This window comes from Schistocerca cancellata, chromosome 5 (assembly GCF_023864275.1).
Source record: "Schistocerca cancellata isolate TAMUIC-IGC-003103 chromosome 5, iqSchCanc2.1, whole genome shotgun sequence".
Taxonomy (NCBI): domain Eukaryota; kingdom Metazoa; phylum Arthropoda; class Insecta; order Orthoptera; family Acrididae; genus Schistocerca; species Schistocerca cancellata.
Genome location: NC_064630.1, coordinates 455,530,858 through 455,602,946, shown reverse-complemented (window position 1 = coordinate 455,602,946; position 72,089 = coordinate 455,530,858).

Sequence of the window (72,089 nt, the reverse complement as noted above, 5' to 3'; positions counted from 1 at the left end):
ACTATTACAGCGCCATCTATCACAAAGCTAAAAAAGTGGTCCAACTAAAACATTCATATTTCTTTACGTACTACACGAATATGTAATAAAAAATGGGGGTTCCTATTTTAAAAAAACGCAGTTGATACCCGTCTGACCAATGGCACTGCTATCTAGCGGGCCAACCACAGCACCATCTGGTTTCCCCACAGCGCCACAGCCCATTACACTCATTACTCGCGGCAGACTATCTTACCGAGTCCCGTAACAGTTCGGGCAATGCGTGTGCATCCGCACAGAAGAAGGTCAATGGACTGTTAGCCTTAAGTATAAGAATATGGTATATGTTCTTTCGGACATGATCGAAGGAACAGTTACCATCTTCACATATATTAAGTGGAGAAAGAAAACTGAGAATGTACGTTTGCGAGATATATAACGGCCATTGGCGAGAGAAATCTTATTTTGATACTGAGAATTATTTTTCATCGTACGATATAATGTTCGTGTGCAGTTCACTGAAAGAAGCGAGAGGTAATGCAGATAATGGTTGTAAAAACAAAATTATCTTATATCACTGGTTTACGTGACAGAAAAAATTTGTAAGCTTGATCCTTCGTGTAAATCATTTCAGGAAAACTATTCATCCGCTAAGACATAATCCAAATTTTTAATTCCTACTAAAGGAAAATGTTGCATGTTAAGGTCTGAACATAATATGTTCATGACTGACAACGGATAGTAGATGATGATGTGAATAAACAATCAGGGTTTATGTTGACATACAGTCGTTTACTCTCTTCATGCGGACAATAACTTCGTTGAAATGATATTAATATCTTAATAGAAAATTTCGGAAATTTTTGAGGGATGTTCTGCATTGACCTTTCCTTCTGTTAAATAACCTTGAAAACAATGAGAGAGACTGTAATCACTGAAACGCAAAACCCTCAGAAAAATAAAAATGTACCGTAATGTCGCAGAAACGGTTGCGGGAACATCTCACAAGGGAATCTCTGCGTCCCAACTGCTCAGACGTAGTCGTAAGATGTCTTCTGGGGATCAGGAACTGAACACAGATCAAGCATGAAAGTAGAAAGAAGATGTGCTCGAGCGAATCAGAGTAGTAACGGCGTTGTGATTATGTGGCCACGCTGCTGGACTGCGAATGGGGAGATCCGTGCTCAGGTCTCCCTTCTACTCTTTTTTTTTCACAAATTTATGAACTGTCCGTCCAGTCATTGATGTGTCTGTTCGCTGATATTTAAATCTGTCTCTGTCTCGTCGTGTAACCTCGGTTTGCAACAGCGATGTGTAAGGAAGGGACCTCCAGACGTACGTACCTCCCACTTGTTCTATACAAGTACCACATATGACTCTTGCATTCAATTTTGAAAGTTCTGACTGTGGAATTCCGTTGTTGTAACATAATTAATACCCGTTTATTTGTCGTTTTTATTTCCGTGAGAGGTCTATGCGGCATCTCGCGTGCTCTCACCATTCATCACACTTACTTGCGACTGTAATATATTCATACCACATGTCTCATATTCCATAATAAACTCTGTAACCACAAAACCCCGACACCGTGATTCTCGCAATTCGCTCGATGTTGCACAGCCTTCGAGCCCGGGTGATTCACTGATTCTGTTCTGTTTCTTGTTTCACAATTCAGTACACCTTTTTCCCGTTTTCAAGCTTGATTTGTGTTGAGTTTTTGACAGGCTATCCACTGGGTTATTTTACCACTAAATCTGAACGGGTTGTGATGGGGAGTTTCCATTGTCAGCATAGCGTTGTTGTGTTGCTCTTCCACTGTATTCAGTGACCCTGTACACGAGGTGCATATCGGCCAACTTTTCCTTAGTAAAGCTATTCATAGTGCTGTGAATAACTCATGACATTCAACCAACACTGTCGGAAAAATAAACCTGACACAAAAGTGATAATTACCAGAAACAGTCTCGACAATGAAGAAGAGGAATGTGGGTACTACTGTTGTCAGCAAGTACCATGAGTGACTGTAACATGTTTGTTTTCAAACAAGACATACAAAGCATACCGCGAAGTTTGCTGTTGTACATATATTTTAAGTGAGATAAAGGTTCAAAGATAAACGAATTGCAGTTACTCTGAATGAGCCACTGAAGACCACTGTTCCCTACACTAAAGTATAAAATTTCTTGAACATCCTCAGAAATTTTTGACATTAATGTAGAATCACATCGATCGTACTTACTATTTTAATAAAAGCGTTCCAAATCGCAATAAATTATTTATTTTTAATTATGGTAAACGGTTTTGGTTTATAACACCACCTAATGACACACGGCCCTAAAATACACACATCACAAAAAGTTTTGCATCACCCCGGTTCCCAGAATTCTTGAAGATAGACGTTGATATTGTATCACAGACACAGTCCCTTTGACTGTTCATAGATGTCACTAAACCCGCCCAAAGATGTAAACAACCATCAATGAGCAGCGAATATTAGACGGAGGGGGTCCGACAGTCGATCACTTCCAGTCATTCCACCAGGAAGGAGGTACACGGTTCGTGTTGTCTGTAGTTCATTGATGCCTAGACGATCGCGTTCGCATTGTTACTTTGGGCCAGGAAGGGCTCTCAACAAGGGAAGTGTCCAGGCGTCTCGGAGTGAAACAGAGCGATGTTGTTGGGACATGGAGGAGATACAGAGAGACAGGAACTGTCAATGAAATGCCTCGCTCAGGCCGCCCAAGGGCTACTACTGTAGTGGATGACCATTACCTACGGATTATGGCTCGGAGGAAGCCTGTCAGCAACGCCGCCATGTTGAATAATGGTTTTCATGCAGCCACAGGACGTCGTGCTACGACCCATACTGTGCGCAATAGGCTCCATGATGCGCAACTTCACTCCCGACGTCCATGGCGAGGTCAATATTTGCAACCACGATACCATGCAGCGCGGTACAGATGGGACCAACAACATTCCGAATGGACCGCCAAGGATTAACGCCACGTTCTCTTCACCGATGAGTGTCGCATATGCCTTCAACCAGACAATAGTCGGAGACGTGTTTGGAGGCAACCCGGTCAGGCCGAACGCCTTAGATACACTGTCCACGAGTGCAGTAACGTGGAGGTTCCCTGCTGTTTTGCGGTGGCATTATATGGGGCCGACGTACGCCGCTGGTGGTCATGGAAGGCGCTGAACGGCTGTACGGTGCTTGAATGCCATCCTCCGACCGAGAGTGCAACCATATGGGCTGCATGTTGATGAGGCATTCGTCTTTATGGACGACAAATCGCGCCCCCATCGTGCACATATTGTGAATGACTTTCTTCAGGATAACAACATCGCTCGATTTGAGTTGCCACCATGTTCTCCAGACATGAACCCTTTCGCACATGCCTGTGATGCATTGAAAAGGACTGATTGTGGGCGACGTGACCCACCAACCACTCGGAGCGATCTATGCCGAATAGCCGTTGAGGAGTGGGACAATCTGGAACAACAGTGCCTTGATGAACTTGTGGATAGTATGCCACGAAGAATACAGGCACGCATCAGTGAAAGAGGATGTGCTGCTGGGTATCAGAGGTACCTGTGTGTACAGCAATCTGGATCACCACCTCTGAAGGTCTCGTTGTATGGTGGTACAACATGCAATGTGAGGTGTTCGTGAGCAATAAAAAGGGTTTAAATGATGTTTATATGTTGATCTCTATTCTAACTTTCTATACAGGTTCCGGAACTCTCGGAATCAAGTTGACGCTAAACTGTTTTTGATGTGTGCGTATATACACTCCTGGAAATGGAAAAAAGAACACATTGACACCGGTGTGTCAGACCCACCATACTTGCTCCGGACACTGCGAGAGGGCTGTACAAGCAATGATCACACGCACGGCACAGCGGACACACCAGGAACCGCGGTGTTGGCCGTCAAATGGCGCTAGCTGCGCAGCGTGCACCGCCGCCGTCAGTGTCAGCCAGTTTGCCGTGGCATACGGAGCTCCATCGCAGTCTTTAACACTGGTAGCATGCCGCGACAGCGTGGACGTGAACCGTATGTGCAGTTGACGGAGCTCATCCCCGTTGTTACACAAAACTGGTCGGAAAACTGTTCCAGAATCAACGAAAAGACCATGCTAGATTTAAACGAACGGAAAATCTCCAAGATTGGCGATCTTTTACAGAAGCTCGAAATTTAGCGCTGGCTTCAATGCGACATGCCTATAATAGCTTTGTCTCGAAACATGGAAGAAATTCCAAAGAGCTTCCGGTCGTATGCAAAATATGTTAGTGACAAGACACAATCGATGCCTTCTCTGCGCAATAGCAATGGAAATAGAATCGATGACTGCGCTGCTAAAGCAGATTTACTAAACACACCTTCCGAAATTCCTTCGCCTGAAAAGACGAAGTAAATATTCCAGAATTCGAATCAAGAACGGCTGTCACCATGAGTAACTTAAAAACAGATATTCTCAGAGTAGTGAAGCAACTTAAATCACTTAATAAAAGCATGTCTTCCCGTCCTGACTGTATACCAATTAGGTTCCTTTCTAAGTACGGTGATGCAGTAGTCCATGCTTCTTTCTAAGTATAGTGATGAAGTAGTCTGTACTTAACAATCACATACAACCGCTCTCTAGACGAAAGATTCGTACACAAAGACTGCGTATTTCCACAGGTCACAACAATGTTCAAGAAAGGTGGTAGGAGTATTGCGCTAAGTTACAGGTTCTTCTCATTAACATCAGTATGCAGCAGGATTTTGGTTTGTAAATTGTGTTCCAACATTATGAATTACCTCTAAGAGAACGATCTATGGACATACAGTCAATAGGGATTTAGAAAACATCGTTCTTGTGAAACACAACTAGCTCTTTCCACACGCGAAGTGTTGTGTGCTACTAATAAGGGATTTCAGATTGATTTCATATTTCTAGAATTCCAGATGGCTTTTGATGCCTTACCACACGAGCAGCTTGTAGTGAAACTGCGAGCTTACAGAATATCGTCTCAGTTACGTGACTACGTGATTTCCTGTCAGAGAGGTCACAGTTCGCAGTAAGTGACGGGAAGACATTGCAAAACTATTTAGAAAAGATATCTATACGGCGCAAAAATTAGAAAATGAACCTAAATAATGAAAAGTACAAGATCATCCATATGAATGCTAAAGAGACTCCGTTAAACCTCCGTTACACGATAAATCAGTCAAACATGAAGGCCGTAAATTCAACTAAATACCAAGCAATTACACTTACGAACAACTTGAATTGGAACGAACACAGAGAAAATGTTGTGAGGAAGGCAAACTAAAGACTGCATTCTACTGGCAGAACACTTAGAAAGCGTAACAGGCATGTAACTGCCTACACTAAGCCTGTCCGTCCTCTTTTGGAGTACTGCTGCGCGGTCTGGGGTGCTTATCAGATAGGTTTACAGGAGTATATAGAGGAAGTTGAAGGAAGAGCAGTACGTTTTGTACTATCCCGGAAGAGAGGAGAGCGCGTCACTTTATTATACAAGATTTGAGGTGGACATAGGAAAAACAGAAGCATTTTTTTGTTGCGGCGGAATCTTCTCACGGTATTTCAATCACCAATTCTCTACTCCGAATGCGAAAATATTTCGTTGTCACCTACCTACACAGGGACAAACGATCGTCGTCATAAAATATGGGAAATAAGAGCTCGCACGGAAAGGTATACGTGTTCGTTCTTTCGTTAGATGAAACCTCTGCCATGCTCTTAAGTGTGATTTGCAGAGCATCCATGCAGATTTACATGTAAAGACTTACCAATCCGTTCTAACAGATTTCGACTACGTTGACATTACGAACATTACCTTAAATTACGGCGGTCGAGAATTGACTAATGGTTCAAATGGCTCTGAGCACTATGGGACTCAACATCTTAGGTCATAAGTCCCCTAGAACTTAGAACTACTTAAACCTAACTAACCTAAGGACATCACACACACCCATACCCGAGGCAGGATTCGAACCTGCGACCGTAGCAGTCCCGCGGTTCCGGACTGCAGCGCCAGAATTGACTAATACCATATGTTTTATTGCTGACAAAAATAAACTAACACATATCTTTAAAGAACATTAGTATGAGGGCTGTCATAGATCGACGCAGGAAATGAACTGCTTGTTCCCTGCGTATGTGTGTTGAAAGACGAGCTCAGAAAGTGTTCACCATTCATCTGACATTCACCAAGTTCAACGAAGTATGTCTCGAACTGAAACAACAAAGGGAGAAGCAGGGCTGATGTCCACTACATAGCCTCAGGATGATAAGCGAAGGCAGAGTTTCGGAGCCAGAGAACGTAGCGTCGTCGGGACATGCAGAGCGCGTTTGTCACGGGCGGCCGCGATACGGCTGGCCGGATCCCGCAAGGAAGCAAACTTGGCCGGAGGGAGGGAGTGGCAAGGCGGTGCAGACCGCCGCCATCTCTTATCGATGTTGGCAGCGCCTCTGCTGGGCCCGACGTGCTTAACAAGATTCGTGACCGCCGAGCGCCGTCCGTCGACGGTTTTGGGAGGTCATGGATCCAGTATAATGTTCTCGCTAGAACTACATCGCTCCCCATGTTGACGATCTGCAACGTTGGTGCTAAAACTCCTGCAGTGCGACAAAGTAAACTGGAATAATTTGGGTGAAAACAAGTTGCGAAAATTTTTCAACTGACAGTGATTGGTCTCTGGCTTTTTATGAAATTGCACTTTATAGACTAAGTAGAGAGGATATAAAATGTAGATTGGCAATAGCAAGGAAAGCGTTTCTGAAGAAGAAAAATTTGTTAACATCGAGTATAGATTTAAATGTCAGGAAGTCGTTTCTGAAAGTATTTGTATGGAGTGTAGCCATGTATGGAAATGAAACGTGGACAATAAACAGTTTAGACAAGAAGAGGATAGAAGCTTTCGAAACGTGGTGCTATAGAAGAATGCTGAAGATTAGATGGGTAGATCACATAACTAATGTGCAGGTATTGAATAGAATTGGGGAGAAGAGGAGCTTGAGGCACAACTTGACTAGAAGAAGGGACCGGTTGATAGGACATGTTCTGAGACATCGAGGGATCGCCAATTTAGTATTGGAGGGCAGCGTGGAGGGTAAAAATCGTAGAGGGAGACCAAAAGATGAATACACTAAGCAGATTTAGAAGGATGTAGGCTGCAGTAGGTACTGGGAGATGAAGAAACTTGCACAGGATAGAATAGCATGGAGACCTGGATCAAACCAGTCTCAGGATTGAAGACCACAACAACAACAACAACAACAACAGAGTAAGAGTGACTTTCCAGGCATAGCACAAACACTTTATACGGCTACCCGATAGAGAGACATGGTGCATTATCGTTTAGACACGTCATGGTTAAACACAGTATTCAGTTCTCTTGATATTCTTGGTTACCGCGGTAGCGTTCTCGCTTCCCACGCCCGGGTTCCCGGGTTCGATTCCCGGCGGGGTAGGGACTTTCTCTGCCTCGTGATGACTGGGTGTTGTGTGATGTCCTTAGGTTAGTTAGGTTTAAGTAGTTCTAAGTTCTAGGGGACTAATGACCATAGATGTTAAGTCCCATAGTGCTCAGAGCCATTTTTTTTTTCTTGGTTACCTGCCTGCTCTGCAGCACAGTTATCGAGTTTTGACCTAAATTTGACATAAATGTTTATCTAAAATTTTACTTCGTTATTCAGTATTATATTGTAGAAAATATTAACGCTAGAACACTAAAGGAGGTACATGTTACATTGTTACTACTCCATGCTTTATTTAAAGGATTTCATAATTTATTGTTTAGCACTAGTTAATTACGATTTTAGGATCTCAGTCTCCAATGGTTTGTCACATAGAAAGCAAGTACGAAATGTTCTCCTTTACACCCTGTACTGTCAATACAAGACTGGCGCGAACCGTAATTTGATATCAACTTCAATTATAAAGTTTTCGAGGCTTTAGTAACCTAGGGTTAAGCATGTGGAGATTCCTGTTTCAGGTTCGCCCTCAGAATGAGAACTAAATAATAGCACGTGGTTCTCCTTTATTGTCCATTCGATTTTTAAGTGAAATTGTAGGAGTAAAAAAAAGGCTCTGTGCACTATGGGACTTAACTTCTAAGGTCATCAGTCCCCTAGAACTTAGAACTACTTAAACCTAACTAACCTAAGGACATCACACACATCAATGACCGAGGCAGGATTCGAACCTGCGACCGGAGCGGTCGCGCGGTTCCAGACTGTAGTGCCTAGAACCGCTCGGTCACACCGGCCGGCTATAGGAACAAGAATAGACATATAAGTCAATAGTGACCGAACTGAATTAAAATAGGATCAATACTGACCTATAATCTTCCACGACAGCACCCAACTATTGGAGATGAAGAAATTATGTAAACGCAGCAGAATGAACGCAATGTCACATGCGACTCGAGGCATACACTTCTTTAAATGACGTATTCTGTATTTCCTGCTTGTCTTATAATCCCAGTGAGTAGCTTGTGCCGATGGTGAGCGTCTCGATAGCGGTACACGCTGAGCTATTTTAATCGATAAAAAAGATGAGAAGTTTTGCGAGTCGATTGAGAAAGAACTGCTGCCAAAATGTATGTCTACACAGAATGAAAACCATCGGAGGATGAGTAAGTTATACTAGAACATGGTCGTTTTTATCACACATGTGGCTAGGTGTTATGATTAGCATGAATTTATTTGATAATTAATTTGCTCAAAACTACTTAGATTGTAAGCGCTCTGCAAGCGTTATCGATGGTGGAGAAGAAGAGCATCTTCGCTAGTGAAGTTAAAGGAACACTAGAAGATTGGAAGAAACAAAGCAATAAAGGAGAGAGAGAGAGAGAGAGAGAGAGAGAGAGAGAGAGAGAGAGAGAGAGAGAGAGAGAAAGAGAGCTGTAGTAGAATATGAAGAAAAAATGTAAACTTGGAAGAACTGCAGAAGACATACATTTGGTGTACTTCCCAGCCACTATCGTCGGTTACTTATGAGAATCGTGCAAAACATTTTAAGAGCTGTGATATGGAGTTAACAAATTGTGTGAATGGTCAGAAACTATTAGTGTATGTGTGTGTTTGCGTGTGTGTGTATGTATGTGCGTGAGTGCGCGTGTGCGTCTGTCGACTCACGCTCGCTGTATGTCAAACACGCCTGGTATTCCTAGAGCCGCAGTCTGATTTACGACACTGACTCGATAGTATCGACTGTTCTAATCAAAGCTTCATATTTCGGGACGCTGGCGACTATCTGATGCAAGTCCCAAGACAATGATGCTGTGACAACATAAGCACAAGAGTAATTTTTCGGAGGGAGGGGGAGCAGTCTTTCGATGCTAGTCTCGTGAGTATGTTTTCGCTGACGAAAATAAGTCTGCAAAGGGAGTTCTTGAGGGAGGGATACTACTAACAAGCTGATGTGGGGAACTGGTCTGAGAGAAAAATAACTGTATACCAGCGACAAGCCATTTTTAGATATCAAAACCCGTAGCGGTCTTCGTGATTATTACTGCCGTAGTTTATTATGAACAACTCTAACTGTTAATACGGAACGATATCATTTGAATTGACAATAACCAGCATATTAGTAAATGAGCGTACGTAACCTGCACTATAGTATTCTTCATATTTTGGACCCACTTTCCGATAATCTTCCTTAGCCCGTTATGGCCGGCCTCGACCAGCATTCCGAAAATACCCCATGGTCGTATATCAATCACAATATTGTAGGATATTGGGATTTCCTCCACCCCCTCCCCTCTCCCCTATCCCCTATCCCCCGGAATCACGAAATCTACTGTTCATCATCATCAGGTAAAAGAAAATTCCACGTGTGGCGGACGTGGCTACTTGACTGCTAAACGTGTTGAGGGCATCAGAAAGCAAAAGAAATTTACATGTGCCGAAAATGTGCAGATACCAGGAAGAATTTACTGCATATACAATAGCGAGGATAATCTAATTTCTCTGGAAAGTGAACTAATACTTACAGAATTCTGAAAATTTTTGTGTTGTGGCCGGATAAAATAAATTTTTGTGGTTATTATGAAACGGCTGCAAACAAAAAAAAACTTTGTGTGAACCGTTTGTCGACAACAATGAGAAAGGAATGAATGCGTAAGAAAAATATTTGTTAATATAAGTATTAAATGGATGGGACATTGTCCAACTTATGGCTAAACACGAGAAAGGCGAAACTAACGCAGATCAGTCGAAATTAGTGCGTGACTGTAATATTTATTTCAATCCTGTCTATCTAACATTTGTGTTATTTCCATAGCCTATTGTCTACAATGCTCTTATGTGCAAGCAGTGTGTTATCAAATTTCTGCGGGAACTTCTGATGTTCTGCTTCCGACTAAGGGATGGCATACCAGACTGGCAGTTGCCCAGCGTGGGTAACCATCCAAATACTCACAATTAGGTCGGCACATCGAAATGGTGGTTTCTATTCGATCGTTTTTCAGGCATACATCAGGGACAACAATATTTCTCCTTCCTATGTTTCGGCTGATAAGCGTACAGCCATCTTCAAGATGAGTCGAATTAATGATGGAATACTCTATTCGCCGGGAAACCTTTAAGAAATATATAGTTGTTTCCGCTCTCTAGTCTCGTAAACTACTGCTGAACACGTTAGAAGGTTTCCGCGGGCACACGGAGAAACACAGAAAACATAAATGTTGAAGAGTTCTAAAACGTCCACCGCAAAAGTATTAAAAATTTATCGAGTTCATAAATTACGAGTTTATCATGTCAGAATAAGAGAGGAAACAAGAAGATACTTAATTTGGCAACAGAAAAGGGAAACTGAGCAGGAAAACCTAAGGACTAATATGTGATGTATACATTTTTTAGGACGTAGAACAGAGAATGTGGAAATACGTATACTGATCAATGTACGTGTAGCGATATAAACTTACAGCCAGCCAGTCGAATACCATTCGAACTAAAAATATACACGGTTGATAATAAGCACTGACAAATATCATTGTCTTCCATAAATATTTCCTACTTCAGAAGTGTATGTAGCATATTTGGAAAAGCTGTGAATTTTTACCTATTTATTTGATCATATGGTACTGAATATACAAGTTGGTATTTACTATTAGCGCAACCAAACGTGGCTATTAACATGCGTAAACGGCGTTGCTCAGTACGAAGATACTGTGATTAAATTTAGCTGTCGAGACGGATAGAGAGAGCAAAACGGACAACAGTTAGCTACAAGTCTGATAAAATCAATGTACAGAAGCGAAGTTTAATGTTGAAAATACGTAACTGTTGGTTACAATAAGATAAAATACACTACTACAGCTCTGTCTCAGTATTGCATCTGAATTCGAAACATTAGTATAACGCATTGACAAATAGGAAGTCCCAGGCTAATGTTATACACACATGGAGGAAACACTGTGCAGGATACTTCATTTACATCTGAAGTAGTGATTTCCATAACTTGCACCGAAGAAGCAGTAAAACTTAATACCTTATTATGGTTTTGTTAGAGCTTATTAGGTGCGAAGACGTCGTGTATACCAAAGCGTACTGGTTACAATTGCTTTTGCATGACATTTTTACCTTGAATTACGTTGTCCATGACGGTCGCTTGTACCCATTTGCAGCCGCTACAAAGAAATCCTTTCTAAAGCGCGTTACGTTTAACGACTGGACGAGATTTACGTTGGCACTTAAAAGGATACGTGAGTCTGATTTTATAACCCACAAATGATACTAGAATTTTACGATGGCCTATAAAACGGTATCGTAACAATTGCCCAGTATCGATCGCACTTCCCGGCAAAGTTCGAAGAACAAATTTGCTCCCCGTCTCTACTAGGTTGAGCAGCAAATTACACCACCCACTGCTGCTTATGACGCAGAATGTATTTATTTCGTTAAATACTGATTGTTGTCTGAACGAATAGTTAAAAGTTCAAAATAGAAACAGTTCTGTGTCTGATTCCTGATAACATGAAATATTTCTGCTTTTCTCTGCGATCAGTCCTGCTATGCATGGTGTTCACTAACCTTCAGTTTATTTGGTCGACCAGAAAGCAGTACTCGTTTTCATACTACAATAGAAATACCCCCCGCTTTACACATTTAATATATCCAAGCATCAAACCACAAACAAACTACAGAACAACTAGAAAATTCTAGCAAAAATTCTCAGTTAACAAAGTATCGGACACAATGCAGTAATTGCGTAAGTATCGTTACCAACGTTAATCCCTATCATTTTACGTGGTAAGAATGAATTGAGGCACTGAGAAAGGTAATACCCTAAAGCACATCATCGTCGATTGTGAGATTGTAGCATTTATTCATGCTTCTGACATGTTGATCTTATTGTGAACCCGGTTTATCTGTGTTGCAAGCCCACACTTTATACATGAGCTTCATGAAGAGCTGTCTCTGATGTTCACTTAAATGTGGACTCGAAGACGGTGTGCTATAAGCTCTTAAGGTTCTCAGTCCTCAATTCATTTCTTGTTTTTCGTTTGCATTCTCATGTTGCTCTCAATTCTAGGTTAATTCCTAGCCTCTGGTAACTACTCGAATAGTGATAAACATGCCGTACATCAACACTTCATATTTGCCAGAATTACGTGTCAGACTCATCTACAGGTTTTGTACTAGAGAAGGGTTACAACAAATAAAATCACATGTTTAATGGTCTTGCAGGTGACAGCGATCAAGGTGGTTCACATATGGGATATACAGAAATTAGTCTAAAATTCGCTAGGTACTGTACAGGCTTCACTAATATAAGAGTTGTGTTGTATATCACTAGGTACGGTAGTGCAAGTTCGAGAGATTGCATTGTGCAATTTAAATTAGGAATTTCCTGTGTGGAGCAAGTGTACAGACTGTAAACGCCAGTTGCTCGCGTGTCGGTTCTCTGATGCTGATACCACAGTTATTGAAGCAGGGCCAATTTGATTGCAACAGAGCTATTATCTAGAAATGGTCAACGTTTGATGTGACAAGCCCAGATGAGTTTCAGCATCGAGTATCTCCGGCGGCTGACAACAATATTCTGGCGCCAAATGTGGAGCATATATGCTAACTGGCGCGAGACTGACTGATGTGAGGTAGCGTTGAATGTAATGAACCGTATTTGGCGAGTGTTCCCGAATGGTCGGCTGTATTCTTGTAACCCGTCGCCAAATCAGACTAAGTGTTTCATCAAGAAAATCCTGCACGTTAAAGTGTTCATGGACAAAAATGTTTGATTTCCTTTTTTAAGTCGATCTTTTAGTAACATCTGCATTATCTTTCGCATATTATAATCCTTCTGTACCCTTACAATTTTCTCCTCTGCTAACTTTTCCTAAACATCAAGTTGCAACATTCCTGAAACTGTGAACTGTACGTTATTACTTTTAAAATACCTCCATAGTTTCAAATGGAGAGAGAGTGTTTCCCAAACAGTTAATTACTTCCAACTTTGTACACAGTCAATCGTGTGCAACTTTTTTTTTCGAAATATCACACTGCAATATATTTACAGAAAGAGCCCCACACGGATTGAATTTTAATGCACACAGATAAAGTTGTACATGTTACGTCGTGTTCTGTACGAAAACTAATTTACAATAATACAGCAGAACTTTTACATTCATTATGACTTTCGTGACTAAAACTAAGAACCGAAGAATCTAATCTTCTCTCTCTCTCTCTCTCTCTCTCTCTCTCTCTCTCTCTCTCCCCTCTTTTTTTCTCACTTACACACACACACACACACACACACACACACACACACGCACACAGACAGACAAACGGTTAGTGCTACGTAAAATTGGCATGGGCGTAGCACAACAAAATGGAATATGTGACATGAGAGTTCACTGAAATTAAAAAATGAAAACATGTCTGTTATACTATCTAAAAGCAAGATATTCTAGGCAAAATCGAAATCAAACATCTATGTCCAAGTAATGTTTCAGCGATTCATTCAAAATTTTAATTCCTACCCTATGACAGCACTCACGTAATCAAGGATAATGCGAAGTTAAATTAAAAAAGTGCTTTGTGGAACGTTACATTGATTCTAACACGTCAGTACACTTCGAATTTCATGTATGACTTCGTTGAGCTAGCTGTCTTAAAAATAAGAAAAGAAACAAATCCATCGTTAACAAGTGCACGTTCATCTAGAAGAACTGAGCAAGGCGAATTTACAGTTTACTAAACTGATGTACATATTTTACGAAACTACAAAATATAAAGAGGCAGCTGTTATTAGTGGTGTATGGCAATACGCAAATTTAGCGACTTAAGCTCTATGAAGAGCAAATAACGTCAGCAATACAAAGAACAGATAACTATACCGGAACTATCCTCCACCATACACAGTACAGTGGCTTGTTGAGTATAGTCGTCGATGGTTATGTTCGAGGGCTTTTTTTTTCTTTTCTCCAACTTCCAGTCAGTCGCGAAATAGAAACCACACTGAAAATAAAAAAAATGTTTTATTTGAAACATGTAGCTACACCTTCCAGCTACTCTGCTCCACATAGTTGCCTCTCCGAATTATACATTTGTTGTAGCGTGGTACCAAAATTGCATTATTCTCGTCATTGAAGGCAGCCTTTTGTGATTTCCGTCAATTCCGTAAGCTGGTCTGCGTTCGTTGTCTGTGCCCCAAATGCTGTCCTCATAGCCAGCGATTATAGTGAACGAAGAGTTGAAAATCAGATGAAACTATGTCGAGGCTGTATGGTACGTAATCAAACACTTCCCACCTGCAGCGTGCGAAAGAGAATTGTTATTATGAAGAAGGAAACACATAACAGTCACGTTATGTGGGCTCCTGAAATTAGGCGAAATCCCTAGCGGGACTTTACAGTTGGCAGGAGACACTATTTTCTAGGTATCTTCAACTGCTCACTGTGTGCTCAGAACTGAAAAGAGCGCCGTGACGCGATGCACACATCTGTGCAAAGCTTCATCGTATTTTCACTGTCATTTCCATTTCGCGACCTCTCGGCCTTACTTTCCGAACAGCCCTCTTAAAAAAACCGACATCGATACAGCGAACTGTACCTTGTTACGAATGCCAAATGAGTACCTTCGTTGCAGCTGCAGAGAGCTGTCGAGAATTTTCATGAAGAAGAAAATGTGTGACAGTTATGTTATGTGGGCTGCCTGAAATTAGGCGAAATCCCTTAGCGTGGGGCTTCGCACTTGGAAGGACACACTATTTTCTAGGCATTTTTACGTGCTCACTGCTGCTCCGAACTGAAGGGATGCATGGGTATACAAGAGACGCAGTGCAGCACAACTGCGTGAAGCTCCACCGGCTTTTCACTGTGGTTTTAATTTTGCGATGGATTGGAGACTGAGAAAAAAAAATTGCTCTCATAGACGCAATGTGGTCACGAAAGTGAACATTACATTTGATGAAATCACAAGTGGATTCAGTCACTATGGAATTGTCAGCAGAAAAAAAACCGATATTTGCTGTCTGTGCGTTGCCAATTACTTTGGGAATCCTGCGGAAGCCGACCGAAACACAGTAAACAAGCCACCTCGAGAGAATCGGGAAGGTTCTCTTCCTCCGGCGCGGAGCAAATATCCGTTCACACACTCTCCAATATAATATGAGCACCCGCATTTGAATGACAAAAAAAAGGAGAGAAACCTATGAATGTGCGGGAGGCCGTCACAAAAGCGACGGCCGGGTGTGCAATCTCTGCTTCCGCGGGCTTCAAAGGCGGGAGAGGCAACCGGAGTAGAGGCGCCTTCTGGCGCAGAGGCAGAGGCGACGACGAGCGCCGCAAAAGGGAACGAAGGAGTTGGACAGGGACGGAGGCCTCCGCACTGTGCTGCAAGTTGGCGCCAGAACCGCCACACACAGCGCCAGTAATCCTGGGGGCATCAGCGCGTGCAGGCTTAAATTAAAATGTTCCCGGCACAAGTTTGCCGGCGCAGGGGAGCCGCCGACGGAGCGCGCCGCTGTGCGCGCGGCGTGGTACGGTGTGGTGGGCCGCCGCGTCGGCCGTGTGTGAGCAGGCGCGACGTTGCGCGACCTGCACCTAGCGGCCTTAATTAATTCTTCTAAGCGGGCCGGGTTACCTCACTGACAGCGTCACCCCCTGCACTGGGCAGTTTCTAGCGCCGGCATTGTAAGCGCTTTTATCAGTGCACTGCACAACAGTGCAGTGAATTACTAAGGGGACTGAAGTTTATTTGAATTACCGTGTAGGGCTTTTTAACGCCTTTGCGTCAAATGTCGAGAGGTGACAGACAATGGGGAACCATTTCTGTTCGAGACATTCCTGAGAACGCTGTTTGTCCTTTAGTACCCAAAGGCCCTGGTACGACGAAATTTCATAGAACTAGTAGGATGTACTAAGTAGGTGTGCTGTGTACTTCCTGCCCCAGTAAACTGGTAGAGTGCTTTTCAGCAACGAAACCTTAACAATGAGTGTATCGAAGGGTGTAAAGATACTTTTGAAGCGAATCAGAATCTTTTAAGGGTTGTAGGACGTCAAACGGGCCGACTTGGAGCAGGAGAGGCACCACAGGACATTTTAATTTCTGCTGTCTATACTTTTACAAATAAATTCATAAAACTTTGTCAGCATGACAAGAAAGGATTGAGGATTCACACTCGTACCAGTGGGAGTTCAAAAACATAGAAAAATAATTTTTTTTACATGTCAAATTTCATTATTTTTTCACTTACTATTGCCAACATGTTTTGCTGTTGGTACACTTTTCTTCATAAGTAAAAGAGATTCTTCGATGAATTTTGCACAGCACACAAACCATACTCACAGGTGTATGAAACTCTAGAGGGAGCAATATACCTATTGGCTCTTCGATGAAGGTATGTTCTCGAAACTTCAACAAAAGCCCGTACCGAGCTACTGAGCGTCTCTCCTGCAGAGTCTTCCACTGGAGTTTATCATCTCCGTAACGCTTTCGCGATTACTAAATGATCCTGTAACGAAGCGCGCTGCTCTCCGTTGGATCTTCTCTGTCTCTTCTATCAACCCTATCTGGTACGGATCCCACACTGCTGAGCAGTATTCAAGCAGTGGGCGAACAAGCGTACTGTAACCTACTTCCTTTGTTTTCGGATTGCATTTCCTTAGGATTCTTGCAATGAATCTCAGTCTGGCATCTGCTTTACCAACGATCAACTTTATATGATCATTCCATTTTAAATCACTCCTAATGCGTACTCCCAGATAATTTATGGAATTAACTGCTTCCAGTTGCTGACCTGCTATTTTGTAGCTAAATGATAAGGGATCTATCTTTCTATGTATTCGCAGCACATTACACTTGTCTACATTGAGATTCAATTGCCATTCCCTACACCATGCGTCAATTCATTGCAGATCCTCCTGCATTTCAGTACAATTTTCCATTGTTACAACCTCTCGATATACCACAGCATCATCCGTAAAAAGCCTCAGTGAACTTTCGATGGTATGCACAAGGTCATTTATGTATGTTGTGAATAGCAACGGTCCTACGACACTCCCCTGCAGCACACCTGAAATCACTCTTACTTCGGAAGACTTCTCTACATTGAGAATGTCATGTTGCGTTCTGTTATCTAGGAACTCTTCAATCCGATCACACAATTCTGTCCAAATGGAGCGTTAGATCGTCTGAATTCCGAGATGGTTAGAGGACCCTGCTCCGTTGCGGGAGGAGAACTAGCGATCTTATTGAGCAAGCTAGGGTTTGACACACATGAAGACAAGTAGTAGAAACTCTAGCCATGGGCGGGCGGGTATTATATTGCCAAAATGTAAGCCCAGGGTGGCTTGCCACGAAGACGACAAAACGGAACATTGAACATCATCAACTTACCGCTCCGCTGCAGGGCTGCCGTGGCTGACAAGCGAAGGAGTCTCGCTGTGAAAACGAATTGCACACCAGTATGGTAGGCGACAGTTTGGTTTATATCTCACGGCTGTCTAGGGCGACTCCAAACACATCTTCACTGGTCACCGGGACTCATCACTTAAAATACTTTAGACGTACATTAAAAGTAAGTTGAAGTACCATAGTACAGCCAAATTAATGCCTAGAGCTGTCAGACAATTGTAAGGGCAATCTTTAATGCCGTCAGCCAACTTTAAACTGTATATTCTGATGATGCTTTTGTTCATTTGAAGAGCGGAACCAGACATAATAAAAAATACAAAGAGCGACTTGTGGCTGTTTTTCAAAACTTATTAATAGTCGCCGGTCGGTGTGGACGAGCGGTTCTAGGCGCTTCAGTCTGGAACCGCGCGACAGCAACGGTCGTAGGTTCGAATCCTGCTTTTGACATGGATGTGTGTGATGTCCTTAGGTTAGTTAGGTTTAAGTAGTTCTAAGTTCTAGGGAACTGATGACCTCAGATGTTAAGTCCCATAGTGCTCAGAGCCATTTGAACCATTTTGTGCAAGCACTGCGAACATAAGAAATTTTCAGAGTCTTCCAGAAATGATAAATACTAAATAACAAATAATTGCTCGTAGTCGTATTTGAACTGGCAACTTGCAGTATGCCAGCCAGTGACGCTTATTCCTTCCCCACACTGAATGCTACACAGTCCATTGGAGTGTTACACATTTATTTGTAAATATTATATACCGACCATTTACAAGCTTTCTCCATTTTTTTACGGTTTTCAGTTAGTAATTTCAATCATACATATTTTCAACAAATTCTTCTGCAGAATAGAAGGACATTTCAAGGAGCAGCTTTTTCAGTTTCTTTTAAAATTCAACTTCACTATCTGTCAGACATTCTATATCATTGGGTAAGTGATCACTAATTTTCCTTGTAACATTGTTCAACTCTTTCTGTGCCAAAGAGGACCTTAACATGGCGTACAGAATGTCATTTTTTTCCTTCTGGTTTTATGGTTATGTACATCATTGTTCCCTTTCTTAATGTAGTGGGTTACTTATAACGATATTCGTTAGGGAATAGATATACTGGAAAGCTGTGGTCAAAATGACTAACTCTTGGACAGGTATCTAGAACATGACCGCGGGTGAGCACTAAAAGTTATTCTTAATCACGTTTTTGTACAATGGAAGCACACTTCCTCAAAAATGAGTTACCCTACAACATCATTACATAAGCTATCATAAATGAAAGCAAGAAAAATATGCTAACGTGCTGATTTGTCTCGTCCTAAGATTTCCAGTTATCCGAATTGCAAACATGGTTGGACTGAGTTGTTTTGGGAGTTTAACAACGTGTTTTGTTTTTCAGTTTACATTCCAATAATTATTGATACCTGATATTATTTTTAAGTTTCTTCTCTAGTTGTTACATTTATCATTGGTGTCGCAGCTCTAAGTGTGCAGAACTGAATATGTTGTTGCTTCATGAATTTGAGAGGGAGGCACATTTACAGGAAGCCACTCAATAATATTTTGATCGAAACGGGATACTGATACAAATTCGCCTACATGTACGAGAAAAGAGAATGTCAAGTGGCTTGACACTGGGTGATATCGTAAACCAGTTGATATCTTTATTACGCATATTCCAACTTGCTGGGTAGAGACTATTCAGGACTTCTCTCACATGTGTGAAATTCTGCACTCACCTTCGTGTTCCGGTTTCAAGTAGCAAAGTTTCGAGTTGAGATGGTATTACCCCTCTGAGTAATGAGAGTTTTGACCATTTTCATTTTCATTGGAGTAGTTGGACAGAAATAAAGGTCCAAAAGGGCACCGAGAAAAGTTTGGGCCCGAATATTAAATGAGACCGGTTCCTAAAAACGTGTTCGGAGCATGCAGAAGAGGTCTTCATTATTTTTTTAAATTGTGTGTATGAGTTACGCATGCTGATGATTTAAGTCTACTTACACAAAAAATATTGCGAAAGCTGGATTTCCACGCAAAATTTGAAAGAAAACTCTTTCGGAATTGAAAAGTCATCTGGTATGAGATTCTGCAATTTTCTCAACCTATGGGAACGAGGACTATCAACGTGCAATGCCATCTAACCGTTTGCGGAACCAGCACTAAAGTTATGAAATGATAGTACTTGTTCCTCGAAACCAAGTGTACGCACAGCTCTTTGCTCACCAAAGGCATGTAAACAATGATCCGCAGCGGAAAAAGACCTCTAATTTTGGAGCTTTCCGTTCGTGTAACGTTACTCGTAACAGAGTCATAGGCCTTTCATAAATCCTAGAGTACCAGAAGCCACACGTATTTCTGAATGTTCTGCGAAGAACGTTACTTGTGAAGATGAGGTGTAGGTTACATGACGTAATACTCACTTGCGAGCACACGAGATTGTTTTCCGGCACAAACTTTTACGGTACAATAGTTGACTGCGATAGGTACTAACATACAATTAAATCATGGCTGCTGATAACAGCTAGCTACGAGGCGTATTCGGAACGTAAGGTCCGATTTGGCGTGAAATGGAAACTACTGTTAAATCCGATGGAACTTTACACAGATGTGTTGGGCAGTGCCTTTAGTGTTCCTGTCTATCGTTTCACGTCGGTCTTTTCAGTTCAGAGCGCCAAGTCATCAAGTAGGTATGCGTAAAACAACAGTCTCCCGCCAAATATAAGGGTCTGGTGACAGATTTCGCCTGAAGCTATGCAGTCTACGTAACATAATCTTTCTTCAAGACAATTCTCAGTCACATTGTGCAGGGGCAATGAAGACGCTCCTGCAGTGTTTTCTATGGGAAGTGTCTGATCACCCACAATACAGCTCTTAATTCATCTCTGCTCACACGTACCGCTGGCTACGAAGACGATCATTGTGACACAAACAACGAAAGGCAGACCAGCGTAGATAATTCGGAGCGGCGGTAATGTAGAGAGGTAGTTGGAAGGTTTGGCTAAACGTTGCGAATAAAAAATTTTAGATTTTCACTGTGGTTTCCATTCCGCGACCGGTCGGACCTTACTTTCCGAAGAGCACTCGTAATAGTGAATGCTGATGCTTGCACTCATTACCAGAAGAAATATAGTTTTCTCCTTGTGAGTTTCGTCTGGGAGAACAAGCGAATGTAGACTGCCAAACATATAACACTGCTCCACAGGTTATCTCGCCAATAGGCGGACGAGAACGGAATGATCATCCAATCAAATTATTGTTTTATATCTAACACATAACAGAAAAATACTTTACGCACTTCTGAAACACATTAAATATCAGGTTACCTTCCATTGAGAACGTGTGTGCACTCAGGGACTGTGATATGACTTAGAAATGACATAACACAGCAATCAGTTGCCCTTTCTTGCACGTTGTATTTTGCAAATCTAGATTTCTGCTAGTGCCTAGCCATCATCAATGCATTATTTCAAAGTACAATGCATGTCAGTTACCTGTTGTTCGGGCGTCTGTCACAGTTCTTTCAGGACTGTTTCAGGACTCTAGTCTTGAAAGAACTATGACAGACGCCCGAACAACAGGGAACTGACATGCATTGATACTATGAAATAATGCATTGATAATGGCAAGGGCAAGCCGAACTCTAGATTTGCCAAATAAAACCTGCAAGGAAGGACGACTGATTGCTGTGCTCTATCATTTGCACAATAAAAATGCTCGTCAGCAAGAGAAATGGAAACAGAGGACCCGGAGTTACAAGGGAAAGACAGCAGATTGGTATTGTTTGGTAGACGATACAAGCGTTATAACAAATCCTATTAGATAGAAAGGAAAAGAACAAATTGCTAATCAGTTCTGAAAATGAACTCAATCTAACTTTCAAGAAACGCACTGTATTCCATTCTGTATAGAAAGTAGTCATTCGTGCAGCATATAAACTGGCGTCAGTAAATAAGGTAGAATGCTCCAAATTGTTGTGCGTACGCACTGGCGAAATCTTGAACTGCAAGACGCATAGTACTGAAACGCTCAAAAATGTTCAGCAGCTTTTCGTCTTCGTGTAATTATTATTGGAAACAAATAAATTATATTTCTGCTAGATTTTGCATATTTTGTTGTGTAACTCACTACTTACAAAGAAAGTAATGATTGCAGAAATGCGATCAATGTGAATAATACGTGGAGTTCAACCGCGTTTGTCACGTAAGTATTGAAAGGGTACAGTACCGCCCGACACTGAAAATAGGTACGACATACTTCATTATTTTTGTCAGAACAACACTTTTTTTTGTAAAATAACTCAATTTCAATTAATACAGCGAAGCCGGATACCAGTGTGGGAAAGAATGACAATTTATTTATTTAATTGATCACATGTGCACTCCCACAAAGTAAATCCCTACGTCCAGTTTGGTGAGATCTTTTGAAATGAATGAATGTATGGTCGTCTGCTAACCACAGATAGTGAATGTAAATATATGATCATCTTTGAGTCGATCCTTTGGCCACCTTTGGTGGGACCAAAGAGATGAAATTTACCTGAGCTTTGAGCGCCTGAAATGTGGCTGACCAATAGGGTAGTAAGGTGCTCCCCCACTTCAGCAGAGGTGGAGAGGACCTCGAGAACGGCCATGTTTTAGGCACTCTGCCGCTGGATCCTGTGCTGTTAACACCTGTTTTAGTTGCGCTCCGTAATGACGAAAGAGTGGAGTCATGGTATGCATGTGGAATATTTAAGAGTAGTTTGAAATAATAATTTCTCTATTTCAGGAACTTTTGTGGGGAGAATTAAAGGTCAGGCAGGTAATATTAATGGGATTGTAGTAATCTTCGGAAGTGACCAACGGTCACAAAGAAACCACGTGTAGCAATAAGTTGAAATACTTCCGTGTGCTTAAGTTAAGCTGAATTACTAGCGTGTGTACAATAAGTTGAAATATTTAAGAAATAGCGTGTGTACCATAAGTTGAAATATTTAAGAAATGGCGTGTGCAGGACTTGAAATAAGAGACGAGTACTTCCACGTGGTGAGTACTGTGTGAGTCTCAATCTGTGTATGAGACAAAGGATAAAGAGAAGTACTCGTCCATGGTATCAATTGAGGACTCGCGTGTGTGATGATTATGTTCTTAATGATAAATTGCGTGATATGAATCCGTGTGACGCTAGATTTAAACTCTGAGAGAGAATCAAGGTGAGTCGGCCGTCTATCCAGCAACGCCACTTGGCTTGCATTGCACAGGAAGACGTGCATTTATCTCCAGAGTTCACAGTAGGAAAGTAGAATTACAAAGTGGGGCAGTGTCGTGTGAAACTGGGATCAATATTAATTGAAGTGGGAAAGCTGAAAGTGATAATGTTGTAATCATTCTCTGTGTAGTATTTCATATTGTTGTGTGGTGTATGTCATGTAATTTGGGTATGTGTGGTTTGCATGGGAGAGTAGCAAGGTAGTTTCAAAAGATTAGTGGGTTATGCTTGTTCCTTCGGTACCGCTCGGTCTGGAGGATAGTTGCGTGATGATGAGTGGGTTATGCTTGTTCCTTCGGTACCGCTCGGTCTGGAGGATAGTTTCGTGATGATGATTGTGAGAGTCGAAGTGTGAGAGATAATAAAAGATCCACCATCCTATCCAGAAAGTGCACGGTAGCGTTAAATAATTACGAGACCATAATATAGAGATTCACCAATGTAAAGTCATGCCCACTGGGCGGAATTTCTCATGTGTTATTGTTGTAGGTTATAGAATTTGTGTGTTTAGGTTAGTGAATTTATCGGAATAAATAAGAGAGTGAAAAGAAAAAGATTTGTGGACTTTTCCATTGAATTGTATGTTGTTATAATGTCCCGAATTTATGTGTTCGCCATTCATATTCAGTGCGGTGGCCACGTGTAGACAAAAAGAAAATGTGTTATTGCCAGTGCGTAGTGTACAGTCAGAGTTCTGTAAATTACTGAGAGTCAGATGCGTGTTTCCGTTGCGTAGTAATCATATAAGAGGATAACTTGTAACGAAGTGTGAGCACTAGAGTTCATGTTACTCGTTAAATTAAGAAAGAATCCACTCGCTTGGCAGACCACTCATCTTGCAGGCCTGACTGCTTGATGCCACAGTATGAGCAAGGCGTGTGGGTGCCTCTCAGTATTTGTTGAAGAAGTTAAACATTTTAGCTGCACTATCGGAAGATAATACACTAATGAAATACTCTGCTAACAACCCATCACATTTTGAGAAAAACAGTGATATTCATACCGTCAACACTAAACGTAAAAAAATGACCTTTATCACCCGTTATTAAAACTGTTAGAGGTTAAAAAAGTTCCATATAAAGCATCGAAGTTTTTAGCGGTTTACCAAGTAACGTTAACTGTATGACAGGTAGCAAGGCAAGTTTTAAATCTAACCCAAAATCGTATCTCACGGACAGTTCCTTCCATTGCATGGACGAATTTCTACTTAAAAACTCTAACCTGTAAAAAATTAAAAAAACCTTGGTTATAAGTGTGTTGCTTGAGTAAGAATAAAAAGTGTGATTGACTCTAATCATGTATACATATCTCTTAAACCGAATCATTTTCCAACATTTCATCATGGAATCGTTCAAGTGATCTAAAGAAGATGTAACTGAGTGAGTAACTAAGAAAATGGCTACGTAAGAGGGCTTCACAGCCTGACACTAGTGTCATGGAAGACTTGGTTTCCACTCATGGTCTCGGGTGATAAGTATGTGTAAGGAAAGTTTGCCTCTCCAGTGAATAGTAAATAACTTAGGAACTGATAGTATAGATTAACTCCAATAAAACATTTCACTTAACATGGTTGAAATGGCTCTGAGAACTATGGCACTTATCATCTGAGGTCATCAGTCCCTTATAACTTACAACTACTTAAACCTAACTAACCTAAGGACATCACACACAGCCATGCCCGAGGCAGGATTCGAACCTGCGACCGTAGCGCTCACGCGGTTCCAGACTGTAGCGCCTAGAACCGCTCGGCCACCGCGGCCGGCCACTTAACATGTTTCCAACTGCTGCTGACCACAGAGATACAGATAGTTACAGAAGGAGGTTATCATTTCTCACGTTGGTAATCCAGTGGCTGTGGTCTTATTTGTCGATTATCATTTCCATTATCAAGTTGCGAAGTAGTGACTGACTTCAGATAACTGAATTTTTCAACGGTGATCGTCGTCGTGATTTTTTTGGCAATTCTGGTGCGTCGTGTACACATGTGGCGTCTATTAACAAGTATTGAGTGTGCCGATACGGTATTTTCGCCCGGGCTTTGTTCAGGAGACGCTGCTGCTGCTGCTTGTAGAGAATACAGTAGACGATTTCCTTAGTGCAGAGTACCAGATTCAAGAGTGTTTACTTGTGTTTTCAGTGAACTCCGTGGTCTGATGAAGTGCCCAGCAGTCATATTTCATTTGAAAGTGCAAAACAACTGCTTGACTGAGTGTGGATGAAGTAGAACACATTATTCAACTCGTAGAACGTACTCCTTTAACGAGCAGACGCAGAATTTTTACTCGTACTGGTGTTCCACATGCAAGGCTGTGACAGACACTGCGTATGCACAGCCCTTACCGTAGTCATTTATAGCGACTCCAACTTCGAAAATGATGTGATGATAGGTAATCGGAATTTTATCACTGGCTACTTGCAAATCTCCGAGTAATCGTACTCTTTACCTCATGATTGAAAGAGCTTTTGGGAGACTTAAGATCAAAGAAGACCGAAGGGATGGATAACATTCCAACGCAATTTCTAAAACAATTGGAGGAAGTAGCAGCAAAGCGAACATTCACGTTGGTGTGTAAAACGCATGGGACTAGAGACATACAACGAGACTTTCGGAAAAACACTATCCACAAAATGCTGAATACTCCAAAAGCGGGCAAGTGCGAGAATTATCGCACAATAAGGTTAATAGCTTATGCATCCAAGTAGCTGAAACGATAATATATAGAAGAGTTAAAAAGAAAATTGAGGATCTGCTAGATGACGATCAGTTTCGCTTTGGGAAAGGTATAGGCACCAGAGATCCAGTTCTGACGGTGAGGTTGATTATGGAAGCAAGACTGCAGAAAAATCAAGACGTATTCATAGGATGTGTCGACCTGGAGGAAGCGTTCGACAGTGTAAAACGTTGCAAGAGGTTCAAAATTCTGAGGAACATATGGGTATGCTACAGCGAAAGATGGGTGATATACAATATGTACAAGAATCAAGAGGGAGTAATAAGATTCAAAGACCAAGAGTGCTCGGATTAAAAAGTGTGTTTAAGACAAAGATGCAGTCTTTCACCTCTACTGTTTAATATATACGTCAAAGAAGCAATGACAGAAAGAAAAGAAAGATCCAAGAGTAGGTTTAAAATTCAAGACGAAAGAATATTAATGGCAAGATTCGCTAATGACATTTTATCGTCAGTGATAGTGAAATTGGATAACATTATGAGCTGAATGGCATGGACAGTCTAATGGATACAGAATGTGCATTGAGAAAAAATTAAAGAAAGACGAAAGCAATGAGAAGGCCGCGCGGGATTAGCCGAGCGGTCTAGGGCGCTGCAGTCGTGGACTGTGCGGCTGGTCCCGGCGGAGGTTCGAGTCCTCCCTCGGGCATGGGTGTGTGTCCTTAGGCATGGGTGTTTGTCGTTAGGATAATTTAGGTTAAGTAGTGTGTAAGCTTAGGGACTGATGACCTTAGCAGTTAAGTCCCATAAGATTTCACACACATTTTTTTTCTTTTGCAATGAGAATTAGAAGAAATGAGAAAAGCGAGAAACTTGACATAAGAATTGGAAGTGTAGACGAAGTTAAAGGATTCTACTACCTAGGCACCAAAATAAACCGGTGTAGATGGAGAAAGGAGGAGGTAAGAAGCGGGCTAACACAAGCAGAAAGGGTTTTCCTGGCCAAGGGAAGTCTACTTGTATCAAACAGTAGCTACAGGGATGCCACAGGGGAGGAAACTCGTGGCGGGCCGCATCGAAGAAGGCTAAAACAGACCTTGAAGGCCCAACGGAACTGACCGACCGCCGTGTCATCGTCAGCCCCCATGCATCGCTGGATGGATATATGGAGGGTCATATTGTCTGCACACCGCTCTCCCAGCCGTTGTCAGTTTTCGTGACGGGAGCCGCTAGTTCCCCATTAAATATTTCCTCAATTTGCCTGAGTGCACCCCGCTTGCCAACAGCGTTCGGCAGACCGGACGGTCACCCATCCAAGTGCTAGCAAACCCTGACATCGCCAGACTTCGGTGACCCGACGGGAACCGGTGTTATCAATAAGGCAAGGCCGTTGCCATGAAAGAAGACTGATTACAAAAGAAAAAAAAAAAAACGAATCTGATGAAGTCACTTCCACTCGTGAGAATATAACACTCGTAACTCATATTGTCGACGGTTCGGTGAAATTCCATGTGCCTTTTTGGAGAAGGACTTTCAGACACTGTTCTCTGTAAATGTGTGATATGGTATCATAGATAATAAGCAGTTGAGAGGGTCTGTTCTATTACCACTTCGTCTTACAGGGTTCCGTTATCTAGACTTTATCGAAAACAAACTTGAGCACTATTGGATGAGGTTCTCTTGGCTGCATGGATGGGTATGGAGTTCCACTATGATGGGGCGCTTGCACTTTCTAGTCGTCCGAAGACACAGCTGCTAAACATTTGCCGGAAGATGTGTCGGCAGAAATGGTCACGTACCCTAGCAGCCGAGGTCCTCGGATCTTAAACGTTTAGATTTTTGCCTGTGGGATGACTGAATTGAGCCACACTGATACAAGAACGCCAAGACGAACTCAGAAGAGCTACACTGGGTGTTGTCAAGAGAATTTTGAAGTGCATTGAAATCGGAGGTGGAAAATCAGCTTTGAACTTAATTATCTGCTTTTGCATAGTGTGTTCTGTATTATTTTGGGCTAAATACTAATAACATCTTGGTAACAAATAAAAAATGGACATATGTTATATGGAATGTTTTATTAATTAAATTGGTCTATACTGTGGTCTTCTAAGATATTTACCCTTCCTCCTGGAACAAACTCTGTTTCGACAACAGGTAATAATCGGATTTACTCTTGAAGGAGTAGAACAGGGAATAACTTCAGCAGGATAGTCATCAATAATGTAAAATAGTTACTTAATACATTAATGCGCGGAAAAAGAATACTGAATATCCCCAAAACCTGTCTGACAAGGTATTGTGAACAAAAGTGTAGTTCTTTATCAATAATATTTTTCAAAAATATGAATCTCACTTTTAGAAATACACTGCAGGAAAGAAATTTAGCACCCTAAAAGATTACGTTCAGTAGCACCAAGCTATAATATATATGTATTGAAGGAGTGCAATGTTATCAGTTCACTTGTGAGGTCATCAGCGATCACATGGCGCATAGGAAGCTTGTCTGTGCATCCTCTGTTTTGACTCCACAGGCAGGAATAGTGTTGAGTTTAGACGTGAACAGTGTAACATTCATTCTATGGTACCAGCATGCCCACCGACAACGACGTACTCTTGTTGAACAGCTTCAGCCATGTGAATGAGGTCCCACTGTAAGCCTACAGAAAGTTGGGTGGACGTTTCGACAGATTGCTGCACGTGTTAATGGTGTGTCGGTGCGTTCAGTAGATCGACACATTGTGAGCAGCAGTGGTCGACTGAAGATTATCCACGCACGAAATCCTGCCATATGTGTCATCAGAGACCTTTGGGAACCGTCTCTTGTAGCTGACCACCACTGGCAACAAGATACGGCCAACTATGGAAAAACTGATATGGAAGAGTTGACATACTAGTGGAACGCCACTCTGTTGTCTTCGGCGATGAGAGCAAGTTCTGTCTCTATCCGAGTGGTGCACGTACACTTGAATAGCATATAGCTGATGAGCTGCCTGTTCCAGAGTACATTCGCGCACGACGCCCAAGTCTCATCCCAAGCTTCATAGTGTCGCCGGCCATCAGCCGCACCGCGCAGTCACATTTTGTGTTTCTGCAGGGTACAATAACCAGCGCTCGCTACAGTGCACAAGCTGTTATCTCCGTGCTACTGCCGCATCTTCGACACGAAGTTAATGGGCTTTCTCAGCAGGAGAATGCACGACCACATGCGGCTGCTGTGACACAACGTGGTATACAACTGCCCTGGCCAGCAAGTCCACCATGTGTCTCGTCGATTGTCGTATAGGACTTGATGAAGCGGGTAATTACTAGCTCTCTAGGCTCTACAAGAACCATTGCCGAATTCCAACAAAAGGCGCAAGAGGCTTGGGACAATCTACCGCAAGATGCCATTTGGGTTGGGTCGTTTGGGGGAGAAGACCAGACAGCGAATTCATCGGTCTCGTCGGATTAGGTGAGGACAGGAAAGTAAGTCGGCCGTGACCTTTCAAAGGAACCATCCCGACATTTGTCCGGAGCGATTTAAGGAAATCACGGAAAACCTAAATCAGGATGGCCGGAAGTAGGATTGAACCGTCGTCCTCCCGAATGGGAGTCCAGTGTGCTAACCACTGCGCCACCTCTCTCGGTATGCCATTTGGAATCTTTATCATCGTTTATATACGATAATACACGCATTGTCTCCAGACGGGCATCCCGCGTCCGGCCATATTGATTTAGGTTTTCCGTGATTTCCCTAAATCGCTCCAGGCAAATGCCGGGATGGTTCCTTTGAAAGGGCACGGCCGACTTCCTTCCCTGTCCTTCCTAATCCGATGAGATCGATGACCTCGCTGTTTGGTATCTTTCCCCAAACAACCCAACCCAACCCAGAAGGACATATGGTGGTATATGTGTTTGTCTGAGTTTATTACCATATGCTCCTACAATGGCGAACGGTATAGAATACTTTTTTTCCGATCAGTCCTCTGACTGGTTCTACTTGGCGCGCCAAGAATTTTTTTCCCTCATCAACCCATTCCATTCAGAGCAGCACTTGCAAATCATTAATTATATGCTGGATGTACTCCATTCTCAACTTCCTCTACAGTCTCTGCCTCTACACTTCCCTGAGGCCATAACTCATGTCCATCATGTCAGCGCTCTCCGTATGTTCCTTTCTTCGCAGACTCTACTGATGAATGGGAAATCCTTATGTTATTAGTCCACCTGATTTTCAGTGTTCCTCTGGAGCACCACCAATGAAACTCTTGCATTTCTTTCCGTTCCAATTTTACCGCTATCAATAATTCACTACGATACAACGCTGAGCTCCAGACGTCCATCCTCAGAAATTTCGTCCTCAAATAATAGTCGATGACTGATTCCAGAAGACTTCTCTTGCCCAGGAATGCCTTCTTCACCAGTGTTGGTCTGCTTTGTACCTCTTTCTTGCTTCAACTGTCATGAATTATTTTGCTTCCAAGGCAGCAGATTTCCTTAACATCGTCTACTTCTGCGCTACAAATACTGATGTTAAGTTTCTCGTTATTTTAATTTCTGTTACTTCTAATTATTTTTGTCTTCGTCTCCTTTATTCTTATTCCATGTTCTGTATTCATTAGACTGTTTCTCGTTTTTTTTAAAATTTAGGTACTTCCTATTATTTTCCTCTTTTTCTGGTTTATTCTTAATCCATGTTCTGTATTCATTAGAAGTTCATTCCATTCAATATATCCTGAAATTTTTCTTCACATTGTAAGAGGTATGCGCTACCTGCGATATGTAAGCTATAAGAGAATCTGAGACCAAAGAGCAGTGTTGGCTGCAGTACGAACTGTGTAGCAGTAGCAGTAAGTTGTTGCTAGCGAGCAGTCGCCTGTCTGCGCTTGTCAGTCCTGTCTGGTGATCATGTTTGGTGGGCCGGTCGCGGTGCAGCGATGCCGGAGCCTGAATATTATTGTATAAGGTTGTAAGTAGGCTGTTTAGATTTTTATATGGGTAATGCCACGTAGCGCTCTACATGAAAATCACTGGCTGTGCTGTGTGCAGTATGTGGCTAGTTTGCATTGTTGTCTGCCATTGTTGTCATGAACTGCTACAGCTGGATGTGAACAGCGCGTAGCGTTGGGCAGTTGGAGGGGAGCCGCCAGCAGTGGTGGATGTGAGGACAGAGATGGCGGAGTTTGAAATTTGTAAAAATTGATGTCATGAGCTGCTGTATATATTATGACTATTGATGACTATTAAGGTAAATACAGTGTTTGTTCTCTATTAATATCTTTCATTTGCTAACTATCCCTATCAGTAGTTAGTGCCTTCAGTAGTTTGAATCTTTTATTTAGCTGGCAGTAGTGGCACTCGCTGTATTGCAGTAGTTCGAGCAGCGAAGATTTTTGTGAGGTAAGTGATTTGTGAAAGGTATAGTTTAATGTTTGTCAGGGCCATTCTTTTGCAGGGATTTTTGATAGTCAGATTGCGTTGCGCTAAATAATATTGTGTGTCAGGTTAAGCACAGGCTTGTACAAGTTGTTCAAAGTGGACGTTTCTTATGTACAATTGTTCTAAGGGGACGTTTCATAAGGTAAAAAAACAGCCTCGCGCATATCTAGTAATATTATGTAAACTCACATGTAAATCTTTTAAAAATGTCCTAATAATAATCTTTGTCTAATTTCTAACAAGCATTCATTTTAATTTAAAGAATTTAATATTTTTTTAATGCATGAACATTCCGATTGTTGTAAAAGAAAAATCATTTGCTTCCTTTCATAAATAACAAATGTATAGGTCAGCACTGCACAGAGCTGTGCCGGAAAAGAGCTATTGTAAGAGCAGATAGTTGCCGACTTTATCGAGGTGAGAATTTTTGCTTTTTATTCAGAATGATCTTACAGGGCCATGACGCAGCACTGCTGTCGTCCAAATTTTATCAGGTTATTGAATTTATTTTTTTATTACGAGGTTTAGGAATTTTTCTGTTTCGAGCTTATGTTAAATGAGAAAAGAATTTTGTGGGTACATTAAATGGGAACCAATTTTGTTGTGAGGTTACACAAAAATTAGAATCATTAATCCAATAATATTTATTTATTTTTATAGTGGGGAGGTTACACTTAACGTGAATATTATTTATGTTAACATTTTCTGTTGAGAGGTTGCGGTGAACTATTTTACGTGGGGAGGTTACAACATTAACTGACCATAGCAATGTCATTAGCAAATCTTGTTGGTGACATACTTTAACATTGAATTTTAATTGCAATCTTTAATCTTTCTTTTGTTTCTATCATGTATATATCGAACAGTACAGTAGAGGCGTAGGACTGTATCCTTGTCTTAAACACACGTTTTCATCCGAGCACTTCGTTCTTGGTCTTCAAACCTTACTATTACCTTTTTGTTCTTTTACATATTGTATATTCGGAATCGATATGTCACAGGGTGGTGGGGCGACCTGCTTACTAGAAACCTTATGGATAATTTAAGTTTTCGGTTGGTGAAAGACCCTATTTGCATTGCTTTTATTTTCGGAAAGCGTCCCTGTATTTCAGATACTGACTCACTAGCTACCACTAAGGCCAATTTTGCATTTATTTCAGAAAAGATATCATACGTAGATACTATGCCTGGGCCGAAAAGAAAAGCCTTCGAAAATGTCAGTCAACTAAATAAATAGGAACCATGAAAAGAGAGCAAAATTTTTCTTACTTTATAAAAAGAAAACAGACTACAAGATATCTTATTAATGAAGGCATCATTCAGAGGTACACAAATCTAGGGAAATGGGGAATCTTACGAGGACTTCAAATGAAAATTCGATTTCAGTGTATATTCGAGGAACATTCCCCAGTGGATGTCCAAAAAACATTCTGATACACTAAACAGCTCTGATGATTTGCTAAAGTTCGTCTTAGAGTGTAATTCCTAGAAGGACAACCGCTTTCTTCAGTACTTTTGGCACCAAAAACTATAAACTGTGACCAGAATGAAATTATCTCTCTGCTGCGGAGTGTGCCATAATACGAAACTTCCTGTCAGATTAAAACAGTGTGTCGTCACAACTTTACTTCCGCCAGTACCTCGTCGTTTCGTAAGCAGTTTTAATCAGCAAACGAAAACAGGACGGTATAAATGTTTAGCGCCATAAGATAAGATCCACTTCACAGTGACATTCTGCTTTGGAACATCACAAACGGCTTCCAAGGTACTCGTCTTGACAAAAATGCACATGGGTATCTGGTAAGATGATCTGTACGTTCGTGAGTTAGGCGCTGTACTACTGAGACTGTTTGCTAAACAGCCAGCTCTCGTTTCACGATGCTTCAGAGAATCGAAAGTAAACGAAGAAGATGCAATAAAGTTCGCACTGAAGAGGGGTTTGCTCAGCCTCTATTTTTATTAGGACCACATTCTGATCTTGTACTTCTGTACATCGTATGGTTAATTTTATACCATTTATTCTATTTCACATGTAGTACTTTTCAAGAGTGTGAATATCACAAATTTATTGACTGAGTTATACCACGAGCCTTTTAACAAGCATCATACTTTTACCGTGCAGCACCGTCTCCAGCTTTCCTTATGGGCTCAATTTCGTGAACAATTGAGTCCAAAACTTCCTTCAATTACAACTAAAAGGCTGTGATCGAGAGAGGTGACGCAGTGATTAGCACAATCGACTCGCATTCGGAAGGGATGACAGTTCAGATCTGCGTCCGGCCATCCAGAGGTAGGTCTTTCGTGAAATCCCTACATCGCTCCAGGCCAATGCCGGGATGTTTCCTTTGAAATAATGCGGCCGGTTGTCTTCTCCACCCTTGAAACAGTCCGAACTTGTGTTCTGCCTCTAACGACTTCGATGTCAACGGGACGCTAAACCCTAACCTAATCTTCTACCTTTCCTTCCTTCCCTTCTTCAAGTTGCTGCGATTTAGAAGGCCATTTGAGATGCGATAGTGTGCTAGGGCGATCTTTAGATATGGGTATATACCTGTATGTGAGTGATACATTATGAAAATGGCTGTTGTCTTCTTGAAAGACGAATTTGCCCGTAGTACACTTGTCCTGAAAATGCAGAAGAAAATGCAACGGAGAATGTCGAAGAAAAAAATAGCTTCCTTCCCGTCAACTGATTCTTCTTCGCTTCTTTGTAGGGCTACATAATAATTAATGAAAAACACCACAATGTATATTTCCTACAGGATTAATTTTTTATTTAAGTGGTTTTCGATTTAGAAGACCATCATAAGACCTTAACTGAATGTCGACGTCGAAGAAGCTACAATATTTTAAGCAACATTACTCATCTAGACGGAGTCACGAACAAACAGCGTGGTGGTAATGCAACTAAGAAAGTAAAAGTTGAACAATAAATTAAAAAATAAAAATAAAATTTATTAATTTTTGATTAACTTTTTATCCGTCTAATTTAATTATCACTTCACTGTCAAAGATAACTTTTACTGCGGCTTTATGCCTCAGTCTAGGTGAATAATATATTTTTCAAAGATGTTTAAAAATATCCTGCATGGTACCTCCTATGAAGACGATAATCAGTTACAGTCTGATGATGACCTTTAAGCGGAAAAGCAGTTAAGTAAATAAATTAATCTTATATAAGATACACAATGATGAGTCACTTCATGTTTACAATGCATGTGTATCAGAGGGCCCAAATCATGCTACGAAAACAACGTTCCCAAACTATCACTGAACTAGGGAGTGAGACAGAAGAGCGGAGCCCCGGACTGTGCTAATATGCTACACGACGTGTTCCGCACAGAAGATGCATTTGGTCGGTATCGGTGACAGTGTGGATAGTACCGATCATTAACGTTTCCCAGTTACAATGAGCTGTGGTGATTGGAACGGTTGTGTCCAGGGGTCTCAATACTGGACGTGTTCTATGTGGCTCAGCTGTGGCGTGTATTTAGTAAGAGAACTCTGCGGGAGGGGGAGTCCGAAAACTTGTCATGTTACTCATATGTTCTGTATTCAGATGGTTATTTTCGTGTCCCTTCCAGGGACAAATTCTGTTAGCTGTGTTTGTCTTTTGTAACTGTTTGCGTTGAGCAAAGTTAGACGAATGAGGAACTGCAGTAATCGTGATAGGATGAGCGCATGTGTTATAATCACTTGGACAAGGCACGACAGTAAATTAAATTAAATGTTTCATTGTAAAGTTTTTTTGACATATTGCTTTAAATAAATTATTTTGTGTTGTTTTTAAAAGCTTGGATTTAAGAATATCAGTGGATTTTACTGGATGGTTAGTTACAATAAAACTACGCTTATAATTGTTATATTACGCCTACCTCCTCACCCGCGGCCCTTCCAGTTAATGCTCTGCGCTCCACACACTTCGGGTTAAACGCCTCAGTGGTCCGTCGATCCAGTTGGTGCCCTGCATTATTTCACTTGCTGTCCAGTTGTGTTTTTTGGTACACTGAAGGCTTTATTTGCCGCTGTGAGCGACTACATTTGCAACCAAGACCCTTGCATACATTATCCTTCTCGATCCCCGTCTGGAAACTGTTTAAGGTAATAGGTCTTCAATCACCGACAACAGCAATTTCAGAAAGACGTGACAGTCGTTTCCGACGCCTGTTCATTATGACCTTGGTACTACTACTGTTGTTACGGCTGCGAGGGGTGCGCCATATCTTGGAGGCATCTATCACTCGACCGTAATATCACTGTACGTGGGAGCGAGAGGGCTTCAGTTGCTTTACGAGTTTTTATCGTGATAATACCAAACCCGGCAATCCTCCGTTGCTAAATAAGTATGGCAATTTCATACATATCCTAAATACACTGCCCCTACTCTATCTGCCTCGTCTCTCCCTCACAATCTGTATGCTTCCTCCTCTCCTCATCTCTCTGTGCATAACCTCCTGCCCCCTCTCTCTATCCATCTCCTCCTCCCCCTCTCAATAGCCACTTGCGTGTGAATGTTCAATAGAGTATCAAGTAAGTCCGGCAAGAGAATTTTGGTAACAATGTTTCCCCTTGCTTATCCAATATATATTTATACATGTAATATATTACAAAAAGATGTAGCCTATGTCCGTCCGAATGGTCATTAGAGTATCGTGTAAAAATTTGAAGAAAATCGGTCAACTTTTCGAAATTTTTGGCAACGACGTTTCGCCACATATATAATACTACTTCTTTGTTATGAAAACAAATGCAGCAGAAATGTCAAACTGATCGTATTTTTCAACTTCTTTTTACACACCAAAAATACCAAAAAAATCAACCAAATTGGTCGAGTCATTCTCAAATGATGATCTTTCTCAATTGATTTTAATTTCCAATTTTTACAGTAGATTTTACAAACTTTTTCTTTCATACAGGCCTTGGGCTGACAATAATGAACATAGCCGAAGAAAAAGTCTCAGTAGATGATCTTTCATACATGTCGCAACTGATTTTCATTTCGTATAGATGTCACGACGACATGAAAAAACTTGATAGTATATACACAACTGTCTTGAAATCATTCACAGTACGTTGCGTTACCCTTAGTCACCACTGTACTTGGGTACTAGTAGTCACCGTGTCTTTCCATAATGGCCAGAAAGGTCAAGTGCAATAATATCGTGGTCGGGTAGCAGGACGGACCATGCTGGTACACCAACGTATCTAGCAACTTCATTCAAGGTGTGGTCATGGACATATCCAAACGGACTGTCACGTCTCCACGTAAATCTGTCTTATTGCAATTATTCCGTAAAAACCACTGACAAATTCACATCACTTCATTGTCATGTCTTACGTCAAGATACGTGATCGAATGGTACCATTTTTATACATTTGCAGCGTTCTAAGGTGGCAATGTGCCCCTTTTTTTTGTTCTGTGGGCTTACATTAGACGCTCTATTGTACATAAGTTAGTTGCCTGTTGTGTACTTACTTTCTCCTCTTCCTTATGCAGATTATTGTTGTTTATTTTCATCTAAGTTTGTGTGTTTCAATTACTGTTTATTCTGCTGTAGAGTGAAATAAAATAAAGACTGCTATGCGAAAAGAGATGTGGTTCATACTTGATTATGTACTTATGAACTGTTCGTACGTTAGTATCGATTCCTGGCACTCATTAAACTTCTCTGTACTTTGTAGCACAGTGATGGGTTCTCTGGTGTCTTACAAGAGGCACTGTAGCCACTCGTCAGTGGGATTTAGCAGCAAGTACGCTCTCCAGAGCGGGAAATGTTTACTTTGTGTTCTACATTATAACTAGATTTCCTCACCGAGGTCTGAGGTCCGTTTCGTAATGTTATCGGAGCTGAAGCTTAACCCTTTGAGTCCCAAGAACATCACAAAAAAAATCCGATTTAAAATTTTCACAAAATTAACCTTTACTACCATACACTGAGGTGATAAAAATCATGGGATATTCGTAATGTCATGTCGGATCTTTTGCCCTGCGTAGTGCAGCAACTGGACGTGGCAAGGACTCAAGAAGTCGCTGGAAGTCCCTTGCAGAAATATTGAGCCATGTTGCCTCTATACCCATCCGTAATCGTGAAAGTAATGCCGGTGCAGAATTTTGTGCACGAATTGACCTCTCGATTATGTCCCATAAATGTTCGATGGAGTCCATGTCGGGCGATCTGGATGGCCAAATCATTGGCTATAACTGTCCAGAAAGTCCTTTAAACCAATTTCGAACAGCTATGGCTCGGTGACATGGCGCATTGCCAACCATAAAAACTCCAGCGTTTCTCGGGAACATGAAGGCAATGAATGCGTGCAAATGGTCAATGATCAGTTCAGTTGGACCAGAGGACCCAGCCAATTCTATGAAAACATAGTGCACGACATTATGGAGCCAACAACAGCTAGCACAGTATCTTGTTCACAGACTGGGTCCAAGGCATCGTCGTGTCTGTACAACACTGCAAGCCAACCTTCGGCTCTTACCATTTGAAGTCGGACCTCATGGGACCAGGACTCGGTTGTCCAGTTGTCTAGGGTCCAACCAAAATGGTCATGAGTCCAGGAGAGGCGCTGCAGGCGATGTCGTGCTGTTAGAAAAGATACTCGCGTCGGCCGTCTGCTGTCATAACAATTTACGCCAAATTTAGCAGCACTGTCCTAACCTGAACGTTCGTCTTATGTCGCACGTTGATTACTGCTTGTCTGTTATCGCTGATATATCTACGCAAACGCCACTGCTCTCAGTGTAGCAAACAATGAATACAAGAAAAAAATGGCAAAAATTAAACAATTATTTCTTTACAGGAGGTTTTTTAACTTTGGACACACACGGACATACAATTTTCCGCCACCTGTCATTTCATGTGATATATTTGAAAGCAATTTTGCATTTGTCCTAGATACAATTCTTCATCTCGAAACTTCCATGAATTCGTAATGTCTCAAACCAATTTTAGACCTAAATGACAAGCGAAAATGTCTCAGAACTTTGATAAATTTGTATAAAGAAAACTACATATTGATCCACTGGCTTCATTTCGAAACCACTGATAAAAGCAGTAGTACAAACTCAAATTTACGCTACAATAACTTTAGACATACTTACGTTCTCGGTCAATGATCTCCTAAACATGATCACTTAAAAATAAAAAAAATAAAGAAATAAAAGAAATAGCACAATCTCCAACAATCACGTAGCACAATATCTGTGCAGACTGTTCCTCTGAACGTTGAACGTTGTAGATGGCTGCTACAATGCGCTACATCCGTAGAAGAACCTCGGTGTGCCTCTACTTCTCTTTAAGGGATGTTTTAAAACTGTAATGAATGATTAAATCTGGGCTAATCTCAAGCGGCTCACATTGTGTCAATGTCTGATTACATTAACCAAATGTGTTTTCAGCTCCTTGAATTGTAATTTAATACTGTTAATGCTTTCATGCTTTACGAATGAATTGCACGTTTTATTAAGTACTCTACCGTAGTTCAGCTTCTAAATTCTATTAATGTTTGTATTTGGAGGGCATCCTCCTTGACCAAAACACAATTTTATTTTTTCTTGTAGTTCCCAGAAATGTTTTGCCGAAGTTTCAGCATCATCTGTGGGCTTAAATTTTCCTTATATTAACCAACAAAATGCTGTTTACTACTAGTACATATATAAATTTGAGGTTTTAGGACAACATTTACAAATACGAAAAAGAGACAATGTTTTGCACATACACCTTGCAACGACATAAAGCAGTTTTCCCAGGTTTCCTTGTTTTCTGTTGCACTTTTTTTCTTTCAGAGTTTGTCATCTACGACCATATAGAACTTAATGCAGAAAAGTTATTTAGTTCGAAATTTTAGGATTGGGACAGCTATGGTTAAACCTAACGTTAAGTAATTCTATATGGAGCATTGTGTGTGTGTGTGTGTGTGTGTGTGTGTGTGTGTGTTTGTGTGTGTGTGTGTGTATGTGTTTGAGTGAGTGTGTGTGTTTTCCAATATGTTTCACTTACCTCTTCTCGTTTCCCCATTATCTTCTGTGAATACCTGCACTATGTAACTTTCACTGCCACTGTTTACAAACTACAAAAAGAAGCTGGAGGAATTTGTTATTTATTCTATCACCATTTATGGTGTTTTTACAAATTCTTTTTTTTCAAATGTTTAAAAGGATGATCTGGCTTGTTATTTTGACTGTGATTCAATTTTCATTACTGTCAATATTGTCTGAATGCCGCTGAGGCGAATACGTGTAAAGTCCTTTTTTCTTCTTTCGGATTATGGTTAGTTCAGTACCTTACCACTGCCAAATCCATGCTACCTGCCAATTCAGTAGACTTAAAAATTTCTATAAATTATTACTAAACAACTCTCAACTTTTTCATTCCCAAAACTTATGAAATGGGTAGAAGTTTTAGTTTTGCTTTCAGCTCAACCTTAGTTGGCACAGAAATGAACTGCTGATTTTATGCATCAATAGTTCCTTGTTCGTAAAAAAAAAGGCTTAACTTCAATACAAATATGTACCAATTACACCTTAAAAACCGTAAATATTATCTTTCTGGGAATTGCAATTATATTTTGTGGTAGCTATACAAGTATATAAATATAGTACACCAGATAAAGGCCTAAGCTAGTTATAGTCAGATAAAGTCACTTTTGCGGCTTCTGTTCTAGCTTTGTGGAGTGACCTTTCAATCTCAGTCCGCTTTTCATGCGTCCACGCAAGCGACTCGAGTGCTTTACTGACCAGTAGATATGACAAGAGTTTTACGACTTATATCGTGCTCCGTTACAACCGTTTTCCATTTGCAAGAAAGCTGAAATGTGGTCGTTTATGGGGTTTTTGTGTTGAAATATTTTTGCTTAACTTCTGAGTCTCAGCTGGAACATTGACGATGGCCGATTAGCACAAATTTTAATTTCTAAATTCCACCAGTGTAATATTAGTATGCAAGACTTGTTACAGTTAATGAAGCTCGACAGTATAGGACTGGCATATCCGGGAACTACTTAAAATATGCGGCACATGGTATATGCACAGTCATACAGGCTAGAAAACAGACCGGAATGAGGGCTCTGTTTATTAATAGCTACCAAAATGAGTAAAAATGACTCACCGGTTCGGAGGGTATCATCATCTTTAAAACGCTATACGTATTCATTATGCACTGAGTAATAGAAAACGGTGAGAAACTGATAACTGAATAGCGAAACGGGTGAAAAGAATACAAGTCCAAGGAGAGTATTGAATCAGAAACGAAGACACGTACTTAATAAACCGTTATTGGATAGGCGAAAACAGCTTCATTCATTAGAATAAATGAAGGAATCTTCGAGATTTACGGCACAACATAAGGTAACGTGATATTATTTGTGTTGAAATGTGCAAAGTGGTGCACTCAGCCCTTGTGAGGACAACTGACCTGCTGTTTGAATGAGAAGTAACAGCTGCGTCACTAAAGCTGGCAACGACTGCGAGAACGGTGTGCTGACCTCATGCCTCTACATATCGGCTTAGGATGGCACGGCGGTCGGCCGGTGTCGTGGGGCCTTCCATGGCCTGTTCGGACGGAATTGTGAAATAATTTTACTGTAACTGGCGACTGTGATACAGAAGCAAGGAAAAGCAGGACAATGTCCATAGTTGGCGATAACACGTTTCCAAGCACCGCATGTAAGCAGTGGTTGGTCTGATGGTGTCTTGGGTGGGGCCCTTCAACCTATAGCATACCATGGATTTTCAATACGACCTAAACCTAGATCATAGACACATGGTACTCTCATGTTAAAAGTGGTCGTCCTGTTACAGCCCCATGTTATGCATTAAATGCAATATATAGCTATATACACCACAGAGAGTGCTGCTACACGATCAAACTTCTACGGATGCCAGCCAGTTCATTGTTCCCAAGAAACTTCCTAAAACTTCCTAAAATGCTTGGAAGCTTGTAAATTGTGCCAGAAGTGGCCTTAGAGTGGCCAAAATCATACTCTAGGCTAATACGTGATACACCCGTGAACAGGGAGCTACTTTTTCCTGGGACAATATGCGGTGGGCAAGAAACTACCTTCACTACCTACCTTCACTAGGTACCTTTTCTAGCGTCTTATGACACAAGGCGACTGCTGTGTTGCTGGCCACAAAGGCAAATTTATTGAGTTCACTGATAAGCACTCAGACGAGAGTGGCGACGCAGAGCATGCTAACAGTCTCTAGGCGATACTGGTGATGATTTGGTTCCGTGTCGCACACAAACCATGCTAATGTTAGAGGGATGGATTGTACCATGTGCCTGACTCTATTTATTTTCCATTTGAATACTTTCCCTCTCCTGGAATTTTCTGCATAGCCATGGCACTACGAGTGGGTTGCATAGCATACATGTAGTCTGGCAATTTTCTGGAAAAGCATAATGCTATCAAAATAAGGCTGATACGGCATTCTTCTGTACGTTTTGATCACTGCCCGGCAAACACAATGCACTATTACAGACACATTAAGCAGTTTCGTACTGGCACGAGGCGTTAAGTCACATGTTTCTGCAGTTCTCCACTACTGCTTAGTATGTACACAGTAACGACATTCCCATTTTTTAGAATATTTCAAAATTACTTTATGAAAATTTGTTGTACATCTCAGTCAGATCAGGTACAGTCCGAGAAAACTGGACTATCACCATAACATGACCACTTTATCGTTGTTCCATATTTCTTTCAATTCGTGCTCCATAGAGAAGATGATTCTCGTCTGTCAACTATTCTAGTTAGTACACCATTTTCCTTATTCCCAGGGCACCCAAACATATAATCGACTTCCCTTCGAAGCCTAATACGGAATAGTTCTATAAAAAAGACCCTGAACAGTTTAGACAGACTGGAATTACAAAGTCGCCAGGCAGTATTGGTTGTTGACTTGGGGGAGGGGACCAAACAGCAAGGACATCAGTCTCGTCGGATTAGGGAACGATGAGGTTCAAATGGCTCTGAGCACTATGGGACTTAACTTCTGAGGTCTTCAGTCCCCTAGAACTTAGAACTGCTTAAACCTAACTAACCTAAGGATATCACACACATCCATGCCCGGGGCAGGATTCGAACCTGCGAAAGTAGCGGTCGCGCGGTTCCAGACTGTAGCGCCTAGAACCACTCGGTCACCCCTTCCGGCGGAAGGATGAGGAAGGAAGTCAGCCGTGCCCTTTCAAAGGAACCATCCCGGCATTTGCCTGAAGCGATTTAAGGCAATCACGGGAAACCTAAGTTAGGGTGGCCAGACGCGGGTTTGCGTTTGCGAGTCCAATGTGCTAACCACTGCGCTACCCCTCTCGGTCCAAGAAGTATTCCACAAAATACAATAAGAACAAAGTCCCTGAATAGGATATTGAGTAAGGGAATTCAGCGTTTTTCAATGGAAATTCATTCTGAGTACTGACTAACATTAAGACCTTTGAATTCAAGATGCTTTAATCTGAAAAGGACGTTGAAAAATATACTTAGTCAAGGATCTCATAGAGTGTAGAAACATAAATCTAAAGCAATATCTTACATTTGTTGACAAGTAACACTTACCTAGGAGAAGAAAAAGCCTCGAACTACGTGAAGCAAAAGGCGTTTGTTGCCCGACAACAGGAAGGTTAACTTACCTGAAAGAAAGAATGAGACTGGATAAAATATGCTACAGTGCATTTAGAATTTTATACACGTCGTATATAAACATAAACAGTGAAATGTTAAATATTAAACATAATATTCGTCACAAAATACAGTCAAACAGATAATCATTCTTCTAATAAGGTACATTGGGTTTGATAAGAATCGAAATATGAAGGCTTTCGGAGAGGCTGAAATACTGATACGTTAACTCAAAGAACAGAAGCCTGAATTTGAAAAATATTTGTACTAATTACAACAAATATAAAATACGTATAGACAAGAATGTCTTTTCTTTGAGAGGATACCTCTGTGCTAACAGTTACTCGTTTATATTTGAAGAGAGTCTGAACTTCCCCACACAGAACAATTTCGGACATACTAGGAAAAAGACGGGATCTAAAAAATGGAAAACTGAAATTATCATGTAAAATTCGAAAGGTTGAATGGGTGCAGAAAAGACATCTACAACAGGTGCCTCCTTTGGAAACGTGATGTGTCTGTTCCGCGTGGTCTGTTGGATGGGTAGTGGACAAAGGAGACTGGATGTGGATTCCTGTTGGTTAGAGAATATATTTCAGGCGGTTGCCATTGGTCTGTAAGATATATTGTGTATGAGCAAAATACTGAGTTACTTGAAGCTCCACCAGTCACATTTCCCTGTACCTTTCTTTTAGCTCCTCTGTCTTTTTGTTTCTCTTTTAATCCCACGTGTAGCACCTTTCACCCTATCTTAGTTTTCTGAAGGGGTGTGAGATACAGTGGTTTTGTGGATAAACACAAGTGAGGTGAGAATGAGAGCAATATTGCTACCTTATAGTTTCCCTCCTCATTGTGTGACAACAATTTTACTAATTTTATCCACATCCTCTGATAACCTCACCGTTCAGTTCCCATGAGATGGAAACACAATTGTGAACCAAACCTGAAGACTTCACTGATACCATGAGAAGAATGCAGCGAGATCATCTTCAAAACAGTCACCTACCTAACAAAAAATGGTTCAAATGGCTCTGAGCACTATGGGACTTAACATCTGTGGTCATCAGTCCCCTAGAACTTAGAACTACCTAAACCTAACTAACCTAAGGACATCACACACATCCATGCCCGAGGCAGGATTCGAACCTGCGACCGTAGCAGTCGCGCGGTTCTGGACTGAGCGCCTAGAACCGCTAGACCACCGCGGCCGGCGCCTACCTAACAGGTTATACTTTTAGTAAAGTGAACATATCTTTGAATGATCCTTTCTTCAGAAGATTGACGGAAGTCCGTTCAGTGAGCACGCCACTGAACAGACATTACTGAAGTAGTATGTTGCAAACTTCTAACTTGGCCACGTCCTGATAATCTCTACGTAGCTCTAAACTACGTTTAATTTCATTAACACGTTACTATTTTTAGTACTCCATGTATCATACCCCAGAAGCTTTTGTTCCTTTTATGAACCGCCCCACACGTTTTCCCTAGACGAGCAACCAATGCACTATTATCGTCTGGAAGCCTGTGAACGTATTTTCGACGACACGTGATTCGCGGCCAGGGAAAGAAACATGGAAATATTTTTTGAAGTTCCGCCCGCCGGAGCGTGTAATCGGTTTAGGGCGGCGCAAAGCTACCGGCCACCGGCTACCGGCGCAGACCTGTCGGCGGGCGCAGGGTCCGCAGTGGCGAGCGAACGGCCCAGAACGTCACTGGCCCACCCACCGACCGGGCGACCCTTCACATCTCAACTGCAATCAGATTTTCGGCTTAGCAACAAATTTCACCGGCGCTGCCCTGTAATCGGTCTAAGGCGGGATTAATTCGGTTAGTATGTTCGCTCGGCTTAGCGGAAAATCTCCCCTGGCGTTCTGTGCACCGTCGGAGCTATTTCAGGGGTCGCCGCTTTGCAGAACTGGGCCCGCAGGTGTCTGCTCTGACTCAAGGTGCGCAGCACTCTTTGACGTTTCACAGTGTCTACTGCAGACGTCTCCTTATCCTCTGGACCGTGCTTTAAAGGACTTCGCGTGTTAGGAATGAAGCAGTCATTCCCTTGAAAAATACTCCTGCTTAACTTAATCTGTGCGTCAGTTACGTATTGAAGGGAAATGGAGTAGAAATTTTGAGCCCGTGGAAAAAAGATTATATACAGGAGTCGTTCAAAGAGTAGAAAACGTTTTTGCATAACTTAATAAAAATAAAAGATGTCATCACAAAACTTTATTTACGAAGTTACAGTATCTAACCTATTTTTCAATGTAGTAGCCTAACTGTCAATGGCATTATTGTAACATGGGTCCCACTTTGCAATTCTTGTGTAATATTCCTCTACGACCATAGATCTGGGCCATGATCTCACTGCGTGTTTGAGGCATTCAGTGATTGTGGAATGCTTTCCACTGAAAAATTCCTTTAGTTTCAGGAATAAGGGAAAATGGTGTGGTACCAAGACAGGGCTGTAAGGAGAAAGACTCAAATTTTCCCACTGGGAAGTTGAAGTTCTTGCTGTGTTCGAACAGATGCATGAGGCCGCGCATTATCTTGAATTAGAAACACCTATCGCCGACAGCAGAACTCATGAATTGCACCATCATCATAAACATTCTTTGTTGGCCTATAAATTTCGACGGATCAGAAAACTGGATCCTTTCAAAAACGAATGATACCACGCCCTTCGTATTTGGCGGAATTTCCAATGGTAGGCTTTATATTGAAAGGTTACAGAACAAAGAGGCGTGTAGCATCCATCCGATTTCAGAGAACTGTACATTCTACATGAATGAAGATAAATACTTCTCTTGAATTTTAACGAAAAAAATACCTTGGTATCATTTGTAATTGTCGGTAGGGGTCTCCCAGCCACTGGTGTGTCGAGTGGAAATGGAGTTAACACAACCATAAAAGGCGTTTTGCGTTCCCGCTGTAAAGGATGCAATTCTGTCACGTGTGTATCTATCCCATGTATAAAACAGCGTCAAACTTCTGATTGCTTTACAAATGAGTTAGTGTGTTAAAAATGTTATGTTAATTGCGTACATGAGAAAAGTTTGGAAAAGGTTCGAAATTGTGCCTTAAGTGTGATGGAAGCCGCTAAGTGTCAGAAACGTCATTTCGGCTGGTCACTTTTCGTTCATTTTGATACGTACGTTCGATGTAATATGATTAAACTAATGGATATTGAGGCAACACATTTTACGTGTTGAATGAAGCTATAAGAGAAGTTGTAAAAGACGAATTCATTCCCTTTTCTTAAGTATGCTACTGTTAACTTAGTGCATGCAGTTATAATTATTTATTTGGGTAAACATACAAGCAGTGGCGTGCTGCAGTTTGTCGGTCAGGACATTCAGAGTGAAATAGAATCCCTGCAGATAAGGGGCGATGTGTTCTGAGAACTGGCATCTGGCCGACACAGATAAAAGCAGACGGGGTTGTACGCATTGTCTGCATGAAAGCAGGGGACCGGATGTCGATCTAGCGGCCCCCAGTTTGCAGTGCCAGAGACTTTGGAACAATGTGAATGAAGGTGGCAGACATACTAAAAAGGCGAGGTCCAGATGGGGAAATGTGTTTTTTACAGTCTGTGCCCTGTTAGAGAAAGGTGACCTGTACGCTCTAGTTCCGCAGCGAGGAATTTGCAAAGCTGGGGGTGGCGGTCTGACATCTGTCAAAGAAGTATTCTGCGATTCAGAAATCTCCTAACCGTCCTAAAATACAAGGAAACAGGGCTCTAAAAAAACAGAAGCTTCGCAGAGGGCCAGCATGCCGTGCCAGCGACCGAATTAACTTTATTTTCTCGATTCTTTTTCTACGGCTCTAGGAAACCGATGAGCTAAAAAGACCATTGGTTCGTGGCTGTAGTGTGGTGTGACATCAGTATGAAGAAGCACTCAACTTGATTTTCTCAAGAATAGAGAAGCAGAAAGCGGTGTTATTGGATTTGACGTATCTGCTGGCTCCTGTCGAGAAATAGCTAACAAACAAAAAACTGCGCTACTTGCGGAGAAAATGTAACATTTTAAGGATTGATAGACGAAATATTCTAGGCACGAAACTCGAAGAGGAATCATTCGAATTTCTAAAATACTGAGACTTGGGCTTCTGAAGCGGTACAAGGAGACTTGTCTTCGCTCTCAAATTGGACAGGAGACGTGAAAAGCAGCTCGCCTAGCAAATGGAGACCCACCAGGTCCAGTGTTATTCACAGCAGAGCCCTTCTAGCTGCACACTCTTTGAAAGCAGCCACTCACATCATCAGCAGTCTGCTTACGTGACATGGATAGTTGAGAATAACTTGCAGCACCAGCACGGTAGGATGAAGGGAACTTAGGGATTTAACATTATTTTCGGTTTAGTCGTCCCTCGTTCTTCAGCACAGTCACAGCTGCCTGGATAACTTCTGTTCCTGTTTCAAGTCACACGGTTTCTGTTAATGTTGTGTAGGTGGGTTGTGATAAATTCATTAGGAAAGGGAGACGAGGTTTAGCAAATTCTAGTTCCATACCAACGAATTTTATAAACCGTTATTTGATTTATTTCAATTTCGTCTCAATCAGCGTCTGACTGTGCATCAAGTAACGTCATGTTATCTTTTTTTCAAATTTCAGTCTGCATTTGAACTTTCGTAGTAAATTCAGAGTTCACACAAATCATACTTTTGATTAATGTAGTTAGTAAGTAATCTGTCGTGATCAACACCGTTTTTAATGTTGAGTTGTAAATAACCCAAATAAAGTTTCACTGCTAAGGCCGCGATCTTCTAAAGCGTTGATTTAATCCATTGGGCACATTTAATCCAGCTCTGACTCTTAAGGATGGATCTGTCTCACAGTTAATTCCGCCACAGATTTTTTATTTTTTATGTTTTTAAATTTTTTTTTGCTAGAACAGGATTTCGAAGGTGATAAATTACTAGATGAATATAGTCTGGGTAATTTGAACACAATTTAAAGGAGAGGCTAATTTCCCACGCGTCTATGACGTCATATCTCCTGATCTATGTGAGACACAATGATATTATCGTGGACGGCCGGGGTGGTCGAGCGGTTCTAGGCGCTACAGTCTGGAACCGCGCGACCGCTACGGTCGCAGGTTCGAATCCTGCCTCGGGCATGGATGTGTGTGATGTCCTTAGGTTAGTTAGGTTTAGGTAGTTCTAAGTTCTAGGGGACTGATGACCCCAGAAGTTAAGTCCCATAGTACTCAGAACCATTTGATATTATCTTGCACATAAATTAAGTGGTATATGTGCATACTCTCTGCAAAAAGTGTTGCGAATACAGCTAGTCGCAAAGAAGTAATACAACTTCACGTCTGATTTTTATTGTACCAACAGCGAACATCTAGTTATGGATAAGCTTTTTTCCTTTCGTCACTTTGGGAGAAGATGCTTTTGAGAAAGTTCGTGAGGGTTTGAAGTTATGCTTGGAGTTCAATATTTCTCAAATACTGGATGAATAAAGGGAAAAAAATCTAACTGCCTAACTTGTCTTATTCTGTTAATTTTATCGCAAGAGTAAACCTGTTATCGAAAAGCATTTTCAGTTTTTAAATTCAGTTAATAAATATACAAAATGAAATTTTTGTTGCCCCTCGGAAACCGTTAGATAGACAACGCTCAAGTGGCACTGCATTCCGCGATGGTCACTTCGTGATATGGACGAGATGCGTCAACGATGCAGGTGTAGGTACAGGGTGACAATTACTGAACTATACGAGGAAGAAACGTAAATTAGTTACAAACTGCGGCGTGTACACACTGTATTCAGCATGTCAACGTCACTACAGTTATTCAGATTTAGGTAATGAAATGTTCGACATGACTGCCATCATTGGCGATAATGTGACGCAGACGAATAGCGAAAAACTGCATGACCCGCTGAAGTGTCGGAACATCAATGCTGTCGATGACCTCCTGAATGGCTGTTTTCAGCTCAGAAATGGTCTCAGGATTATTGCTGTACAACTTATCTTTAATGTAGCTCCACAAAAAGGAGTCGTATGTGTTCAGATCCGGAGAATATGGCGACCTATTGAGGTCCATGCCAGTGGCCTCTGGGTACCTCAGAGCCAGAATGAGGTCCCTAAAGTGCCCCTTATAGGAAATAAAAAACTCTCCTGCTTCGATGGGGTCGAGCTCCGTCTTGCATGTGCGACATCGTCGAAATCAGGGTCATTTTGGATAATGGGGATTAAATCATATTTCAGAGCCTTCGCGTATCATTCGGTAGTTACCGTTGAAACGGAACTTCTTGTACCGTTCTAATGTTTTAATAAATTGCTAGCACGCAGAAATTATTAGCAAGAGTTTCTTCGCTTGCAGGTAATACCTGAGCTGGAGTCCAAAAGGAGAGAATGGACTAAACAGGGTTATTTATTGAATTTTTTTCTGTTATGTACCACGTTTCCTATTTTCCTTTCCTTTGTGCGGCCTGGACGGTATAAATGAGTGAGTGTGTGAACTAGCAGAAAGCTTTATGCACAGATTGTAACACTGCATAAATGGTCGTTCTGGGGTAGGGTAGTACCAACCCCGCAAGCGTGAACAAGTTTAGCAGAGACCAAGTTTTCAGGTCAGGGCAAAGATGACACGTAGGCGCGCGTATTGGCTCTGTCAGGTTGGCGCACCACCCCCACCACGTTTGTAAGCGGAACGGTTATGCGAATTCGGTTGGAAGAGCACCTGTTCCTGGGTCGTGGTGCTGGACAGACATGGAGACGCAGCTCTCGTTTTGGTAATGTTAACATAGGTATTAGATAGTCTGAAATCTGCTCTGTAATGAAGCCCAGATGTTGAGATCAGGTGCGAAATTACGACTGAACCCCATAAGGGAACTGATTTTCTTAATTTGCTCGAATTTCAGTAGACCTTGCGTTAGTGCCTTGTTCAGGCAACGCACCATGTGCCTTACGCTAACGGTCACGTTATTGCTCTGCGCTTAACGGAAATTCACTCATTCAATGTATTTTAATCTGCTCTTCCATTTACAGTAATATTTTGGGGATTTTTATTTATTTTCCATATGTTCTCGTTGTGAACTTGCTTTCGCGCCACGTGGTCGGTTGGAGCAACCGCCGCATTGATAAATAGTAGTTTCGGTCTGAAAATATATTGTACACGATGAATAATAATACGATAGTGAGCGAGTGTAAAATAGGGAAGGAATAATGGTGTGTGTCCATGTTTTTCTGGGTTTCTGTTGGCTACTGAAACTTGGCCATGTGGGTTGAACAGCATTGAAGTGATGTTTCTTGTGCACACCCATAACGAGTGGATTTGTTGGCGATGTTGTGCTTTAACTACAATATTCGTGCCACTAGGAAAAGTACCGGATTTTAATGCCCACTGATTTGATACAGATTTGCGAAATACTCTTCCACCCTGAACTATTTTTGCTTGTATTGTCTTTGCGGAACTTGTCCTGAGTAATCTATAGTAACTGAATGTAATAACCGAGGGTTTAGGTATAATTGTGCGGTTGTATAGAATTACATTGAAGCCAGGTCTGCGCTCCTCTGTCCCATTCCATAATTACATGGCGAAACTGAACCATGTTAACTAGAGACCGGTTTTGATGATGTACATTGCAAGAGAAACACGACTAGTTGTTGAAATACCATAGGTACTGAATAAATACCAATTAATCTCTACCTTCGACTGATTATTTACTCCTTCCCTCATAAAGAAAAGGTGGCAGTCAGTACCACAGTCGAATTTTGGGTCATGAAAGCAAATAAAGCTATATAATGCCTATTAAACCCAGTATAGGGGCCTTCTGTAGTAGTTCAAAAAAATGCGTTATCCGTTGCGTTCAAATTTCTACCGGTTCGTTAAAACCTTCCGCTAGAAACTATTAATACCCAGCAATAACGCGCAGGGGCCAGTAATTTCGTGGACCACACGAATTTAAGAAACCATTTACTACAGACGGTAGCTTGCAGGAGCGGTAGGACATGTCAAAGCGACGGTAACCTACCTACTTAGGTGGACTTATACCACCACCAGTACCGGACGGTTACGTTGCACCGTGTCATCAAGGAATATTGCACCGATTATTCCGTGACTGGACATTGCACACCACATAGTCACCCGTTGATGGTGAAGATAGCAAGATACTTCTCGATGGCGAAATGCGATTTCTCAATCCTCCGAATATGCCAGTTTTGCTTAATGACAAGCACATTCAAATGAAATTGGACTTCGTCGCTAAACCAAACCACACAGCGCATACTAATTCTCATCATGCTCCGCGGCCAACCGCGCAGTTTAAACGTCCTAACGCAAGCCATTCAGAATTCATGACGATTTTAGTTCATAGAGTTCAACAATTGTGACCATGTACCTCGCAACGCTCCACTGCCCTCCTGGGTCGCCTGACCTCGCGACATGCCATTTCTTTCATTTTACTTGGGGCAGGGATGGAGATTATTGTGGAAGACTATGTGCGTTTGCTTCCAACAAGTTTGAGTGCACTGCTTCGGTGCATAGCAAAAATGCCGTAACGCCAGACACGCTCACAAAAGTGTGTGGCAAGTTTGACTATCATCTTTACGTATACCTTCTTCTGGTGTTGGGTATTTCCAACGTTTCCGAAAGTGAAATAAGAAATTGGGCCCTAAGAGTATCTGTAAAGTTTGGCCTTGTCCCGTTGTCGTCATAGTGTAGGCACGTTAATCTGGATTTGGCGATAGTAGAGGCAGGGGATGGTCAGATGCCGTTCCTGCCGCCGCCACACTCCTCCCCCCCCCCCACCCCAACACCAACCTTAGCCTTTTTGCACCAGCTCCCACGACGGAATTTATGTACTCCATTTATACGTCTATTGTTGCCCCAGTAAAAGTGTGAGAACGGTTTTGAAATGTTTACGAATCGTGTAACTGAGGCGGGACGGGGTACCAGAGCGGTACTCAACGTAGACGGATGCGCAAAGCCACGTAAAAACCACATCCAGGTTGCCCTGCAAACCAGTCCTCGCCATTAATCCACCCGGTTGTTTCACCCCAAGTGTCTACATTCTTTTATAAAATGTAGTCTTGGGAAACTGCTGAATCTTTCTGAAAAGACAAGTCTATCGAAACTTCGTGATACACGGACATATCTACTTTTAATACAACGTGGGTGAGTGCGAGCTCTTCGGTGCGCAATAATCTCAGCGGATATGCGGATGCATGGGGTAGCGTCGTGGCTTCTCAGTTTTGCTCCCCGTCTTAGAAATTCAATTATTTTTTCCATTTTTATTTTACTTTATTTTTTCATCTATCTACACATGTCCGTAAAGGCTACTACAAGAATGTTTTTGAAACTTCCTGGCAGATAAAACCTGTGTGCCGGACCGAGACTCGAACTCGGGACCTTTGCCTTTCGCGGGCAAGTGCTCTACCATCTGAGCTACCCAAGCACGGCTCACGCCCCGTCCTCACAGCTTTACTTCGCAGGAGAGCTTCTGTAAAGTTTGTAAGGTAGGAGACGAGATACTGGCAGAAGTAAAGCTGTGAGGACGGGGCGTGAGTCGTGCTTGGGTAGCTCAGTTGGTAGAGAACTTACCCGCGAAAGGCAAAGGTCCCGAGTTGGAGTCTCGGTCCGGCACACAGTTTTAATCTGCCAGGAAGTTTCATATCAGCGCACACTCCACTGCTGAGTGAAAAATCTCATTCTGAAGAATGTTTTTTATCCACATAGGGGATACTAGGGTGTTATATTAATTTTAATATTGCAACTGATCTTCAAAACAAGTGTCATACGTTTATTATGTATATGTGTGTATGGTAGTTCTATAGCCATGAGTAAAGGAAAAGAAATAAAAATAATAACTGGGTTACAAACATGGGGCGCAAAAGTATGAAACCGCGACGCTGGGCACGATGCCACCACTTCAGTTGAACTATTTACTCGCTAAAAGACACAAAAGCACCTCGAAAACTTTGACCACCGTTTTCTCAGAAACGGGTGAATATCTACGGATAAAAGGAGACACGTTTTTGCTTATTTTGATCCCTTTTCCGGTGAGCGAAATTTCTGGGAACTATGGATATCGCACTTGTGTTCACCTCGTAAGAGATGAATGCTACAGGCTCTTGTCATCACCCCGCTTCATCTACTTGCTTTACGGCAACTCTAATACACCGCTCCTCGAATGTTCGCTGTCAGATATGAGCCAAAAGGAAAAAAAATGTGCCTCTGAAATATTCCATCCAGTCGAAATATTTCGTAGAGTTGGAATATTCTAAATAAAAAAATTACTAAACATGCATTTCTGGAAGTGAACTGCTATGTCTTAGCGTTTTATTTTTTTAACGACCGTCTTCAGTGCGCAAGAGTACAATGTAACTGCCGTGCTTTGTGTGCCAGTACCGGCTTCAGTTCACTGTCAGCACTTGCAATCAGAATAATTCACAATAAACTCTCTGTTGTAGTTTGTCAATATCAGCTCTGAATTTACTCTCAGTCAACAGTGTGTGCTGCACAAAGGTCCTTCAGGGAAAGCTAACAATATGAGGCATTATAAACTGATGACAAAAGGCACACATTATTAATGAGAGTGTTGAAGCGTTGGTAACAACATGCCTAATCTATGTTTATTACCATTTGCACCATCTAGTTTATACTTACCGTAGTTTACATTTAATAAGAAGTATTACCGAGATAGTAGACAACTTATGTTGCACCGCTAGTGGTATCGGCAGCATAGCTATCTTTATTTCTTTCTTTTTTTACTTGTCTGAGAGATACTTAAATTTTTCAGCTCTAACCTCTAGCTATAGCTAGTGACTTCAATAGCCTCAACTCTACAACCACTGCATTCGTCTAGGGTTCTTATCTCTTACTTATTCTCCGTTGCCAGTTTAACCATTTGCAGTAGTCCTTGAGCTTCTTCATTCCACGCGTAGTCTATATAATTATTTCTTTTTGCCTTTCAGTAGATTCAACGGCTAAAAGCTTCAGTCTTGTTCATTTATAAGTGCGCTTTTTTCATATATATATTATATGCTCTTCAAACACATTTTCGGTTACATTTCGAAATCCAAGTATAGCAGTATAATTCATCCGCAACTGTTTACTTTTCAAAACTTTTATGCTTCTTATCAGGCTTCAGCTCTCGTAACACAACAAGTCTTCCATTTTGCGCAGTTTTACTTTCAGATACAGCGTTACCTTCCTTATCTTGTCTTACTTTCTGTTTAATACTACTTTGTTTTGACCAAGCCAAAAGTCACCCGCTAATCTTAATGTCATTATGTGCCGATACAAGTAAACACCTTTTCTGACTGTCCGCATATTAGCAACTCTATCTTTTGAGGTGAAGCTAATGGTAGCGCCCGGAGTACTTCAGTCCACGTAACAAACAGAAATATGTGTTACCGTTTTTGACGTCTCGCTGTGAATATTCGTACTTCAATAAAACGGAAAAAGTGTTATTTACGAATTGCCAAAGTGCTTCAAAAGCAACAGCTGGTCAGGTGCAGAAGCATGACACAAGAAAACTCATCAGTCAAAGAAATGACTGCTACTCTATTGTTGTCACGATGTTAGCTGTCCAATTTCAATTCAACTCCAATCGTCGTGTGCCAAGTATGTTTCGCGTGTTCCCTGGAATCTTGAAAGGACATCAGAACTTATCGTAAATTCCAGAGCGTGAATTTCTTACTCCTCCAAAGTGATGGAACTGCTTCACGACACGTCGAATATCGAAGCGTGCTTGGCAGTACAGAACGATCTTGACAGTTCTTTCTGCTGCACGTGAGACTCGACGGGAAACATCGGACATGGATCGACGTCTGTGGCAGCGAACTCAGTAAAGCTTTTTCTGTGAATTTCCTGTTGCTTTATACTGCAGTTTAGGGGACTTACCAAAGTGATATTCGCCGGATAGCCATAATCTCGTTCATGCCGTCAACTATTTACTATTAAACTGTCAAAACGCAAATACAGCAGAACGTGCATTTATCAACTCAATGAAGGGATATGTAGTCGTACAATCAGAGTTAAACTACGTATAAGTTATCTGATTACCACTTGGAAAAAAAACCGCGAGTTTAAACATTCGGTAGAAGGAACACAAAGCTACTAGTCTCCCATTCATACACTGCCAATAATTATCACCAAAATGCTTTCGACACCTTTTGTTGGATTGCTTTACAGTTGCCGGCCAGAGTGGCCGTGCGGTTCTAGGCGCTACAGTCTGGAGCCGAGCGACCGCTACGGTCGCAGGTTCGAATCCTGCCTTGGGCATGGATGTGTGTGATGTCCTTAGGTTAGTTAGGTTTAATTAGTTCTAAGTTCTAGGCGACTGACGACCTGAGAAGTTAAGTCGCGTAGTGCTCAGAGCGATTTGAACAATTTTTTGATTTACAGTTGTCAGTACTATGTATTATTTTTGCTTCTAATCTGAATTAAATAAGGCTAATCTTGAAGTGTTTCCTTTGAAAAGAAAATCTGATCATGTGTTCCGTCTTTAATGGATTCTCATCCGATGGGACTTTAAATCCAAATTCCCCTACCTTCTTTTTTCTGGTCATCTCAGCGTCGACACGAGGTGAAAGGTAACAAGAAAAATTCTCCTTACTTCATCATCGCTGAAATCATACACCAACTTCGGTTACTTCCTAGAACTGAATCAAAAATGAACCAGGAGTGTAAATGGAACTGCAAGAAAAGAGCTTAGGTCTTTTCTGTCTGTCGTTGTTTATTTCAGAATTGCCAGTTCTGGCAAAGTCGCCCTTCTTCAGATCTGTTAAACATCTTCACAGCTTAAAACTGTTGCAATCTAAAAATTGTACAAAAGTTGGAGAACTTACTATTACTCGTCGTTACGGAACGACCTCTCCTAATAGAACTATCAGTTCAATGTCATATACTAAAACCATATCTGCATGTTGTCACTTTATATTAAAATTTTTGGAAGGAATTTGACTTCAGCACAACCCTGCAGCGTTAAAAGGTACCTCCAACCGTAGTAACGGATTTAAAATAAGTACTGAAGTACATCACATAAAAACAATCCAAGATATTATACACAAAGTATTAATGAGAATATATTAGCTTACAAGCATATTTTTCCATAGCAAACACAAAAAAAGTTTTAGGAACTTTTAAAAATATGTCTTCTCTTCTCCCCAGATTAAGTAGCTCCCTCTACGACATTTGAAAGCTAAGACATGTCCATCAGTGTTTTATGTATAAGTTCATCCAGTACAGAATTTTAAATGCGTTGGTATGCATAGTGGGCACCCTTTAATACTGCAGTCGTTTGCACCAGTCAAATTCCTTTTAAAAATGTTAATAGAAAGTGACAGCATGCAAGTATTGGTTTAGTATATGATAGTAGCTCGATAGTTCCATTAGGACAGGTTACTCTGTAACTACGACATACGGTATAATGAACAACATTCGTGTTGTGATTAGATTACAAAAATTTTTAAGGATTACAAGACAACTGTCATTAATTATTTAACAGATGTGTAGATGGGTGACATTGCCCGTAAACTGAAAATTTGAATTTGTAGTATATAGAAAAGTCTATAGACGATACAAGTATGGGATCTGGCAATTGTCCTCTAAGCCACACCGATGAAGTAGACGGGTTCTACTTCTAGAAGATATCTCCAGAGTCTGTGAAAACTTCTTCTGTTCAAGCTACGGAAAACTTGTCCGAAAAGTTAATGTTCGCAGCTAAGTGCGCCTGCAGCACTTCAGTCATTTTATCCAAGTCTCACCCTCCGCATTCTGATGCAGAAGAACTGTGTAAAAAGTTCTCGACGATAAACTCTCAACTAGGGCGACTCCTTTCCCGTTATTAATGCATTTTCGTGACGCAGTTAATGAGCCACGGACGGAACGACTCTAACCAAGTCTCGCACAACTCGTCAAATTTGCAGTAGGGGCATGCAACATCTAAACGCGAAATGCCCACTTACGACGAGTTTATTAAATATTGTCAGAAAAATAATATTTTCTGGAAGCTACCTGATATTAAGTAGGCTAAAAGATCGATTAGATACCCGATATGAGCAATGGACATTCTTAACAACTGTAATCTCGAGTATTGCGTCAAGAGGAATTAGAAATCGCGAATTACTCTCAAACGCAAGTTCATCATGACGAAGAAACCACAAATTATAAAGTTGTGAATTTGGACAGCCACTTTGCTTATCGACACAACGAACTGAAATTTAGTTAGTCCCAGTTACAACACATTAACATTACTGTGTAACGTGTTAGGTAATATTCCAGGTGATTCAAAATGTTGCGCAGAAACTGAATGAGCTAATACAGGAGCCGAAAGAACTGGAGTAGAAACTTGCGGTCTTGGAAGTAATCCTGAGCCAGTGGAACAACAAGGACAAACAAGCGCAACCTCTTAGAGATTTAACCTTTCCTATCATGTTTACGACTTTTCAGCTTCTTACTCTCCGCGGAAAAACCTTTGTGACTCTGAGAGATAACATATTGCTATTTCTGTACTTCAGAGCTGCTTTCAGGCATTTAGATACAAATTACCAGGAACTATTTTATTGCCATTTCATCTAAACGGACTGTATTCAAGGATTTTCTTCCCTCAGTCTGGTTTTAAATGGCGCACGGGGCACACTAAAGCTGTGCAATAGTTATGAAATTTGTGTGGAATTCATTGTGTTAAACATATACTATCTTTGACGTAGTAAAAATACACAATTGTAGGCAATAAAATATTTCTATGCTCTTCCACGTTAGAATAAGCTACATTAACTTCTAGATACTGATCTTTTCTTATAGGGAACCATAGTCTACCATTTCCTCCGCAGTGTATGTCTCTGTGGTGGGCGTCTATATATCTCTCTCTTTTCTTTTTAATCAACATTCCTCTAGTTTGTTACGGCCCGCACGAATTCCTCTACTGTGACAGCCTATTCATTTCATAGTAGCATTTGCAACCTACGTCCTCAATTTTTTAATTTTTCTCGACGTCATCTCCCTACAGCCGAATGCATTTTTCGCGGTGTGTATGGCATGATTCCATCTGGAATAAATCCAGTCTCTGCCTTCCTCTACAATTTTTACCCTCTACAGCTCCCTCTAATATCATGGATGTTATTCCGTGATGTCTTTACAGACGTCCTAACTCCCGTCCCTCCTCCTTGACAATATTTTCCATATATTCCTTTCCTCGCGGGTTGTGCGGAGAACCCTTCTCATTCCTTACCTTAACAGTCCGCCTAATTTTCAACATTCTTCTACAGCACCACATCTCAAATCTTTCGAGTATCTTCTTTTCCTGTTTTCCCACAGTCCATGCTTCACTATTATGCTGTGCTCCAAACGTACATTCTTAGAAACTTCTTCCCCAAATTTAGGTCTATGTTTGATACTAGACTTCTCTTGGCCAGGAAGGCCTTTCTCCAAGGTTAGTCTCGTTTTTACGTCCACCTTTCTCCATCTGTCATGGGTTATTTTGCTGCCTAGGTAGCAGAATCAGTTAACTTCGTCTACTTCGTGATCACCAAACCTGGTGTTAGTTTCTAGCAGTTCTCACTTCTGCTACTTCTCATTACTTTCGTCTTTCTTCGATTTACTCTCAATCCATATTCTGCCCTCATTACACTGTTCATCCCGTCAGCACATCCTGTAATTCTTCTTCACTTTCACTGAGAATAAAAGTGTCATCAGCGAATCTTAACACTTATATCCTTTCACCTTAAATTTTAATTCAACCCTTGAACCTTCCTCTTATTTCCGTCATCGTTACTTCGATGTAAATACTAAACATTAGGGACGAAAGACTACATCCCTGTATGGCACCATTTTTAACCCGAGCACTTCGTTCTTAGTCTTCCAGTCTTACTGTCCCTCCTTGGCTCTTGCAAATACTGTATAGTACCGTGTTTTACTTATAGCTTCACCAATTTTTCCCAGTATTTCGAACATATTGTAACATTTGACAATGTCGAACGCATTTGCCAGGTCGACTAACATTATCAGGTTGGCTTGATTCCTCTTCAGCTCTGGTTAATTATCAACCGCAACATCAGAACTGCCTCTCTGGTGTCTTTACCTTTCCTAAAGCCAAACTGATCGTCATCTAACAGCTCATCCATTTCCTTTTCCACTCCTCTAAATGTTATTCTTGTCATCAACCTTGATGCATGAGCTGTTAAGCTGGTTGTGTGGTAATTCTCGCACTTGTCGGCTCTTTCAGTCTCCGCAATTGTGTGAATGATTTTTTTCCGAAAGTCAATTGGTATATCGCCAGACACACCAACGTGAATAATTGTTTTGTTGCCTCTTCCCCCTATGATTTTAGGAAATCTGATGGAATTTTGCCCATCCCTTCTGCCTCTGACGATCTTAAATCCTCCAAAGCTTTTTTTTTTTTTTAATTCTGATTCTAATCCTGGATCCCCTATCTCCTCTATAACGGTTCCTGTTTTTTCTTCGATCAAGTTTTCCCCGTCATAGAAGCACTCAATGCACTCTTTCTGCCTACCCGCTCTCTCCATTGTATCAGCAATCGCTTTACCAAAATGTAAACTTTCACGGCCGGAAATATCATGTCCATTATAATTATCCGGGCTGTTATGCCGTGGTCGGTTGATGAATGCTGTGGTGATTCCCAACGTTTTATGAGCAAACGGATGGCGTGGCTATGGGAAGCCCCCTAAGTCCCGTAATTGCAAACTTCTTTATGGAGAAATTCGAAGAACAGGCCTTAGGTACTGCCAGCAAGAAACCAAATGCATGGTTTCGATACGTGGATGACACGTTTGTGTTGTGGAGACATGGTAGGGAGGAACTAAGCCGGTTCCACGAACATCTGAACAGTATAAACTCAAGAATTCAGTTTACAATGGAGGAGGAGGCAGACGGCAAACTACATTTCCTCGATGTGCTTGTGTTTAGAAACGAAAATGGTAGTTTGGGTCACTCAGTGTACCGCAAACCCACGCACACGGACCGTTATTTGCACCGGGATTCGAACCACCACCCACAACAGAAGCGGGGTGTTATCAAGACGTTAGCGGACAGAGCGAGAAATATTTGTGAACCTGAGTTGCTCGACGCTGAGATGGAACATCTCCACAATGCACTAACGAAGAACGGATATTCGTCCGCCGAAATAAAACGTGCGTTGAGGCAGCCACGCAGAAATCATAGTGACGTACAGGCTACTGCAAAATCTAAGGTTTTCCTGCCGTTTGTTAAAAATGTAACGGAAAGAATAGGGAGGATCTTGACGAAGCGGAATATTACCGTAATTTACAAGCCCACCAGGAAGATACAGGAATACCTTAGGCCTGCCAAGGACGCTCGCAAACCATTGGAAAAATCTGGAGTGTATAGGATCCCATGCAGCTGTGGTGATGTTTATATGGGTACCACTAAAAGAACTGTTTCTAAACGTTTGGAAGAGCACAAGGGAAATTGTAGAAGAGGAGAAACGGAACGATCAGCTGTTGCAGAGCATGCTTTCCAGCCAGGGAACCACAATATTCGTTTCGAGGAGACGCAAGTACTAGCGGCCACGAGCGGATATTACGAAAGGCTCTACAGGGAGGCGATCGAAATCGCTAAACACCCAAATAATTTCAACCGAAAGGAGGAGGGCGTCAAATTAAACGGTATATGGATGCCGGTGTTAAAGAAGATGTGTACCACTCGTCCACTACTGGGTGATGGCAACGGCGATCGACGGCGACGGACAGCGGCCAATTGCACTGACGTTTTCAAAACACGTGACGTCACGCCGCGGCGCGGGGGCGCGCGGACACCGAATTTAGCGGCAGTCAGTAGCGAGCCAGTGTGTGTGTTGGACCTTCCATCAAGCTACGGACCCCCTTGAAGATGTCTCCCGCAGTCGGAGACGAAACGTTGGGAATCACCACAGCATTCATCAACCGACCACGGCATAACAGCCCGGATAATTATAATGGACAATCGCTTTACCGTTACACACTTAAGGGTACCGCCGTTGCTTTTAATTTCACGAAGGTTGTTTTACTTTTCAATACGACGAGTCAGTCCTTCCAAAAATTATTTATTTTTCGATTTCTTCACCTTTTTCATGAAACCATTTCGCCTTAGCTCTCCTGCACTTGTTAGTTATTTCATTTCTAAGCGAACTTATATTTCTGTATTCTTGAATCTCCTCGAACATTTTTCAACTTCCTTCTTTCATCGATCAACTTAAGTATTTCCTCTGTTACCCGGGGTTTCTCCGCAGTTGCCTGTTTAGTACCCACGTTTTTCTTTCCAAGTTGTGTGATTGTCCTTTATCGATATGGCGAACAGTTACCTAGTGGGACATGTTGCTGATCTCCCTGTAACTGCAAACACATTCTTCAAACAAAACGGTGCTCCAGAGTATACCTAGAAGAATTCCATTGACGCTCTACAGAACATCTTCCCTGATCATCTCACCTCCTATAACGAAGACATTTGACGGTTTCCAGGATGCCTTGACTTTGAAAGTGTCATTTCTTCCTTCCACGTCATTTGAAATCTCAGGTCTCCCTGTGTGATCCACCACATACCATCCAGGAACTGAAGGATGAAATTCGGGAGAAAGCCAGTAGAGTTCCGGTGCCAGTCCTACAAGATGTGGTCTAGATTACGTGAAAGATTTGAAATGTGTGTGTAGGAAAATGGTGGCCATGTACTTGATGTAATTTTCAAGTGATGGGCACTTTAAATTACAGGCATTGTAAATTCGTGTTGTATTCGTTTTTTTGTCGCTGTGAATACATTTTTATAGCTGGTGGAAGTTTCGAAATCGCCCGTTTCATTGTCGTACCTGTCAGTTAAGCACGAAATAATGAATTTAGGTTCGTGTATTTGTATACGAACTTTCTGATTTGTAAAATGAAATTACCGATATCCGCCGGTGTTTTGGAATTGAGAATGCATCTCAAGCTTGATTACTTGACAACCGTGAACGTAACATTATATCTCTCTGGGAGAAGATTTTGATAGATAGACAGATAGCTACTCAGCGATCACAGGCCCTGCAGACCACGCGCTGCTTCCACAAACAGCCTCCATTCCCTCATGTTTTGTGCCTGGTTCCTCCGGGTGTCTTCAGTTCCCAGGGCTGCTAGGTCCTTCGCCAGGTTGTCCATCCAGCGCTGCCTTGGTCGTCCAATGCGGCGTTTGGCGTTTGGTTTCCCCGCTAGTGCCATTTCGCCTGTCTTCCATCTGGCATACGGGCTACATGGGCCACCAATTGTATTCTTTTGCTCTTTATCTTCTGTAGGATAGTTGGTTGTTGCATCAGAAGGTAGATTTCCTCGTTTCTCCTCCTCCTCAATTCTCCGTTATCTAAAACTGGTCCCCATATCTTCCTCATTACTCTTCTTTCAAATATTAATAGTTTTTCCCTTTCTCACTTAGTCATGCTCCATGTTTCTGAACCGTACATTACTGCTGGGCATATAACTGTGTTGTATGTTTTCATCTTAGTGTTCACTGGGATCGATTTAGAATCAAGCATCTCTCTGAGGACATGCATGCATTTCGTTCCCACCGCTATTCTTTCCTTGATGTCCATTTTTATGTTGTCCGTGGTAAAGCAAAATCCCAAGTATTTGAACCGTTCTACTCTCTTGAACCTCTTGCCATCTATCTCAAGAAATTCTACCTGCTCTTGTCTTCTTCCTAATTGCATGAACTCTGCTTGTCTCGATTCACTTTGAGCCCTACCTTCTGCGCATTATCGACCATTTTCTGGTACATTTCTTTCAACTCGTGCTTTGATTCACTTAATTGAAGTATGTCATTTGCATATGCGAGACAATTGAAGTTACCGTCCATCTCTACTCCAGCCCACTCCTGTTGCCTACACTCCTACTTTCCCTAAGATGACATTGAACAGAACACATGAGACAGCATTTCCTTGTCTGAGGCCTGTCTCAATCTCGAATGTTTCTGATGTGGCTCCTCGGAAAAGCACTGCTGCCTTTGATAGTCTTGTGATAGCATTTTAAATTTTTAAATTCTATTAATAATTATGTGAAACCCCCCCCCCCCCCATGAACCATGGACCTTGTCGTTGGTGGGGAGTCTTGCGTGCCTCAACGATACAGATAGCCGGACCGTAGGTGCAACCACAACGGAGGGGTATCTGTTGAGAGGCCAGACAAACTTGTGGTTCCTGAAGAGGGGCAGCAGCCTTTTCAGTAGTTGCAGGGGCAACAGTGTGGATAATTGACTGATCTGGCCCTGTATCACTAACCAAAGCGGCCTTGCTGTTGTGGTACTGCGAACGGCTGAAAGCAAGGGGAAACTACAGCCGTAATTTTTCCCGAGGGCATGCAGTTTTACTGTATGATTAAATGATGATGGCGTCCTCTTGGGTAAAATATTCTGGAGGTAAAATAGTCCCCCATTCGGATCTCCGAGCGGGGACTACTCAAGAGGACGTTGTTATCAGGAGAAAGAAAACTGGCGTTCTACGGATCGGAGCGTGGAATGTCAGATCCCTTAATCGGGCAGGTAGGTTAGAAAATTTAAAAAGGGAAATGGATAGGTTAAAGTTAGATGTAGTGGGAATTAGTGAAGTTCGGTGGCAGGAGGAACAAGACTTTTGGTCAGGTGAATACAGAGTTATAAATACAAAATCAAATAGGGGTAATGGAGGAGTAGCTTTAATAATGAATAAAAAAATAGGAGTGCGGATAAGCTACTACAAACAGCATAGTGAACGCATTATTGTGGCCAAGATAGACACGAAGCCCACGCCTACTACAGTAGTACAAGTTTATATGCCAAGTACCTCTGCAGATGATGAAGAAATTGATAAGATGTATGATGAGATAAAAGAAATTATTCAGGTAGTGAAGGGAGATGAAAATTTAAGTCATGGGTGAATGGAATTCGACAGTAGGAAAAGGAAAAGAAGGAACCGTAGTAGGTGAATATGGATTGGGGCTAAGAAATGAAAGAGGAAGCCGCGTCGTAGAATTTTGCACAGAGCATAAGAGCTGCATCAAACCAGTCTCAGGACTGAATACCACAACAACAACAACAACAACAACAACAACCACAACAATTATATGAAAGAGTGAAAATCAAATTTTTGCTGTCCGAGAAGCCATTAGTTAGGCAAACTCCAACTACTGAGTTGGTGCCACGAAACTAGTGAGACGTTTAGTAATGTATGTAGTAGACGGGCTTTTGGACTCCAATGCAGGCAGAGGTACGTACATCGTTCGGTTAGCGCAGTACCTGTATCGATAGGCCGACACGTCGTAAGCTTCGCCTAGCGAAAGCGCGTAAATCGGGCCGTAACACTGCAATTTAGGACGAAACGGGATTGGCGAGCGGCGGCGGTAGTCAGATCACGAGTTCCGGTGACCGCGGGCGCGTTTAGCCGCGGCGGGCAAAGCCCAGGGGCTATTCGCTGGGGCGCGATAGTAATCCGCCGCGAGCCGCCGCAGGGGATTCGGCTGGCGCCAAGTTGCGGCCGAACGGGTAGAGCAGAGTAGTGGCGAGGGGAGGCGGAACGAAGCAGCAGAAGCAGCAGCAGCAGCAGCGGGCGGCTACGTGGGGCTGCTGCGACTGCGCGTCCGAGGCGGCGGCGGCGGCGGCGGCACTGCCAGCGGCGACGCAAATATTGCCGCTGCAACGGCCTCCGTATTTCTTCTTCAGCGTTATGAAAATTTACTGCGGCTGCACGGCGAGACTTCTCGCGCCGAGAACACGGCACCTCGACCCGGCGCGGCGGTCACAGCGTCACGCGACGCGGCAGTCACGCGCCACAGAGCGCCCTGCGACTTGTCGCGGGACACCCGCCCGCTAGCCTTCACGTCTTCTCGCAGGGGGGCAAAAAAGGCATAAAGACTAGAGGCAAGTACGAGCCGGAATTGCATCTTTCCGTTTGCTACCATCACAGGACGTATTTCAGGGCGCTGGAAATCTTGCCGTTCGCAACAAATAAAAGAACATTTTAAGAATTTGAACGTGGCTGCGCTTTAGCAAAATGGTTCAAATGGCTCTAAACACTATGGGACTTAACATCTGAGGTCATCAGTCCCCTAGACTTCGAGCTACTTAAACCTAGCTAACCTAAGGACGTCGCCGGCCGTTGTGGCCGAGCGGTTCTAGGCACTTCAGTTTGGAACCGCGCGACCGCTACGGTCGCAGGTTCGAATCCTGCCTCGGGCATGGATGTGTGTGATGTCCTTAGATTAGTTAGGTTTAGTTAGTTCTAAGTTCTAGGGGACTGATGACCTCAGCTGTTAAGTCCCATAGTGCTCAGAGCCATTTGAACCGTTTTTTTTTTTTTTTGTGAAGTTTGGAAAGTAGGAGACCAGGTACTCGCGGAAATAAAGCTGTGAGGACGGGGCGTGAGTCGTGCTTGAGTAGCTCAGATGGTAGAGCACTTGCCTGCGAAAGGCAAAGGTCCCGAGTTCGAGTCTCGGTCCGGCACACAGTTTTAATCTGCCAGGAAGGTTCATTGTACGTGTTAATCACCATTTAAAATAGATGGTTTAAAAGTAGTAGCTCTCTAGTACGGAGCTTAGTCTTGATATTTTTAAAGTATCACACTTTTAATATTGTATCCAACAACGTGTAGTGTGCCACTTGCCAGATATGTGCGATTCAGTCGGCGTATGTCAGTAGTTCAATACTTGGCACACTTGCGATCTGTAGGATTCGATGCCATGTTTTCCATTTAATGTTATTGTATACACACAAATCTAAATAGTGGCACACTACACGTTGTTGGATCCAATGTCAAACGTGCGATATTTTAAAATTTTTAAGGAAAAGCTCTATAGTATGAAGCTACTACCTTCAAATAATGTATTATAATGATGATTAAGTGGATGAAACGTACATGTACTAGACAGTCAACGACTCGTACATTGCATATGGATAATGTGATTCTAAAGAGGACAGTATTAAAACTGTCGAAACCGTGGTCAAGGTCTAACAAACCTGTATTTAGCAACTTTTTGGCTATTATTCCTAGTCCATTGAAAAATACATTTCTGATCCGTGACTGTTACGACTTGAGCTGATCCAATGTTTCCTCAAGAATTTTACGTGGGCTTAACCGGTGTGAGAATGTATGCATGACCGTATGTAACGTTCTACTTACATCCACCACTTTTATTCTACTTCTACGAGGACTCTTCGGAAAGCAACATCCGATCGGCCGCGAAATGGAAACCTATGAAGTTTGGCCCAGATGTGTTGGGCACTGTCTCTAGTATGTCCGTCGATCGCATCACGTCGCTCTTTTAAGTTCTGGGTACACAGTGGTCATGCAAAGATGCCTAGAAAATACTACCCACCGCTAAGTATGAGGGCGTGTCTAGAGATTTCGCGTGACGTTATGCAGCCAACGTAGCTTAGCTGTTATGCGTTTCCTTCTCCATGACAATTCTCAGCCGCACTTTTCGGGGGTAATGAAGATAATCCTGCAGCGTTTCCGATTGGAAGTGTCTGATCACTCACAAAACAGATCGTCATTGTAATTGGCTCACTATGAATTTCACCTCTGCTCACGTGAACCGCTGGCTATGAAAACAACATTTTGGCATAGACAACGAGCTGTAGACAAGCGTACAGACTCGGCAAAAAGCACGGGCGGCTGCCTTCTATGACGAGGGCTTTGGAAAGTTGGTACAACACTACGACAAATGTCGAAGTCGGAGCGGTGACTATGTAGAGAAATAGCTGAAAGTTCTGGCGAACTGTAGCAAATTAATTTTTTTCATTTTTTAGAGTTATTACCGTTCCGTGGGCGATCGGACCTTACTACCCGAGCAGTCCTCGTACATCTACATAAGAACTCTGCAAGTCACACCGCATGGTGCTTAATGGAGGGTACCTTTTACCATTGCTGGGTTTTCCTGTTCCATTCGCTAATAGAGCAAGGGAAAAACACCCTCGATTTTTTAAGGACTCGAAACAGAAACTTGATGTTTGTTTTAAAATACTCATGCTTTCGTTATGAATGTGTGACAGAGATGGCAGCACTGTAGAGCGTACAGAACTCTAGCGACAGCGGCGAGAGTCGTAATTGTGTTCGATATTTAATTACCTTAGAAGAACAACGGGTGATCAGTTTTTAATGTACTTCGCGACATGCCCATCTTGCCATCTCAACAGTGGTATGTCAGTTACGACGATACGAACGTAGAATACTCAGTCCCCAAGTGGAGAAAATGTCCGACCAGGTGGGGAATCTAACCCGGGCCTCTTCAGTTAGCATTCCGCGAAAATTACCACGTACCTACAGATGCCGGCCACGTAATCATTCGTTTCCCCATTTTCGTGGTGCGACACTGGCCAGGTGATGATGGTACCATCGATGACTCTAATGTGCGTCCATGGGTGAAAGAGTTCAAAGAAGACAGTCGTGCATCAGCCAGTCTGATGACGTAATCAGGAGAGTGGTGAAAGTATTTTGGACCACCGCCAAATGAGTGTGGAAAAAATAACCAACAAAATTACCATTTCCGTGGAATTTCTGCAGACAGTCTTGTATGAAGCCCTGAACATACCACATGTGTCCTCCAGATGGATGGAATGCTGACGGGTGACCACAAGGCAGCGAGTGTGGCGTATTGCCAGCGAATGTCGACGCATCATGATGGCATGAATGGAACTTTCTTTTCATCTATTATGACAGGGAATGAGCCGAGGATGCCGTTTTTCAAGCCTGAACCGAAGTGTTAGTCAGCTGACTGGAAGCACACAGACTCACCGGCACCAAAGTTTTCGGGTAATCGCCAGTGCTGACAAAATGATGGTGACCTTATCCTGAGACCGAGATGGCGTAGTCTTTACTCGTTGCGTTCCAAAGAGCACTACGGTGACCGTTTCATCCTACCAACGTATTTTGAAGAACAAGTTATTTCGAGCGTTGCGTAAAAACTGCGGGAAAAGGCTGCACGACTGCTTTTCTACCGAGTCAACGCACCAGCGCATCGGGAGAACGCGAATTCGCAGTTTCTTCGTTACATCAAGTGGACATAAAAGTTTTCTGGGTGTGGTACCGCGTCATAATGTATAAAAATACTGCTGTTGGAGGAAAACCAACGTTTCGGCCACGGTTGCAGCTGCCTTCTTCTGGGCCCAGAATACGGCCGCTGCAACCGTGACCGAAACGGTGGTTTTTCTCCAACAGCAGTAGTTTTATGCATTATGAGGCAGTATCACACCCAGAAAACTTTTATGCCGACTGGCTCTGGCTGCGGAAGCCTACGTAATTACTTAACTTTGAAGTGATTTCTCGTGCTCCCTACACAACCGACGTGCCTCCTAGCGACTTTTGTCTGTTTCGTATGATAAAAGACACCGGCCATTGTCGCACAATCACTACCTGTGCTGCTGTTGCATCAGCGATTTTCCAGTGGTCAAACAAGGTTTCTGTAGGAGCGTTCGCAGCGGCTATGGAATCGTCCCGCAGACACTGCAAAAAATGCGTACGGCTGCAGGGAGGTTACATCGAGAAGTGAAACAACTTTTCATTTTTGTTTGATTAGTTTCTGAGCGAAAAATCGGTGGTGTTAAAAATGGAATTCACCTCGTATGTTCCCGTACTCTAGAGATTCTCATCTGAACTGAAAGAGTATTTCGGTAATATTCGCCTTTGATAGTACCTACAGGTAATAAATTTAGCAGGATGCCTTTGAAGTGCTTCTATGTATTCCTTTAATTCGACCTGTTCGGGATCCCAAACACTCGAGCGGTACTCAAGAATAGATCGCGAAAGTTTTTTATACGCGGTCTCCTTTACAGATGAGCCGCACTTTGCTAGAACCGACGCCGACCGTCCGCCTTCCCCTCAAACAAATTTAAAAGTGCTCGTTCCATTTCATGTCTCTTTGCAACATTACGTCCAGATATTCAATCGAAGTGAATATGTCAAGCGGCTAATCACTAATACATTCGAACATTACAGGACAGCTTTTTCCACTCATATATAACAACTTACTTTATTAAGTATTTAGAGCAAGCTCCCATTCATCACATCAAATAGAAACTTTATCCAAGGTATCCTCATCTCGAAGAAGAGATATTCCCTTACACTACAGCGTCATCAGCAAACGGTTGTAGATTGCTGTTCATCTTATACGTCAGATCTTTTACGTATGTAGAGAGCAAGAGTGAACGTATGAAACTACCTCGAGTCACTCCTGAAAATACCTTTGTTTCCAACAGACTCTCACTGTCCTCGGCAACGTATTGGGTCCTATTACTTTCGATAATGATAAAAGGCTGAATTACTAATGAGAGTGTATCAGTTGAGACAAATCACTAGCTCATCTTGTAGAACAACATGCGAATTATGTCAAGTAAGAATAGGTGCAGTCACTCTTGCTTCAGACCTATTACTGTGTAAACTACAGTACAAAAAATCAAATTGACATCAGTAGCCAATCGGAAAGACTGATTAACAATGTATTACATTATCTCTTGACAGGTGTATGTGATCCACATTTCATCATGAGCATGAGCCCTGGCAGCCAAATAACGATAGTGTGGTGTATCCCGCTAAAATATTAAGATGAAATGAACACGGTCGCCGGCCGTTGTGACCAAGCGGTTCTAGGCGCGTCAGTCTGGAACTGCGTGACTGCTACAGTCGCAGGTTCGAATCCTGCCTCGGGCATGAATGTGTGTGATGTCCTTAGGTTCGTTAGGTTTAAGTAGTTTCTAAGTTCTAGGGGACTGATGATTTCAGATTCTTAAGTCCCAAAGTGCTCAGAGCCATTTGAACCATTTTGAATGAACATGGTATGTAAAAAATTAATTGGTTTCTGAATGACTGAAACGCTGGGAGACATTCCTTTTATAAATCTTTGCATCAAAATATGTTTAGTACTACTGCCTGGAAAAGAATGTCTCAGCCGTCACCCAAAGGTAGCGACTACGTGGAAAGGATGTGACAGACATTATAACCTTCCCAGTCAGCAGTTGTCTTCGAAGAAACGAAATTAACACTGTCATCGTTGCTTTATATTCAAAGTGGACTGACAACCTTTGGTTATGTCAGGGTAGAGCTAAGTGTATGTGCTGCTCTGAATCCTGTAAAGAGATCTGATTAGTTAATAAAACAAGTTAGGGTGTGTTTAATTATGTTGAAGAATATAGAAACTATTTATTTTCATACTGCCTTTGTATTTTAACGCGAAAATTAATTGGTTTCTGAATGACTGAAACGCTGGGAGACATTCCTTTTATAAATCTTTGCATCAAAATATGTTTAGTACTACTGCCTGGAAAAGAATGTCTCAGCCGTCACCCAAAGGTAGCGACTACGTGGAAAGGATGTGACAGACATTATAACCTTCCCAGTCAGCAGTTGTCTTCGAAGAAACGAAATTAACACTGTCATCGTTGCTTTATATTCAAAGTGGACTGACAACCTTTGGTTATGTCAGGGTAGAGCTAAGTGTATGTGCTGCTCTGAATCCTGTAAAGAGATCTGATTAGTTAATAAAACAAGTTAGGGTGTGTTTAATTATGTTGAAGAATATAGAAACTATTTATTTTCATACTGCCTTTGTATTTTAAGTAGTGTGGTTAAATTTACTTTCCGCTTTACAGTTCCTTTAGAGAGATACTAGGTTTTTATAACGAAAAGTCATGTTCTACCTCTACAAGCTAGCGCTTCGAATTTCAACTTTTAACTTAACTGCTTTCTGGGAGGCTCTCGGCAGCGGCAGAATGTTGATATTACTCAGGCTCCCGGTAAAGTATGTTGTACTGGTAAAAATAGATTTCCCAAGGGGAGCTTTTCACACGTTCCTTAAAAGCGGTGGTTCATCCAAACAGAATATAGAGTAAGACTTACCATATTCAGATCATTGGCACTTGGGACCAACGCTATTCATTCCAGTCACATATGGTCAGCCCCACATGCATCGTGGTCGTAATGTAGTATAAGATCGAACAGAGAGGAGATTTTAATACAATTAGAGAGCCCAATTTCAAGGACACTTAATTAGCTGAGTGATATTTTATTTAATGAATAATTTATTACTGAACAAGTGTTCCCAATGCGACAGAGACCTGTATCGTTACCAAAGTGATTAGCATCTATAGTAAATAAAATCAACCTAGCCCGCCCCCTCCCCTCCCCTTCCCACCACTCTGTACCTCTCACCTCCTCCTGCTACCTCTGACAACTCCCGAAATTTTGTGTGATCTTCAGCACTGCGTAGACTAATTATTGTGTTCAGCACGATTTAACAATAGAGTAAAACTAACACATTTTAATCGCTCTATTCTGTATGATATAATTCCAAACATGGGAAAACACACAATAAAGAGTCACATTGCTTGCAACAGAAGTGCTATTGCATTCCACTATGCTATTGCTGATAAAGGCAAAGGCGTACCAAACAAAACACAAGTTCGTCTGTATCAGGGAGAGATAGATCAACACAGCCTAGTCGAGGAGGTACCCTTTCATACATCACAGTCCCCATCTGAGTTCCATCTAGTCCTTTACTACTACTGCTACAACTATTACGACTACTTCCTTCACTTCTTTTCCTTTCCACCTCGTCTCCCTTGTTCCTGGCGTCTTTTACCCTTCGTTATGTTTTTCATCTGTTACAAAACTGCGCGGTTGCGGAAACGGCGGCCAGGACAGGCGCCCCGGCTGCCGTACGATGGTGCGCCACTGACGCAGACACAGCAATTCGATCACGTTTATGGTTACGTATGGCATTATGTTTGAATGACTTTAGTTTTGATGTCACTTCTCTCGATTAATAATTAACTATTTTCTACAAGATGGTGGTGATATGAAGGTACGCTTGTATGAAACACGATAACAAGCTGAAACAGTAACGATTTGTAATTAAAACAAGGGAGTGTTCACGCTTCATTTTAGAATTTTCTATATGTATGAAAATCATTACAAAGTTAATACTAAAACATGAGCTGTTACTAAAAAGTGTAGCAGATGAAATAGGCTGGACTAAGATAGCATCAGTATCATCTAAATATACCTATGTGGAATTCGTGTACTCAAAACACATTCTTCTGTTTCTCTTTGTAGTAAACTAGTCAGTGGCATTGGCGCTGAAATTACGTGTGCTTTGAATACTGTCAATTTGAATTTAGAGCATTGTTATGGCGCTGAGCTCAACGTCTTAGAATCTCCCATGAACAAATACAGATATCCAGATTATATACGTTTTCGGGGTAAGATGTTCAGGAACCTCAATAGCATGTTTCATTTACGTCGATGTGGACACTCAAACTTCTGGTGCCTGCTCTACCCTATTTAGCATTCCTCTTGATTTCCTACACTGATTTCTGCAATATTTATTCTGCTGAAATGAGTCCAC